Source organism: Ipomoea triloba, chromosome 5 (genome assembly GCF_003576645.1).
Source record: "Ipomoea triloba cultivar NCNSP0323 chromosome 5, ASM357664v1".
In the NCBI taxonomy this organism is placed as follows: Eukaryota; Viridiplantae; Streptophyta; class Magnoliopsida; order Solanales; family Convolvulaceae; genus Ipomoea; species Ipomoea triloba.
Genome location: NC_044920.1, coordinates 20,319,250 through 20,386,841, shown reverse-complemented (window position 1 = coordinate 20,386,841; position 67,592 = coordinate 20,319,250). Strand labels below are relative to the sequence as shown.

Genomic DNA, 67,592 nt, shown 5'->3' with positions numbered 1-67,592 from the left:
AAGGTGTAGAAGACGGCGCCGAGAAAAATATCAGATATCAAGAAGGTGTAGAAGACGGCGCCATTGGAATGTCCAGTGATTTGAATAGAAAGTGCGGAGCTAATTCTCGTACTTGTTCGATTGTAATGAATTTGGCAGGGCCCCATTTATAGACTTGTTCGATTGTAATGAATTTGGCAGGGCCCCATTTATAGAATATCACTTTTGAAAAAAAATTAATTATAGAATATTGCTTTGGAAAAATATTAACTATTAAGAATACTAGTATATTCGCCATGCGTTGCAGGGTGAATAAAGTTTAAAACATGATACTTGGAAAGATGAGGGCGGAGTTAATTGATGGTTGTCTCCGTTATCTTCATTATTAGACACCAAATGTCCCATGGAAACAAGTGATGATGGTCGAACAAGTATTTTTTTCATTTAACAGAAAGAAATATATTCTATACGAATCGAAAATTTCATAGCGCGCACTTTGAGAAATCATACAATTTCTCTTTATATATGTATAAAAACAAAAGGTACAACTTGACAAAGTACAAAATTAAGCACTATAGATCTCCAAAAATATTTATAAAATTTTGGGAAAATCTCTTTTGTTCAAATAACTAAATCTATGAAAAGCATGTAAAGAGAAAAATATCAGATATCAAGAAGGTGTAGAAGACGGCGCCATTGGAATGTCCAGTGATTTGAATAGAAAGTGCGGAGCTAATTCTCGTACTTGTTTGATTGTAATGAAGTTGGCAGGGCCCCATTTATAGAATATCGCTTTTGAAAAAAAATTAATTATAGAATATTGCTTTGGAAAAATATTAATTATTAAGAATACTAGTATATTCGCCCATGCGTTGCACGGTGAATAAAGTTTAAAACATGATACTTGGAAAGATGAGGGCGGAGTTAATTGATGGTTGTCTCCGTTATCTTCATTATTAGACACCAAATGTCCCATGGAAACAAGTGATGATGGTCGAACAAGTATTTTTTTCATTTAACAGAAAGAAATATATTCTATACGAATCGAAAATTTCATAGAGCGCACTTTGAGAAATCATACAATTTCTCTTTATATTTGTATAAAAACAAAAGGTACAACTTGACAAAGTTCAAAATTAAGCACTATAGATCTCCAAAAATATTTATAAAATTTTGGAAAAATCTCTTTTGTTCAAATAACTAAATCTATGAAAAGCATGTAAAGAGAAAAATATCAGATATCAAGAAGGTGTAGAAGACGGCGCCATTGGAATGTCCAGTGATTTGAATAGAAAGTGCGGAGCTAATTCTCGTACTTGTTTGATTGTAATGAATTTGGCAGGGCCCCATTTATAGAATATCACTTTTGAAAAAAAATTAATTATAGAATATTGCTTTGGAAAAATATTAATTATTAAGAATACTAGTATATTCGCCCATGCGTTGCACGGTGAATAATGTTTAAAACATGATACTTGGAAAGATGAGGGCGGAGTTAATTGTTTAAAACATGATACTTGGAAAGATGAGGGCGGAGTTAATTGATGGTTGTCTCCGTTATCTTCATTATTAGACACCAAATGTCCCAGGTTGTCTCCGTTATCTTCATTATTAGACACCAAATGTCCCATGGAAACAAGTGATGATTCATTATTAGACACCAAATGTCCCATGGAAACAAGTGATGATGGTTTATTAGACACCAAATGTCCCATGGAAACAAGTGATGATGGTCGAACAAGTACCAAATGTCCCATGGAAACAAGTGATGATGGTCGAACAAGTATTTTTTTCATTTAACAGAAAGAAATATATTCTATACGAATCGAAAATTTCATAGCGCACACTTTGAGAAATCATTCAATTTCTCTTTATATTTGTATGAAAACAAAAGGTACAACTTGACAAAGTACAAAACTAAGCACTATAGATCTCCAAAAAAATTTATAAAATTTTGGGAAAATCTCTTTTGTTCAAATAACTAAATCTATGAAAACCAGGTAAAGAAAAAAATATCAGATATCAAGAGGGTGTAGAAGACGGCGCCATTGGAATGTCCAGTGATTTGAATAGAAAGTGCGGAGCTAATTCTCGTACTTGTTTGATTGTAATGAAGTTGGCAGGGCCCAATTTATAGAATATCGCTTTTGAAATAAAATTAATTATAGAATATTGCTTTGGAAAAATATTAATTATTAAGAATACAAGTATATTCGCCCGTGCGTTGCACGGTGGATAAAGTTTAAAACATGATACTCGGAAAGATGTGGGCGGAGTTAATTTATGGTTGTCTCCGCTAACATCATTATTAGACACCAAATGTCCCATGGAAACAAGTGATGATGGTCGAACAAGTATTTTTTACATTTAACCGAAAGAAATATATTCTATACGAATCGAAAATTTCATAGAGCGCACTTTGAGAAATCATACAATTTCTCTTTATATATGTATAAAAACAAAAGGTACAACTTGACAAAGTACAAAATTAAGCACTATAGATCTCCAAAAAAATTTATAAAATTTTGAGAAAATCTCTTTTGTTCAAATAACTAAATTTATGAAAACCAGGTAAAGAGAAAAATATCAGATATCAAGAAGGTGTAGAAGACGGAGCCATTGGAATGTCAAGTGATTTGAATAGAAAGTGCGTAGCTAATTCTCGTAGTTGTTTGATTGTAATGAAGTTGGCAGGGCCCCATTTATAGAATATCGCTTTTGAAAAAAAATTAATTATAGAATATTGCTTTGGAAAAATATTAATTATTAAGAATACCAGTATATTCGCCCGTGCGTTGCAAGGTGAATAATGTTTAAAACATGATACTTGAAAAGATGAGGGCGGAGTTAATTGATGGTTATCTCCGCTAACTTCATTATTAGACACCAAATGTTCCATGGAAACAAGTGATGATGGTCGAACAAGTATTTTTTTCATTTAACAGAAAGAAATATTTTCTATACGAATCGAAAATTTCATAGCGCGCACTTTGAGGAATCATACAATTTCTCTTTATATGTATACTAACAAAAGGTACAACTTGACAAAGTACAAAATTAAGCACTATAACAAAAGGTACAACTTGACAAAGTACAAAATTAAGCACTATAGATCTCCAAAAAACTTGACAAAGTACAAAATTAAGCACTATAGATCTCCAAAAAAATTGACAAAGTACAAAATTAAGCACTATAGATCTCCAAAAAAATTTATAAAATTTTGGGAAAATCTCTTTTGTTCAAATAACTAAATCTATGAAAACCAAATATCAGATATCAAGAAGGTGTAGAAGAAGCCGCAATTGGAATGTCCAGTGATTTGAATAGAAAGTGCGGAGCTAATTCTCGTACTTGTTTGATTGTAATGAAGTTGGCAGGGCCCCATTTATAGGATATCGCTTTTGAAAAAAAATTAATTATAGAATATTGCTTTGGAAAAATATTAATTATTAAGAATACCAATATATTCGCCCGTGCGTTGCACGGTGAATAATGTTTAAAACATATATTCGCCCGTGCGTTGCACGGTGAATAATGTTTAAAACATGATACTTGAAAAGATGAGGGCGGTGAATAATGTTTAAAACATGATACTTGAAAAGATGAGGGCGGAGTTAATTGATTAAAACATGATACTTGAAAAGATGAGGGCGGAGTTAATTGATGGTTATCTCCGCTAACTTCATTATTAGACACCAAATGTTCCATGGAAACAAGTGAAGATGGTCGAACAAGTATTTTTTTCATTTAACAGAAAGAAATATATTCTATACGAATCGAAAATTTCATAGCGCGCACTTTGAGAAATCATACAATTTCTCTTTATATGTATAAAAACAAAAGGTACAACTTGACAAAGTACAAAATTAAGCACTATAGATCTCCAAAAAAATTTATAAAATTTTGGGAAAATCTCTTTTGTTCAAATAACTAAATCTATGAAAACCAGGTAAAGAAAAAAATATCAGATATCAAGAAGGTGTAGAAGACGGCGCCATTGGAATGTCCAGTGATTTGAATAGAAAGTGCGGAGCTAATTCTAGTACTTGTTTGATTGTAATGAAGTTGGCAGGGCCCAATTTATAGAATATCGCTTTTGAAATAAAATTAATTATAGAATATTGCTTTGGAAAAATATTAATTATTAAGAATACAAGTATATTCGCCCGTGCGTTGCACGGTGGATAAAGTTTAAAACATGATACTCGAAAAGATGTGGGCGGAGTTAATTTATGGTTGTCTCCGCTAACATCATTATTAGACACCAAATGTCCCATGGAAACAAGTGATGATGGTCGAACAAGTATTTTTTACATTTAACCGAAAGAAATATATTCTATACGAATCGAAAATTTCTTAGCGCGCACGTTGAGAAATCGTACAATTTCTCTTTATATTTGTATAAAAACAAATGGTACAACTTGACAAAGTACAAAACTAAGTACTATAGATCTCCAAAAAAATTTATAAAATTTTGGGAAAATCTCTTTTGTTCAGATAACTAAATCTATGAAAACCAAGTAAAGAGAAAAATATCAGATATCAAGAAGGTGTAGAAGACGACGCCATTGGAATGTCCAGTGATTTGAATAGAAAGTGCGGAGCTAATTCTCGTACTTGTTTGATTGTAATGAAGTTGGCAGGGCCCCATTTATAGAATATCACTTTTGAAAAAAAATTAATTATAGAATATTGCTTTGGAAAAATATTAATTATTAAGAATACTAGTATATTCGCCCGTGCGCTGCACGGTGGATAAAGTTTAAAACATGATACTTGGAAAGATGAGGGCGAAGTTAATTGATGGTTGTCTCCGTTATCTTCATTATTAGACACCAAATATCCCATGGAAACAAGTGATGATGGTCGAACAAGTATTTTCTTAGTTTAACAAAGAAATATATTGTTTACGAATTGAAAATTTCATAACGCGCACTTTGAGAAATCATACAATTTCTCTTTATATTTGTATAAAAACAAAAGGTACAACTTGACAAAGTTCAAAATTAAGCACTATAGATCTCCAAAAATATTTATAAAATTTTGGGAAAATCTCTTTTGTTCAAATAACTAAATCTATGAAAAGCATGTAAAGAGAAAAATATCACATATCAAGAAGATGTAGAAGACGGCGCCATTGGAATGTCCAGTGATTTGAATAGAAAGTGCGGAGCTAATTCTCATACTTGTTTGATTGTAATCAATTTGGCAGGGCCCCATTTATAGAATATCGCTTTGGAAATAAAATTAATTATAGAATATTGCTTTGGAAAAATATTAATTATTAAGAATACTAATATATTCGTCAGTGAGTTGCACGGTGAATAAAGTTTGAAACATGATACTTGGAAAGATGAGGGCGGAGTTAATTGAAGGTTGTCTCTGCTATCTTCATTATTAGACACCAAATGTCCCATGGAAACAAGTGATGATGGTCGAACAAGTATTTTTTCATTTAACAGAAAGAAATATATTCTATACGAATTGAAAATTTCATAGCGCGCACTTTGAGAAATCATACAATTTCTCTTTATATTGGTATAAAAACAAAATGTACAACTTGACAAAGTACAAACTTAAGCACTACAGATCTCCAAAAAAAATTTATAAAATTTTTGGAAAATCTCTTTTGTTCAAATAACTAAATCTATGAAAACCAGGTAAAGAGAAAAATATCAAATATCAAGAAGGTGTAGAAGACGGCGCCATTGGAATATCCAGTGATTTGAATAGAAAGTGCGGAGCTAATTCTCGTACTTGTTTGATTGTAATGAAGTTGGCAGGGCCCCATTTATAGAATATCAATTTTGAAAAAAAAATTAATTATAGAATATTGCTTTGGAAAAATATTAATTATTAAGAATACTAGTATATTCGCCCGTGCGTTGCACGGTGAATAAAGTTTAAAACATGAAACTTGGAAAGATGAGGGCGGAGTTAATTGATGGTTGTCTCCGCTATCTTCATTAATAGACACCAAATGTCCCATTGAAACAAGTGATGATGGTCGAACAAGTATTTTTTTCATTTAACAGAAAGAAATATATTCTATACGAATCGAAAATTTCATAGCGCGTACTTTGAGAAATCATACAATTTCTCTTTATATTTGTATAAAAACAAAAGGTACAACTTGACAAATTACAAAATTAAGCGGACTTTGAGAAATCATACAATTTCTCTTTATATTTGTATAAAAACAAAAGGTACAACTTGACAAAGTACAAAATTAAGCACTATAGATCTCCAAAAAAATTTATAAAATTTTGGGAAAATCACTTTTGTTCAAATAACTAAATCTATGAAAACCAGGTAAAGAGAAAAATATCAGATATTAAGAAGGTGTAGAAGACGACGCCATTGGAATGTCCAGTGATTTGAATAGAAAGTGCGGAGCTAATTCTCGTACTTGTTTGATTGTAATGAATTTGGCAGGGCCCCATTTATAGAATATCACTTTCGAAAAAAAATTAATTATAGAATATTGCTTTGGAAAAATATTAATTATTAAGAATACTAGTATATTCGCCCATGCGTTGCACGGTGAATAAAGTTTAAAACATGATACTTGAAAAGATGAGGGCGGAGTTAATTGATGGTTGTGTCCGCTATCTTCATTATTAGACACAAAATGTCCCATGGAAACAAGTGATGATGGTCGAACAAGTATTTTTTTCATTTAACAGAAAGAAATATATTCTATACAAATCGAAAATTTCATAGAGCGCACTTTGAGAAATCATACAATTTCTCTTTATATTTGTATAAAAACAAAATGTACAACTTGACAAAGTACAAACTTAAGCACTATAGATCTCCAAAAAAATTTACTAAAATTTTGGGAAAATCTCTTTTGTTCAAATAACTAAATCTATGAAAACCAGGTAAAGAGAAAAATATCAGATATCTAAATCTATGAAAACCAGGTAAAGAGAAAAATATCAGATATCAAGAAGGTGTAGAAGGCGGCGCCATTGGAATGTCCAGTGATTTGAATAGAAAGTGCGGAGCTAATTCTCGTACTTGTTTGATTGTAATGAAGTTGGCAGGGCCCCATTTATAGAATATCACTTTTGAAAAAAAATTAATTATAGAATATTGCTTTGTAAAAATATTAATTATTAAGAATACTAGTATATTCGCCTGTGCGTTGCACGGTGAATAAAGTTTAAAACATGATACTTGGAAAGATGAGGGCGGAGTTAATTGATGGTTGTCTCCGCTATCTTCATTAATAGACACCAAATGTCCCATGGAAACAAGTGATGATGGTCAAACAAGTATTTTTTTCATTTAACAGAAAGAAATATATTCTATGCGAATCGAAAATTTCATAGCGCGTACATTGAGAAATCATACAATTTCTCTTTATATTTGTATAAAAACAAAAGGTACAACTTGACAAAGTACAAAATTAAGCACTATAGATCTCCAAAAGAATTTATAAAATTTTGGGAAAATCTCTTTTGTCAAATAACTAAATCTATGAAAACCAGGTAAAGAGAAAAATATCAGATATTAAGAAGGTGTAGAAGACGGCGCCATTGGAATGTCCAGTGATTTGAATAGAAAGTGCGGAGCTAATTCTCATACTAGTTTGATTGTAATGAAGTTGGCAGGGCCCATTTATAGAATATCGCTTTTGAAAAAAAATTAATTATAGAATATTGCTTTGGAAAAATATTAATTATTAAGAATAATAGTATTTTCGCCCGTGCGTTGCACTGAATGAATTTGTTATAATATTTAATGAATATTTGGATAAATATACAATTATATATATTATAACATCGATTGTTAGATAGCGCAATTGATGAAATTGATTGGATCGATTATGTTTTCTAATGTTTTCCTGGCTTGAATTAGAACAAATAATTGTCCTATTACCCGTGCGTGGATACATTTTTTTAATTATATATTGAGATAATAAAAATAAAGATAAAATGATAAAAAATTCTAATATTAAACGTGTACATTTATTTGATTATAAGATTAGTACAAAAGTATTACTCAATTAATTGAATAATATATGACTTGTTTGTCTAAAATTATTTTAAAAAGATCTATAAGGAATATGACTTATATAATTATATTATTACTAAAGTAAATATGAGAAAATGAGAAATAAATTAATTATAATTATTATAAAAATAAAATCAACGACCAATGCTTAGCTTAATTACCATAATAATTATTAGGCAATTATTATTAGTCAATTACACTAATATATGTGTAATTATAATTTTATACTTTAAGTATATTCATTTTCATGGTATTGCATTTAGTTTTATCTTCCTCCTCCATATTTGAATGAATTAATTTTGATCATTATAAAAATCTAACAACCCATGTTCAATTAATTTTTTTTTAAAAGTTTAAATAACTTACAGTTTTGAAAGGGAAAGTATAATTAATTATTAAAGTTTTTAAATAATTTTCAGTCGTTTGTTTTCAAAAAAAAAATAATTTTCAGTCAATTAGTAAATCCTTTTCTTTTTCCGATAAATGCTTTTACTTTTATTAATAGTGTTTTGAGACATGAGTATACATATTATCAATTAATAGATATTAGTTAATTTCTATTTTACATTTTCTTAACAAATAAGCTTTATTAATTATTTGACCAATAAAATTTAATTAATTGACTACAAAAGTTTGGGCGCGGAATGAAATAGAAGGATTTTACTTTTATATATAGTATAGAATACAGATTACGATCTTTTTATATATTAAATCAATTAGTAATATCATTTTTTCTTGGAATAATGGTCAAATAAGCCACTGAACTACACACAAAACTGCAATTAGGCCATCGAACTCAAAAAGAATGCAATTGGATCTCTGAACTACATAAACTCATCCAATTAAGTACAAATTGACATGTTTTAAAAAAAATCCAAATTAACCTGTTTATCTACAATTGTGATGACATTGTGGTTACTAATTTTAAAATAAAATTTTTAAATAATTTTAATTAAAATAATGAAATAATAATAATAATAATAATAATAAAATTTAAAATAAAACAGACATCTCCGACAGTTCTTCTATATTTTTTAATTATTAGTGCCCGATTATTATGTGTAAATTAATATTAGGCAACCTTATCTAGGAAAAATGAAAAGAATTATGTAGTAATATTTACCTAATTTTCGTTTCATTTTTAATTGATGATGTAGAATATAATTTTTTGCATTTTTAGTCCCACGACTACTGTGGTACTTGCAGAATTGGTCCACGACTTTCAAACTTTGCAATTTTGGTCCACGACTATTGTTTTTGTTGCAAAAATTGTCCTTTTCTTGTCAACATCTTGCCGGAAAGTAAATTCAGCGGATTTTCCGGCAAGTTTTCACTGGAAAAGAATCCAGTATATTTTTCATCAATTTTTTTGCCAGAAAAAAAATTTCTCTTTCAAGTAGTATTAAAATTGACATTTACATTGTTGAAAAAAATAATCTTTCAAGCAGGGAAACATTGATTATGCCGGAAAAACATATATTCTTATTTTGGTAAACTAATTAAAGTTAAAACTATTTCATTTCTAATTAAGTTAAAATAATTATAAGAATTTTGAAGTCAAAATCAATTGAAGAAATAGAAATGCAGAATGGCAGTGAACACTATTGGCAGTGAGCTATTTCAAATTTGGAGCATTATGGCAGTGAGCTATTTGGACTTTAGAGCAAATTAAGCTATTTGAAATGTATATGTGACTGACTATTTTAACTAAAAAAAATTAAAACTAATTACAAAATTTAAAGTTAAAACTTTAATTATTTTTACTTTTTAGCCAATTAAGTACAAATTCAAAATTATTAGTACAAATTCATGATCAACAAAAAGAATATTATTAAGATTAATTTAAACTAAAAAGTACCAAAAATTTTGAATTTGTACATAATTTTACTAAAGTAAAAAAATGAATTAGTATTAACTTTAATTTTGTTTTAAATCGAGTTTTAACTTTAATTAATTTACCAAAATAAGAATATATATTTTTCCGGCATAATCGATGTTTTCCCACTAGAAAGATGGATTTTTTTTAACAAAGTAAATGTCCATTTTAATACTACTTGAAAGGAGAAATTTTTTCAGCAAAAAATATATCAATTTTTTTTTCTGGCGAAAACTTGTTGAAAAATCCATCGAATTTATTTTCCGGCGAGATGTTGACTGGAAAAGGACCTTTTTTGTAACAAAAACAATAGTCGTGGACCAAAATTGCAAAGTTTGAAAGTCGTGGACCAATTCTGCAAGTACCACAATAGTCGTGGGACTAAAAATGCAAAAAATTCATGTAGAATATTATTATTGAAATATTTCTGTTTCATTTTTAATTTTTGTTCCTATTTTAATTTACCTTTAATATTGTTCAGAATATGTCTTTATTATTGATGATTTTGAATGTTTTTCTTTTTTAATTAAAATGCAATGATCTGACCATTTCCTTTTTCATTTTAGTCAATTATGGATATTTTTTTTTTCAGTCAATTATTAATATTCATTTCGTTTTATGTATTCAGTCAATTAGTAATATCATATTCATTTTTAGTCGATTATTCTTTTTTTATTTTCAGTTAATTAGTCAATTAGAATAATAGATCCACTGGTATTTTTACCTAATTTCTGTTCTATTTTTAATTAATGATGTAGAATATTGTTATTAAAATATTTTCATTCCATTTTTAATTTACCTTTACTATTGTTTAAAATTTAAAATATGCCTTTACTATTGATGATGTATACTGTTATTATTGAAATATTTCCTTTCCATTTTTAATTTAGTTTTACTATTGATGATGTAGAATATTATTATTGAAATATTTCCGTTTCATTTTTAATTTTCGTTCGATTATTTAAATTTGTTAAAGATTTACGATTTAATTATGATTTGATTTATTCTACTGTGTAATATTATTGTGAAAAATTAAATTAAAATGCAATGATTTGACCATTTCCTTTTCTGTTTTAATTAATTATGGATATTTTTTTAATTTTCAGTCAATTATTAATATTCATTTCCTTTTCCAATTGACATAATTTATGTTATCTTTTCTATTTTTAATTTTCATTCAATTATTAATATTCATTTCCTTTTCCAATTTACCTAATTTCCGTTCCATTTTTAATTGATGATGTAAAATATTATTGTGAAATATTTCTATCATAATATAATTACCATAATTACTAATAATGAATTATAATGAATTATAATTAATATTATTTTATCATAATAATTACCATATTACTAAAATGCTCCTATATTTGGGCAGGAATTTTAGAGGAGGATATTGCTTTTATATATAGTATAGATAGTATAGATTATTATTATTATTATTATTATTATTATTATTATTATTACTATTACTACTACTACTACTATTATTATTATTAATACTAGTAAATTACCCGTGCGATGCAGGGATAAAATATTTTTATTATATATTTAGATAATAAAATTAAAGATTAAATTATAAACAATTTTAATATTTGAAAGTGTACATTTATTCTATTATATATTTAGATAATAAAATTAAAAATTAAATTATAAACAATTTTAATATTTGAAAGTGTGCTTTATTCTATTAAAATATGAGTGTAAACGTATCACTATATTAATTGAAAAATATTAGATAATTATACTAATATTATGCAATTATACTTTTATAGCTTGAGCATAAATAAATAAATAAATAAATAAATACATACATTTATACATACATACATACATATATATATATATATACATACATATAATTATCATAGTAATTACACAGAAGAATATGAATAACAATTTATTTTGTTCTCACAGCATTATACCTTAATTAATTATAATTAAAAAAATTAATGACACATGTTTAATTTTAATTACACTATTATAAAAATTACATTATCGACATTTTCAAAAGCAACGTCCTCATTATTCATGGTTATAAAATTTTAATAACCCTCAAACCAATCATTGATGCATAGATCAGTATCAAAATTAAAAAGTCACCACAGAAAGAGAAGCAAGTTGAATTATATTTCATTAAATAGGTGTTTATTACATATTGTAACTGTTTTCTTGGTAAATGTTTTAGTTTTCAAGACTATATGCATACATTTCGTGCATAATTGGCTATTATGCCTTTATTGTCATTAATTCATTATTATTATATTGGTATAACATTATGCATGCGTTTCATTATTATATAATGTTAATTGAGATTAACATTTTCTTTAATATTAAAGTTAATTATTAGTAATTGTGGTTAATTAGGAAAGTCCAATTATTTACTTAAGGTCTTTAAATATTAATGTGAAATGACAATAATTTTGTCTAATGCTGTTAACATGAATAAATTGTCATTGAGTTTGGGCGGAAAAAATTAGCCAGATACTTCTGTTATTATACATGCAATACATAAATACAATTTTTTATTATATATTTAAATAATATAATTAATGATGAAATTATAAAAATTCTAATATTTGAGAGTGTACATTTATTTGAAATTATAAGATTTGTGTATTAGTGTTTAATATATTTACTTGAAAATTATATGTTTAATTTTTTATATGGGCATGAAAATTTATAATTTTTTGGGTACAATATCAATTATATTAAGAAAGATAAGAGCATAAAAAGTTCGAAGGATCCTAAGACCTGAAAATTTATAATTAATTCCAATATAAATAAGGTCGTTTTATTATGATTTATATATGGTAATTAAGGAGTATATATTATTTTTAAGTAATATTATAATAATTATGACATCCATGCATGTAATCTGAATAATTATATGTTAATTAAGGATTATATATTATTTTCAATAAAATAATATGTATATGTTTAATTATGAACATAATATGTGTATGTTTAATTCCCTTTAATTATGTCCGTAACATGTGTATATTTAATTTTCTTTAATTATGTTCGTAATATGTGTACCATTAATTTGTTTAATTGATTAGATAAAATCTATATTACGGTAAGTAAAGTATAATGTGTGAATTAATTTCTTAATTAACATAATTATTAAGATTTTATTCAAAAATAAACATTAGCATAATTTTATATGTGTAATAACCTGTGACTTTGAATAATTTGCATAATTTTAGGGACGTAATAATCTGTAAATTGAAATAATTATCATAATTTTTAAAATCTTCTTTAATTATGGACTTAATATGTGTATTATCAATTTCGTGATTATAAAGTTTATATTACAAAAAGTATTAATTTCTTATGTGTAATATGTGCTCTAACGTAGGATAAAAAGATTGCATTCCATTCATTCATTGGGGGATCAAGCCGAACACGAGATACCAACATGTTTATGAATTCACACTTTCATATATAATGCTCCTGCTGAAAGAACACTTTCTTGCATTGAAGCAGTAATGTGGGATAGGAAGAAACTAAAGGTGATAATGCAAGAAATATCTAGATAAAGATTGAATCTTTGATAGATCAGAGAAGTCATCGCTTTAAACGGGTAGGAATAAGCACGACTCAAAGCTAGATAATTGACATGAGGGGTCTTTCATCAATGATAATGAAACTTTAAAATCAGATTCAGTATATGAAATTGTACTTGGAGTAACCGTAGAAATATTTGAAATAAATCGTAATGCAGTCATATCAACAACTTTTGGCCGAAAAAAAAAATTAAGTTTGGACAACATAGTCATGCAATAACGGATCTAATCCAATCAAACTACATGGATGCTAAACCTACCATTAATTTCGAAACGCGGCTAAACTATGATCAAGGCTCAAGACCTAGATGTGAGTATATAGTGCTATATAACGGTTGTTGGTCTCGAGCAATCTAAAAAGTCTAGAAAGTGGGTTGAAAAGCTGGAACAAAGTTAAGGGAATAAATTTCATTGTAATACTATTTAGGGTAAAATAATTGTTATTAATGATAAATATTACAATATTAATAACTGAAATTGTGATACTTGCAAAGTATAATTCTAATGTAAATATATATTGTAATACTTATATGTGAAATGTTACTTATGAAATAAATTGTAATACTTATTAAAAAAATTAATACCAATTTAAATTAAAAATAAATCGTTACTTATGATACATATTGTAATACTTAGTGAAATTGTGATACTATTTAGGTTAAAATTGATTGCTACAAATCTATATACATATAAAAGCCACAGAATTTTAGCCAATTGAATTGCTCCATTTTCGTGCCTATGCTAAACGGCAAATTATACTGTGCACCACTGTGCACATAGCAATGTGCACCACGTACCTAAACGACGTCGTTTTGAGCATTGTAAACTAATCGTCCGTTTTTTTTGGAAATTACGTTTCCCGTTTCGGCCGGTCTCTGTATTTATGTTAATATTTTGTGTATTCCAGGCAATCATTCTGTGTATTCTAGGCAACCGGTCTGTGTATTATAGGCAACCGTTATGTGTATTCATGTTAGTAACACATGTTGTGATTTCATGTTAGTAACACATGTTGTGATGTGTTTGTGCATTCGAATGTTTAAGAGGATGAGTTCTGTGTATTTTGTGTAAATATTATGTGTATTCATGTTATTAACACAAGTTGTGATGTGTTTGTGCATTCGAATGTTAGGAGGATGAGTTCTGTGTATTATGGGCATCAATATTCTGTGTATTATGGGCAAACATTCTGTGTATTCTAGGCAAACCTTCTGTGTATTCTATATAATGATTATGTGTATTATAAATAATGAATTCCCTTGAGTCATTCGCGTCCATTAACATCTGTGTATTTTGTGTCAATATTCTGTGTATTCTGGGCAAACATTCTGTGTATTCTAGGCAAATGTTCTGTGTATTATAGATAATGATTATGTGTATTATAGATAATGAATTCTCTGAGTCACTCACGTTCACGTCTACTAACACCGAAACGACGTCGTTTTACGTACGTGGTGCACATTGCTATGTGCATCGTGGTGCAGGGTATAACGATTGATGCTAAACATTGTCGTTTTATTTTATTTTATTTTTGCTCTTTAGTGGTAGGCCAATCGAATTGATCTACTTTTCGGCCCATCTAAAATTGATCAGAAATCCAAACAGAAGGAGATGGTTTGTAGCGTTAGCATTGTACAAACCCTATTCCTGTTCTCCACACACCACCGCCATCCACCACCAACCAAACTTAGCCTTCACCCACCCCTTTACTTCCTCCTGCAAACTGAGAGGCATAAAAAAATCAAAGCATACTATTCAAGAAAAATACAAGGCCGGAAATCAAACGGCTAGGAGCATTTGCAGAAAATAACCTCCAAAACCACAACCTTTTGCCTTAGCTACCGCCGTTGCCAGGATACGCCGAGTGCGATGAGTGACGGCCAATGACAGAGATCTGCCACGGTTTGCCGAAGACGGATAAGAAGCAGAGAGAGAGAGGAGGGGTGCGTCTTCCATCAGGTGGCATCCTAAACTACAACTTCTTGGTCTCTTAGGTTTAGGATCTAGTACTGGTTTTGAACGCTTGCACTACGTGTTTGAGCGTGTATGGGATCCAAAAGTCAATAGTTTATATAGAAATTAAGGGAGAGAGAGATGTGAAAAAGGTAAGAAATTAAGAGGGGTGGGGATGGGGAGTGATTTAGGAAATTTGACGGTGATATATTAATTATATTAATTATACTAGTATGATACTCGTGCGATGCACGGACTAACAATTTAAAATATTTATATTATTTTCATATATGAAAAGAAGATATTAAATTTATTCATTTATATAGTTTTGTTATGAGTTAATTCGAACAATGGTCCTCCGACTATCGTGATTTTCTAAAATTAGTCCCCGACTTTTAATTTGGACAATTTAAGTCTATTGACTTTCAAATTCTCTTCCGTGTTGATCCTTTCGTCAAATTTTGGTTGAATTGAGGTCAAATGAAGGAGTAAAATTGTCCGTTCATCTATATAGTGTATTTTTAATTGTATTTCTCTTGTCCTATACGCTATATATATGAATATAATCTCAGTCGAAGAGGCCTCGACTGAGATTATATGGCTTCGATTGAGACTTCGACTGAGATTATATTGATATATATACATCGTATAGGACAGGAGAAATACGAGTAATAATACACTAAACAGGTGAACGGACAATTTTAACCCTTCATTCGACCTCAACTTAACCAAAATTTTACGAATGGACCAACATTGGAAAGAATTTGAAAGTCAAGGGACCTAAATCGTCCAAATTAAAAGTTGGGGACTAATTTTAGAAAATTAACATAGTCGGAGGACCATTATTGGAATTAACTCTTTTGTTATTTAATAGTTATGTTGATTTGATATGAAAAAGTTATGAATATAGATATTTGCAATTAAAATATGAATTGATATTTAAGATGGGTAATTAGTTAAAAGAAAATTTTCTAATTAAAATTTCAATACTAATTATTTAAAATTACAAATTATTAAAGACTTCTTGGTAAATTATATTATTAGTTGAAGTACAATTTCTTCTAGAGTTACCGCAAATACAAATTTTGAGACCTTTGGAATGGTTAACTCTAGATGCAACAATATACAATTGAGTATCGACAAAAACTAGTTTCCTCAATAACAATTTAACATGAGATCATATTTGCTACTTTGCCCTTGACTTTTATTAATAGACATTGCATATGAAAGCGTTAACTGAAATTGTCTTCCTTGTGATTTGAATGGCAATCTTATATATTTAAATAATAAAATTAGTGATGAAATTATAATCAATTCTAATATTTGAAAGTATAGATTTATTTGAAATTATAAGATTTATATATTCGAGTATGTTGAAATTGATTACTTAAAAATTATATTAGGAAAAGTCTGAATTACCATAGTAAGGTTGCTATTATTTTAAGTAAAAAAAATGTACAATAATCAAATGAAATGAATCTATATGTTTAATTACCAGTAAGATTAAAGTGTTAAATACATGTTTGTGTGTTTTTTTTAAAAAAAAAAATTTAAATACAGGTTTGTAATTATGAATAATATGTGTGTGTTTAATTTCGTTTAATTATAGACCTAATATGTGTATATTTAATTTTCCTTAATTATGTCCAAATATGTGTATATTTAATTTCATTTAATTATAGACGGAATATGTGTATATTTCATTTTCTATAATTATGTCCAAATATTTTTTTGTTTAATTTTGTTTAATTATTCTGTAATATGTGTACGATTAATTCCTTAATTAATTAGATAAAATCTATATAACGGGAAGTATAAAAAACAGTTTAATAAAAGTATAATGTGTGAATTAATTTCTTAATTACTATAATTATAAGATTTTATTCAAAAGTAACCATTAGCATAATTTTATATGTGTAATAATATGTGAATTGAAATAACTTGCATAATTGTATGGACATAATAATCTGTGAATTATTTGTAGGATATTACCAAATCAATCTATCACTAAATCAATCAAAAACATTTTAAAAATCTAATTTATTCTTAGTTGTTGATTATTATAGTATTTGTATTTATTCAATTTTTATTTAAATTTACCAAATACCTCCTCTTATGCATACCATAAAAACAATTAACACAATTAGCTATCATCTATCTATCACTAAATCAATCAATTATTAACTACTTAAGCCTATTTAAAGCATACATAAGAAATGACAATTGTAAACTCTTTAAAGCAGCATACTGAAGAAATGACAATTGTAAACTCTTGAACAAAATTCTTGGAAGACCTTGGGATCTTGTGATCCAAAGAATTGTAACCTAGTATGAAGCTGAGTTTGATCAGCAAGCATTATCTAATCTTTGGCTTTTGTGGGTTTGAAAAATCATTACTGCAATTCCACATGTTCCCCAAATGACGTAGTAAGGCTACACTTGATTAATTAATACTATGAGTGCATGATAATCATATACTATACAGAGCGAGTTAATTAACTATCTTTCCGGAGTCCCATCTATTCAAGTGTCATATCTTCCCACTCCCATCCATGACAAAGGCAAAAAATTGATTGATGATGTTTTGAAGGTCTTATCAATGGTGCCCAAACCACAATACCTTTTATTCACTTCACTTTATGAGCTTGAAGCTCGCACCATTGACGCTATAAAGCAAAGCTTAAATTCTCTTCCCATCCATACAATCAGCCCTGCAATTCCCTACTTCAGCGCCATAGACAAAACCCCTTCTCAATCCATGCATGCGAAGGTGCAGAGAGGGGATGGAGGTTTGGTGGGGAAGGGAGAAATCGGTGGCTTGTTGAAGAGATTCATGGATTTGGAGAATGCAGAGATAAAGGAGATGAGGAGGAGAGAAAAAGTGCTACAACAAATATGTCACACATCGATCTATGGAGAATGGTGGTTCTTCCTATGTAAATATTGATGCTTTCATAAACAAAAAACAACAGAACTAAAAGAGATGAAAATTAGTGGTGGTGGATGACTGAGTTTCTTCTTGTATTTATAGCCACAAAGAGAGTGAGGCAGAGCTATGGATGGAAGAAGATAACAAATGATAGTCATTCACATGCATGGATTAGGGAGGCTATTTCGGCCCTACACAATTTTGCCCCTAATTAGCCAAATTAATTAAGGGAAGATTAGGTAATTGTGTCACTAAATTTAAGGAAATAAATTTTATAGGAGGAGAATAAATTTTGAGATAGGAATTTTGGAATATTTTTTACAAAATTACCATTTATGTCAAAATGTTTGATATTACAAAATATCTCTGAGTTTGGGCGGAAAAACTGAATCAGACACTTCTATTATTATTATTATTATTATTATTATTATTATTATTATTATATTTATTTATTTATTTATTTATTTATATAGATAGATAGATATATAGATATAGATATAGATTTATCTCAATAAAATTATTGTTTACTTAATTAATAAATATTTAAAATTTGTAAATTACAACAAAAAACATTAATCTCATTTGATGAATACATAAAAATGTACGTGTTCATCATTTTATTTGGAGGTTAATTTCATTTTCAATCAATTAGGTTTCCTATTTTCAAAAAAAAAAAAAATCAATTAGGTTTCCTTTTTCATTTTTTGTCAATTAGGTGCAATTAAGGCACAAATATGCATGGAATTGAAGTTATATCAATATTATTATTATTATTATTATTAATTAATTAATTAATTAATTAATTAATTATCATATTACTAAAATGCCCTACGTTTGGGCGGGAAAATTTTGGAGGAGGATATTGTTATTATATATAGTATAGATATAGATTATTAACAAAAAAAAAAATTAACAAAATAAGAATTATTTTAATTTAATTATATTAATTGTATTATTACTAAAATGTCCTTCAGTTTGGGCGGGAAAACTCTTTCAGACACTTCTGTTATGTTATATATATATATATATATATATATATATATATATATATATATATATATATATATATATATATATTATTAATTCTAAATAATATTTTTGTCTAAATGGTTGACATTACAAAAATTTAGAAAGTAAAGTAATTAAGGTAATAACATTATTATTATTATTATTATTATTATTATTATTATTATTATTATTATTATTATTATTATTATTGATAATTGGAGACCAAAATCATTATTTGATCATAATTTTGCAAATAAAGTTTGCAATTTTCTTGTTTATAAATAACATTATAAACAAATTAGTTGGGGGGGGGGGTGAGACTTGGTACAAATTAGTGGATTTAGTTCATAAGGAGAAAGAGTTTGGCTCTATTTTCCAAAGTGAAACCCGATAAGGCCTTGGAATCATTGAAGTTTCATCCCACTGCACCTAAAGATAGCAATACATATCACTTTAGGCATCTTAAATAAAAATGTATCACTAAACCCCTCACTTTGAAACACAAGGGTATTACCTTTAGACATCTCCATTTTGATTCCAGCCACTTGTGGTGATCACGATCTTCAATGCCAACAATAGTTCCAATAAACCTAAAAAACAACCACCACATAATGCTCATAATATTAGTTACTGATCTAGAATTGATACGAAGAAAAGACACATCACCCTCAACAATGCTAACACATGTGACATACCTCTGCTCAAGAGCTTCTTCCCCATAAAACCTCATTTTAAATCTCATTACTATGAAGTAATTGTTTTTTAGAGACTCCAGGTCATATGGAATGATAAATTCAGCTGGGCTTGTCCTGTAATATATGGTGATATATATAGCACAAAAATTGTGAAAGAAGGGGTCCTCTTAAAGGAAAGTGTAATTAATTTTAATTGTAATAATAATTGATTGCTTATTTTATGAAATTATATATGGTTGATTAATAAAATCAATGATTTTACTAAAATTATTTTACTAAAATATATTTGGATAATTAATTAATAAATTAATAAATGAATAAAATAAATGATTTTACTAAAATGCCACTAAGTTTAGGCGGGAAAATTTGGGAGGAGTATATTGTTTTTATATATAGTATAGATATAGATTAGAATTTTATTATTTTAATGGACAAAATTTTCACATTTTACATTTATGTCGTTATGTCAGAAAAGGAAATATTAGACAATTTTGAATGAAATTATATATATATATATATATATATATATATATATAGATTTCTATTCAAATGTGGCCGCGCATTCCCGTGCGGTTTACACCACTCAATGTTAAGAAATGCACCACTCAATGTTACAGAATGCACCACAATGAAAATGCATTTCTTAATATGAAATGCACCACTCAATGTTATTTGTGTGGTGCATTTATTAATATTGAGTAGTGCGTTTCTTAACATTGAGTGGTGTAAACCGCACGGCCGCACGGGAAGGTGCGGCCACACCTGAACATGACCCTATATATATATATATATATATATATATATATATATATATTGCATTTAGGAAATAATATGTCGATAAATCAATTTATATATATATAAAATATAAATAATAACGGGATTCAATCTTTTAGAAAATTGAAGGTCAACTATACCAAACAAGGGAAGTTCAAGTCGTGTGTAATACACACTCTCTTTAAACCGATACGTTTCAATATTTTAAAAAATTGAAGGTCAACTATACAAAACAAGGGAAGTTCAAGTTGTGTGTAATACACACTCTCTTTAAAATCGATACGTTACATTCTGATGGTGTTAGGAGCATTGTAGTGCCAGTCTCCCAAGATAAAATGGAACACAACACTATTTTTGAGCACTAAAATGTAATGCTTTCAACGAACAAGAACAATAGGTAAATACTTCGTAAATTTATGTCAAAGTGTTAGACAAAAAATTTTCAAGGATGAGAGAATGATTTTCTTGAGAGAGAGAGGAAAATCAATGTTTTGATATTCTAAAAGAGTTTAATACCCAAAATTGTCCTCGACTATAGTGGTTTTTTTCAATTTCGTCCTAAACCACTTTGGTGTCGTAAAGTAGTCCCAGACTTTTCTGTGTCTATGTACTTCAGCAAACAATTAAATAAATCCATGAAATCCTTATTGTTCCTTAGTGTCTTGATGTGCTTCTTCGAGTTCTCATCGATATGCCATATACAAAGACGATGGCGTGATGTTATAAACACTTGAGAAATGGCAGCAGCCATGGCTGCACATTGATCAGTCATAATGGCTTGTAGACATTTGCCACCCATGGATCTAATAAATGCTCTAAACAACCACACAAATGACTCTATCCTTTCATTGATTAAAAAATCACACCAAACATAACATTCATGCAATGGTGGTTCATCCCTACAAATGGACCACAAATCATATCATATTTGTTAGTGCGATATATTGTATCATGCACTAACAAATCTCCAAATAACTCATAGTCCCGTCTCATTTGTCCGTCTTTCAAAAAAAAACTTGTCAATCTTGCATCACCACCAACTTCAAAATCAAAAGAAGAAGTCAAACGCGTTACACTGCCTCCTCCTAAATATTTCAATTAAGGAATTCGAAACAGTTACGTTCCATCCAAGCTCTTCAATGAATCAGATACCAATGAATTGTAAGCATCTCGATTGGTGAACCCAACGAGTGGAGACCCCCCCGACTGATGTTTCAAAAACCTAATCTCATCCGCTAATGCAACCCCACTCTTCTTCAAATCTCTTAAGTAAGAAAGTTGATTATTTCCTACTCTTCTATGCCAACAGAGTAATTGACTCTTGTCTAAAGTGCATAGCTCGTGGTTGTGAGCTTTCTCGTGTTTTGTAACTGTCCACACCCCGTTACCATCTACATCAAACTGAACAAATGCATCACACCCCGTCCTTAAATCAATCTTTGAATACGCCTTTACACCACTATTTTCCTTAGACTTACAACCAGCCTTAGAGCACAAAAATGTCTTCATCTTAATATTGTTAGTAGACCCTTGGTAGCGTTGTTTACCATTCCTCACACTAAAACCAACTCTATATGCATAATCGTTATACAACTCATACGCTTCATCACCATTACTTACTACAATACCCACCAAATCTTGATCAACTACACATATGAAATGTAACCTCAAGTATGAAAAAGCATAACAACGAAAAAAATTAAGAGCAAGCTAATGGAAATATATTCTCTAAGTAGAGGGGGGACGGGAAATGTCGAATAAATCCAGCCATGCTCTACAAAGGAATGATATTTCCATCAAATTCAGAATTCCAAAATAGAACTCTGTTAAACATTCAAAATTATAGAACTCCACATTCACAGTTTGGATACTCTATGTTCATAATTTCAAGACTCCAAGTTCACATATTCCAGAACTACAAAATGACTAAAATTATATTAACTCTATTACACATTCACAACTTCATAACTCCATGTTCACGATTCCTAACCTCTACGTTCACTATCTCAACATTCAAACACACAACCACACATAAATCATAAATCAATATGAATCACTAATTTTACTCTAAAAAACAATAAAAAAAAAACCTGAAATTGAAGTAGACTCCTCAACATTTAAATCTCCTTGATCAATACTTTCTGAGACAACCACGAAATCTGCATTCACTACAAATATAAAATACAACAAAGTATCAGTCAACAATGTGAATGTGGAGTTCTAAAAGTGTGAATGTAGAACTATGTAACTGTGAACGTGAAGCTGTATAATTGTAAATATACATCTCTGTGCTTCTAACTGAAAACCTACGTACGTGTTAATATAGAGCTTTTTTATATATGAATGTAGAGCTATGTAAATGTGAATGTATAGCTACGTGATTGTGAACATATATTTTTGACAATGATCCCCAATAAAAACTCAAATACATGGTAAATAATCAATCTAAACCAAAAATCCTAAAATCAAAAACACAAACATGAATCTATACAGTTCATCAAACTTAAAATTCGACGCACTAACAAAACAAATAAAATCAAATTCATACTGAGTTTAAAAATCAGAAAGAAAACCTGCAATCGAAGATGATCCATCAACGTGTAAACCTTGCTGATCTACTGCCTCCGCCATCAATGAAGATGAATTGCAATGACGAATTATGATGATGAATCGAATAAGAATTGCAGTGATGAATCAGACAACAATTGCAATGATGAATCGGAGGAAAATTGCGATGATGAATCAGAGAAGAACTGCGAGAAGATGACTTGCGAGGGAGAATGGGTTGTTCTGTTGCGAGGAAGATGACTTACTAATGAGTAACAGTTGTTAACGCCGTTTATTTATTTATTTAATTTTTTTAACAAAATCTCATAAAACAACGTCGTATTGGACCCAAGTCTACCTTGCAAGGTCGACCCGGGTCTACAGCATAATTTGCGCTGAACTAATAAGCCGAACAGATGTTATATTTAAGGCATCTAAACCATCTTATCTTAAGAGTTAAGACTAGACTAAACTCATCTTAAGCTTTTCCTTGGGCAAGCCCAACGTTTGGGTCTTTACAACAATCGTTATATCGTGGACCAGAGTTTATAGTGCACTGTGGATCCTGATCCAATACACAAAATTTGATTTCATAGTATACATAATTCAAGTTCATAATGCACATACACATAAATACTGTTTTAGTTTCATTTTCCACAGTCCACGCACACTAGTTTAATTATAGTAACGTTGAAGTATAATTTTAATTACATTTCATGTTCATTTGATAATATATGTTATTGTACGAGTTATATTTTTTAATTCATTATATTTTTTCACATACACTAATTTTATTATAACAACAGTAAAATATCATTTTAATTCTACTACAGTTTCATTTGATATTATATGTTACTAGCAGTTGACCCCGTGCGATGCACGACATGAAAATATATCAAGTGAGGCACGGGAAAATATTATAGAAAGAGAGACTAAATTATAAATTAGAAATTAACTCTTTGTAAATTACATTAGTAGTAGAAGTATAATTAATTTTTGATTCATCGCAAAGTAATATTTTAAGGCCTCTAGGTGACTTATTCTTGATGCAACGACATATAATTAACCATGAACAAAGACTGATTTTTTTAATTAGTATTGAGAGACTTATTGGCCATATGCTTAAGAGATGCAGATCTCCGATGTTTTAAATTAATTGATTTAATATTAGTTTGGGTCTAATTACATTTTTTAGGAATAAGAGTCAAATAGACCCTCCAACTATACACCAAAATGCAATTAGACCCTCAAACTACAAAAATATTCAATTAGACCCTTAAACTTATTTAAATTGTGCAATTCACATATTTAATAGGTTACCAAAAGGTAATCGGTCAATGACATCTGACTTGGCAACTCATTAAAAAAAAAAACTTAAGTGGAGAAGCCAGATTTGAATGGGGCACAACCGCTGTGGCTTCTTCTCCGTCCAAATTTGGACGGAAAAGCCATGGCAGCCAACGTGCCATGGCGAATTTTTATTTTTATTTTTGGTAAAAATATACATATAACTATTTTGATTTAACAATCTGTGGCTTCTTTAGTTCTTCTCCGTCCAATTCTGGACGGAGAAGCCATGACAGTTGGCTGCCATAGACAAAGAAGCCATGGCAGCCAACTTGCCATGGCAGAATGTTAATTTTTTATTTTTTATTTTTGTAAAAATATAAATATAACTATTATGATTTAACATCCGTCGTGCAGTGGCTTCTTCTCCGTCCATTCTGGACGGAGAAGCCGTGGCAGTTGGCTGCCATGGTCAAAGAGGCCATGGCAACCAACCTGCCATGGCGGAATGTTAGTTTTCTTTTCTTTTTTCTTTTTTTTTTTTGTAAAAATATAAATATAAGTTGTGGCTTCTTCTCTGTCCAACCTGCCATGGCAAAGAAGCCGTGGCTTCTTCTCCGTCCAAATCTGGACGTAAGAGCCATGACAGCCAACCTGCCATGGCGGAATGGTTTTTTTTTTTTTTTTTGAAAATATAAATATAACAATTTTGATTTTTTTAAAATATAATTTTTAAAAAATATTAATCTACATGAAATTTTATGTGGCAAGTGACTTGGGGGTGACATACTATTATAGGTCAAATGAGTTAATTGCACAATTTTAACAAGTTTAAGGGTCTAATTGAATGTTTTTGTAGTTCAAGGGTCTAATTGCACTTTAGTACATAGTTGGAGGGTCTATTTGACCCTTATCCCCATTTTTTATTTGTTTTGCCTACTTAATTATAATTTTTAATCAAACTTAAAGAGTATACTTTATAATTTTTAATCTAAATTATATAAAATAGAGAACATTAAAGTTTGATTTACTTATCACTGATATATGTTTGCCTAGAAGAATACATAATAAGAATATATTCAATAAGCTTGGTAAATTTAAATTTATTATAAAAATGCAAACTTAGTACAGAACTATTATATCACTGTTTTACTGTATACTACAATTCAAATATTTCAATATGGAAATATTTCTTTTATATGATTTTCTGTACTATACCAAAAAAGACACTTCATCCTTTGAACTGAAGTGAACTGGTCATATATATCCATCGTCACAACAAAATAAACATAAATAGATTTAAAGATTTGGACTTAATTAAAAGTTAAAACAGGATGTAAACCGCAAATTATATTGTGGACCATAATCATAGCGGATACTGGTGTTGAACGGATAGTGCAGTTGTGTTGAAAGGAAACTGTAGTTGCGCGAAACAGAGACCATTCATCCGTTCAACACAATTGCAGTATCCTTTCAACACAACTGCAGTATCCGTTCAACACAACTACAGTTCCAGACGGATGACACAACTTCTGTTCCGCGCAACTGCAGTTCCCTTTCAATAGAACTGTAGTATCCGTTCAGCACAACTGCAGTATCAGTTCAACACAATTGCAGTATCAGTCATGATCTATGGTTCACAATGACCATGGTCCACGGTATAAACGACTGGATGTAAACACTGGACATTTCTAAAATGAAGACAATAACTAAAAAAAAAAAAAAAAAAAAAAGAACAATTAAATGAATGCTAAATTTGTATTATTATTGTTAATCCTTTTTTTTTTCTTATTATTGTGATTAATAATATTATAAGTTTTATTTTATTGTTACATAATAATAATAATAATAATAATAATAATAATAATAATAATATTATTAATAACATGAATGTTCTTATTATTATTATAATTATAATTATAATTATAATAATTATTATTATTATCATTATTATTAAGGAAAATTGCATCTTTGGTCCCTGAGCTTTAAGCAAGTTCCGACTCAGTCCCTGAGTTATGGCCGTATCCGAGTTTAGTCCCTCAGTTATGAACGAAGTGGCGCATTTGGTCCCTGACCGTTAAAACTAACGGAAAAATTAAAAAATAGTTAAAATTTGAAGGGTAAAATAGGAAATTCACATTTTATTATCCTTCTTATATCAAAATCACTTTTATAACATTATTTTTCACTTCTTAGCCACTTATTTTCAATATTTTTCAATTCTAAAAGCATTTCAATAACTTTAGTATGACTTGTTAGGAGTCTGGCTATCGTATAACAAACTTAAGACCTAGTACAAACAAAGAAACACTTGATCATTGTTTTTAAGCATCTGAAAACAGTATCCTAATAATTTTTGGTTTCCTTTACTAAAGGATAAAATAGTCAATATACCCATTGTTTCCAACCAGATACAAAAAGTTACATTCAAAGCCAATAAGCATTTACCATGTTTCCAACCAGCTGATACAAAAAGCTACATTCAAAGCCAATAAGCATTTACCAAACACTTCAAAATAGCTTATTGGTTGGTCAAAAAGCTAAACTTGATCAAATAAGCTAAAATTAAGTGTGCTGACAGTTGAGACGGGAGGATTAGTCCTATGGTTGTGCTGACAGTTGAGACGGGAGGATTAGTCCTATGGTTGTCGGCCAGATGGATACCTTTGGGAAATACCGAAAAGAACAGGAGAAAGACTGTTTATTTTCAGACTGTACTTTTCCTGTTTTCTTATTCATTATTTTGTCCAACAAGAAGAAGAAGATATATTCTGAATAAATATTTATTTGATTTGTTTGTATTCAATAGAAATTTTGATGTAATTTCTGAATATATAAATTGTATATTAATAAGGAGTACTAAAGTAAACATTATGAAAAATTAAATTGTGAATAGTTTGAGTCTCGTTAACGAATCAATAGATAAAATGGGATGGATGAAATATTATCTAATGAAGTATAAAGAGTCAACACTTGCATCTACTGAGGCTCGAACCCACTCCCATCATCCATGTGGGAGTGTAAACCGGGACACCAGGTGCCACTAAACCACAAGGTCTTTGGCCACGAAGAGTGACTTAACAAGAAGTGTGACCAAAATCACAATATTTTATTATTTTTGTTCTACATTACTTGAAAAGAAATTAAACATAACACCATGGTTGCAATAGATGCTAGGTGCTAGTCTACGACTAGCGCCTAGGCAGCGACCTATAAAAAAAAATAAAAATAGTGCACATGTGTGGATGTATGTCACACACACACACACACACACATATATATATATATATATATATATTAATATAATAAAAAAAATTAGTAAGGCCGACTCGACCAAGTTAACTCGGTCGAATTCGGCTAAGTTCACCGCCAACTCGGCCGAGTTAGGCGGCCGGCCACCTAAGTGGCCGCCTAGGGAGCGATTCACCTCAGCTTAGGGGTGCCTAGCGCCTAGGCGGCCACCTAGGCCGAATTTTGCAACAGTACAAAACACTAAGCCACCCAATTCCAATCAAAACTAGAAACCAATTATTCCCCTATATATGTTTATGTTCAGGTGATAATTTACCTTATTGTGTGAAGTTGAGAACATGTGCACACCCTTAATGTTGCATCATCCAACAGCCAGAACATGGTGCACAGAGAAAGTCAACTCAGGACGCGGTGCACAACATGCGTGCATTGTGTTTGCAGTGCACTACGTGTGTGCATTGTGTTATACATGACATGCATCGTCCACTAATATAGATAAATGCCGCAGATTGGTTCTTAGGTTCACATGTTATATATATATATATATACATATATATATGTATGTATATATATGTATATATGTATGTATATATATGTATATATGTATGTATGTATGTATATATGTATATATGTATATATATGGCATATATGGCAACAGTACTGACATTGATGTCGGTTTTGCTTCTTATTTCTTGATAGAATATATGGCAACTGTACTGACATTGATGCCGATTTTGCTAACACTAGAAAACGAAATTGTCCAAAAGACACCGGAAATGGAAATTTGGCACCCCTTGATTTGGTGACACCGAATTTCTTTGATAACAACTACTATAAGAACATATTGCAAAAGAAAGGGTTGCTTCAATCGGATCAAGTTCTATTCAGCGGTGGAGCAACAGACACCATAATTTTAGAGTATGCAAGGAGTCCTCAAGCATGCATTTCAAGCAGATTTCGCGTCAGCAATGATTAAAATGTCTGAAATTCAGCCTCTCACGGGTCAAAATGGAATCATTAAGAAGGTTTGCGGTGCTTTGAACTAGCTTCAATTCATTTTTTCAATTTAGTTTTTCTTCTCCATCAATTTAATTAATTCTATTTCTCTTCTTCATAAGTGTAATTGACTCGTATTTCATAAAAATGCATGCAATAATTTGTTATGCGTACTTTTCATTATATACCTACAAAGCAACTTGTTTCTTTTACTGTAACATTATTCCAACTAATTGAAGGTTACGTTATCGTCAACAAAGTTAAAAGCATGCACTGATCCACTCAAATTACATATAATATTAGGTCTAATATTAGAATTTGGCATTATTCTATTCGCGTGTGGAAAACTAGTTATTAACATAAAAGATTAAATTAAAAAGTATTACCGTAGTTGATCTGAGAACTAAATAAGGAATTAAGTCCAACTTATTTTATAGCTTGACATGCTCCCATATTGGAATGTATGGATTAAACTTTGATTGCAAAATACATAGTTGATGAGAATCAGGTTACAACACTGATGGGGTATTCCTCATCTTCCACAACAAGAAAATACTTGCCTCTTTCAATCACCATTGAACCATTTTCACTAGCCTTGCTGAAATGCTCACAAGGATTCACTACAAATTCAATTTCACTACTTTCCCCTGCATTCAACTTCACACTTTGAAACCCAACCAGTTGTTTGATTGGATCGCGTTGTCCCCGTCTGTCTTGCCTTAGGAATAGCAGCACCGGGTGCTTGCTCGCAATTTTCCCATTATTCTGCACTCTCACTTTGGCTGAAAACGCAGCAACCCTGCAGATCTCGGGTTGAATCTCTGAAACTGAAACCGATCTTTTGGGTGTGGAAGAAAAATTATGAGTCAAATGTAGACTGTTCTGAGTGACAGAGGTGAACTTGTAAAGGTGGTTAGTGTAGCTCAGACCATAGCCAAATTCAAAAACTTTTGGCCCGGTATAGAATCTATAAGTGCGCCCGGGATATCCTGTGGAATTTTCGGGCCTCATTCTCATATCTGTCATTGGGATTTTGATGAAATCCTGGGGATACCATGTGGATGGTAATTTCCCTCCTATAAATTCATCCAAAGAATTTATTGTTAAACTTTAGAAAGTATTGTGCAAAGGTAAACCGGGTAGCGTTAAAGTTTTACCTGGATTGTTGTCACCGAATATGGTCTCTGCTAGTGCAATTCCTCCCATTTCACCAGGGTAACCAATCCACAAAATGCTTCCAATTTTCGGGTTTTCTTTTGCAAATGATACATCAATAGGACCTCCAGACAGAAGCACCAAAACGACTGGTTTCTTAGCAACTTTCGCTATGTCTGAGATAAGAGATTCCTGTTTTCCGGGGAGTATTAAGTCTGTCCTGTCAAGCTTCTCCCTCTCCTGAGTTTGATCCAGTCCCATGATTAACACAACGTTATCCGCCACTTCAGCAATCTTAATAGCTTCGTCGGTTGCAGCAGAGGTGCAGTTCACAAAATCACAGCCTTGATGATACATTGTGTTACTCACATAGCTCTGAAGTGCCTGTAGAAACGTAACGTTCTTACAAGGGAAACCTTCATAGTTACCCAAGAGCGGTTCTGAAGCATTAGCACTCGGTCCTATCACAGCGAAGGATGCAGTTTGTGTCTTCGAAAGTGGGAGGAGTCCTGCCGAGTTCTTTAGAAGGACAATCCCATTTCTTACTGCTTCGAGGGCTAGGCCCCGGTGCTCCTGACTGCAGATTTCCTTCGGAGAAATGTCACCATATTCCAGTTCTTTCGGGTCGCCATCAAACAAACCTAGCCTCATTCTGACAGAGAAAAGGTTGTTAAGAGCTCTGTCTATATCAGATTCTTGCACTTTCTTCTTTTCAAGAGCTAACATCGTGTACTTTCTCAAGTAGGAACCACAGTTCAAATCCATGCCTGCAAAAGATTCATGATTTAATTATAATTAATATTTGTTATTTTGAAAAGAATAGGTAGCTACTATATGCTTATAGTAAACATTCATGCCAGGATCTTTCTCCATGGGATGGAATAACTAGGGCTAAAATGTACCAGACTTCAATTTCAGAACTTTTCAGCATAATTCTGTTAGGATCAAACGCTTACCACTACGCTAAAAGTTATAGCTCATAGCGAAGACACAACTTTATTTCCTTATATACAGTCACATTTTGGAGAAGCAGGTACTAGACTGGGCCCTTCAGTGGCCTTCGCCTAACAATCCCCTAGCCACCAATTACTGGACTTGGCCCTTCACCGGCCTCCGCCCAACAAACTCAAACCGACAATTTGTTGTTTACCAAATACTAACTTCAAAAGTTTGACAAATCCATCAAAAATTGAAAGATCTTGCTATTTACCAAGCACCTCGAACGACTTGTAAAATAGAGGAACTCTAAAACTAAACATACCAGCTTTGAGCACAAGGGCTGCTGCATCTTCTCGCAATTTAGCATATCCTTGTTGGCTATGAATGATCTTAACTCCACCGCAATCTGACACAATGTACCTGAACAACAATAATTTAAATCCTTTTAATATCCTAGTTTAAGGATTTTGCCCTGCAATATTTGTTTCGGGCTTCAATGTTCTTCAACATACCCTTGAAAGCCCCATTGTTGGCGAGCCGTCTTGGTCAAGAGATCATAATTAGCACAATTAGGAACCCCATTTACAAGATTGTAAGCACACATTATACTGCTGGCTTTCCCTTCTTCTACACATCTCTTAAACGGTGGCATGAATGAATCAGCCATATCCTGCTCACCAACCTGCATTAAGGGAGACGAAAAATAAAGAAGTAAACTTTGTATCCATCTATTTGGGGCTTAGCCCTTCCCTTTGTACCAAAAACAAAGAAGTAAACTGCATAAAGAGAACTAAAACCGATAGAACACAACTCCATCAAGAATAGGCATAACTAAGGCGAGAGACACACAAGAATAGCTAGCAAATTAAGCCGGGTGAACCTCAAGAAGTTACTTTAGCATCAAAGACGTAGCGCGTGACATTATGCCAGTTATCTAAATCTTGGGCGACGAAGTGCTTGCAACAAGCTGCGGCTTGGAGATGATGATCCTTAAGGGCACCACCTTCAAAACTATCCCCCTGAATGCCTCTTACATAAGCCACTCCATATTTTCCAACCATTGGTGGGTCTTCCCCTGCTGTCTCCTGGCTTCTTCCCCACCTTGGATCCCTTAGTATGTTTATATTTGGTGCAAAATATGTCATCCCCATTGCCTGTCCTGCATTATACATTGCTCTTGCCTCTCTCCCAATTGCCTATGATTAGATACAACGAATAAGTACACTCAGTTTGAAGCATGGGTAAACCAATTAAACTCATCATCAATCTATGAAAATATGAAACTAAGAGATTTTTAAAAAATTCTCATAATAATTATTGTAATTCAGCTGAAAATGAGCATATCAAAGGAATATAATAAATTGTTTTCTCCATATTTCTCTTATTATATAGATAATTCAAGTAAAATTTCATGAACCAGTCTCGTCGGACCAAGCACTCCATCTCAATTAAAAGCCATGATAAAATGTTTGGTAAAAACTTGTGTGAGGTAGTTTGCAATAGTTATTGCATGGACCGTGCCACGATCCAAAAATGACGTCATTTTGTGTAATTTTTTTTTTCACACGACCCACTGCAACATACATTTTTATAACTGCATTATTCTAAAGCATAATATACATTATTATAACTTATAAAATACATTATCTTACTTTAGAAGTTTCATTATTCTAACGAATAATGTACATTATTCTAACATACATATTCAACAATGTTATTTTGGACCATGGTCCAGTGCCATGATCCACACAATAAGGTAGGTAAGACAATCTCAGTGTCTCACAGAGTCACAGGAGAGTCTCTCGGTAAGTTTATATACCGGAGTAATATATATTCAACATAGATAAGTTAATTAAATTTTCCTTTTATGGTAATTAAGATAAATTATTAGGTTTCCTAACCTGCCCAATTCGATACCAGAGGCGTTCGTCGAAGGAGGCGGCGGAGAGGATGGTTTGGGGGAACATGGTGGCGGCATGGACGGTGCCATTGAAGCGGATTCCCCTTCCGTGGCGGGAAACGCCGTGCAACGCCTCGGACCACCACTCGTAAGCGGAGATGTTGAGGCGGGGGATTGCAGCTGCCGAGTTAACGAGCTGCGAGATTTTCTCTTGCAGAGTGAGCCTGGAGACTAGATACCCCACTCTCTCGGGAATGGACAGCGAGGAGTTGCAGAAGGGATAAGAAGTCGTTAACGGGTTCGATGAGTCACATGAGAACGGAGGCCGAGTTGGCTCAGCTTGGAGGGAATAGAGGAGAAAGATGGTGCAGCAGGCGGTGGTGGTGTATCTCATTTTCTGAATTTGCTGGACAAAATTGGTGACATTTTGAGCTTATTTATAATCTATACTTACCTAGAAATCAAAAAAGGAAAAATATACTACCTCCCATTTGATGTGTCGGTTTGATTAACACCTTTCACGTGAAGCGTAATCGAATGTCACCAAACCACAAAGTCATTGACAACTTTTAATCAATGAGTTAATACCCAATTTAGTTCTCGACTATAGTTGTTTACTCAATTTAGTCCTAAGTGACTTTTTGTACTCAATTAAGTCCCGGACTTTGATGATTCTACCCAATTAAGTCCTCCGTTAACAATTCCGTTAGTTGATGGTTAAAAGTAGGGTTAATATGGTAATTTATCCTCCCCTCCCTTTTGGTCAAATTGCCATCTTTTTCCTCGGATCATTTCTCCTGCGTCTTCTTTCAGACCGTAAAAAAAAACAAAAAAATTAAAAACAAAAAACAAAAAACAAAAACAAAAAAAAACAAAAAAAAAAACAAAAAGTAGAGAAGAAAATTGTGAAAAAGATCAAAGAAAGATAGATGCATAGAGAAAGAGGGGGGGGGGGGTGGGTTAGGTTTTGTGGTGGAATTTTATTTTTTGGGTTTTGGCTTGTGGTTACAATGATGGAAGTTGTAGGAAAGTTGATGGCAGGGAGATTGGGGAGGAGATACAAAGTTCAATTGTGGTAGAAGAAAAAAGTGGTCAAGGGAAAGAGGACATAGCCTATCATTGATGAGCTCGCTGAACTTCTAGCCTCAAAACTCACTGCACGACTACACAGAAAAAATGAAGCTTCATCCGCCTCATGCAAATTCACTCTCTGTTTATCACATGTGGTCTCTGCCACCAGAATTCATGGCTCAGGAAACTACTCGACCACTGCATATCCCTGCATGCGTTCCCCGGCCTCTTCCTATGCGTTTTCTCTCTTCACTCTGATCGAAGAACCTAATGCCCATTTGTGGAACACCATGATCAAAGGCTATTCCATGACTTCAAACGCCCTTGACTCCATTCTTTTTCACAATTTTTCTTGCTAGTTTAATATTTTTTTTTTAAAATTACAGTCAGAAAGAAGATGGAGGAGAAATGAGGAAGAAGATATCAATTCGACCAAAAGGGAGGATGGATGATAAATTACCATATTAACCCTACTTTTAACCATCAACTAACGGAATTGTTAACGGAGGACTTAATTGGGTAAAATCATCAAAGTCCGGACTTAATTGAGTACAAAAAGTCACTTAGGACTAAATTGAGTAAAACCAGTATAGTCGAGGACTAAATTGGGTATTAACTCTTTAATCAATTATTAAAAAAATACATATAAGAGCATTTTTGGAAATATTTTTAATATATATATAAATATTAATGATTTATGATTAAAAATGTTATAGTACAGACTAATAAATTAAGGGGCAATATTTACACCATGGGAGGGCAGTATATGTACCAGTTTTGAAAATTAAGGGACAATATTTACACCACTAATAATTCAGGAATGACATTGATAATTGACATATTATATTATAGAGGGGCATAAATTACAATTTTCCCTTTTAATTATGCTGTCCTAATCTCATAAAATTCTAATATCATTGATGGCTATGTCTTTCAAGATATTGAAATTACAACAAATTTGTGAATTTAAAATATAATTTGTGACTATTGACAATATAAGATTAAAACAATTAGTTATATATAATTAATGATCAAAATCATTTGATGTTTTTGCCCATATTTTCATGATATTTTTATGGCTAAAGTTATTATACCACATTAATTAGCATAGATGATAATAGTGACCTTTTTTTGTACTTTTGCAAGTGTGCGGTGTGCCACCTCAAGGTAGATGACCAACCGCATTTCTAAGTTCTATAAATCACGCTTTTTGTATTGTTATTCTTTTTTTCAAAAAGTGGAATACACTAGACATGCATTGTTTTCAAAAAAAAAAAAGAAAAACACTAGACATGGAATAAATTCAAACTATAAATCACGCTTTCTGTTACAAATCACGCCTTTTGTATTGTTATTCTTTTTTTTCAAAAAGTTTATCCCTGCATTCTTTTACTTCTTAAGGTACATAACCAATATTCTTTATAAGATTTTCTCTACAAAGTCATATTTATATTAATCTAACTTAAGTGCGTAGATTAGAAGTTTATGGTGCAATAAGTTCAGAATTTTTTTAAATAGCATCAATCACAGGAATTTTTTAACCGTACTTGAACCCTTCCCTATATATTTTTAACCGTACTTGAACCCTTCCCTATATATATATATATATATGAGCCCGTTCAGGTGAGAACGTCTCGCCCAGGAGAGAAATCAGAATCACTCACATCTGTCCACGTGTTCATATAGTGCACCTAAGTGCAAGTAAAATGTATACTGAGCATCAATATTAAGTGCACCTAACGTTATCATTAGTCGCACCATACGTTAACATTAAGTGAACCTATGCGAAATACCTTATCATTGGATGCACAAGTGTTACCAAGGTAAATTACTTGCACTGGTAAGTGAAAATAGTTGCACTTGCAAGTATTTTACTTGCGCTTTTTACTTGCAAACTTATAACAGTTACTTGCACTTGTAAAACATTTTACTTGCACCAAAATTTGAGTTATTTACGAAAATGCCACCATATTGTTTTTTTTTTTTTAATTACATCTGGTTCGTTGAATCTGGACACATGGACGGCTATTTGTGGTTCTGATTTCTCTCCTGGACAACTATTCTCACTTGAGCGTGCCCAATGTATAAGTAGTGAATCTGCACACATAGTATAAGTAGTAGGCCTATTGTAGGATGAGGGGGGACGCAAAACTATTGTACTAAAAACTGTTACACTTATTTATCAAATATACTCAAGTAACATTCTTACCGTCAATGTGTTTGGGCGTGTCATTGACATTATATTTTTCTAAATTTGAGATTTTCCTACATTGGAATTTCTAGTTTTCTACACGATGAAGGCTGGAATTTCCTAGTGAAAACTACCATAAATATTTACTAGAAATAATCATAAAATGTGTGTCAATTGATTCATAAGTTTGCTTTTTTGGTCCTTAGTGGGTTTCGCCTAGCAAATCAAATGTGAAGGGTTCGATCCTTGGTATTGGGTATGGAGTATTCTTAAATCATTAAATCAACTGCAACATCTAAAGAGGTGCCTACAATTTTGCGACATGATTAGTCACTATTCGACGGTGAAAATTCTGCATACACCAAAAAAAAGATAAATATATTTGTTCATTTTGTAATCTTTGGGTGGTCGCCGACAAACAAACATTAGTGATCGAAAAATTAGTAAAACATAAATAAGTTGAAGGAAAAATAAATTGACACAGGTATCTATTACGTGGAAACAATAATATAATGTGGGTCTTTTTCAGTGTTGCCAAGCTAAATTCCACTATCTTGTACAGTATGTCATTGCTATATCTCATCTGTGAAATCGGGTCGAGTTTCGTTTTTCAGTGTTGCCAAGCTAAATTCCACTGATTTTATTTAATTTTTAGGTCTTGGAGTAAAAATTTACTCCATTGCCCTATAAAATGGTAAGAGCCTCACAAAACCTACTTCCAATACGCCTTCAGCTTCTTATTCGATCTAACGCACATGGAAGCTTCAACTCCATTCTCAAACATACCTAATGAAATCATTCCACATATACTTTTGCAGTTGCCGATGAAGGCTGTGATCCGGTTCCAGTGCGTATGTAAACAGTGGCGTTTGTGGATAGACGGCTCAGATTTCAAGTTCTCGTATCGTGGACATCGAAGAGTGATCATCCTCTCACGCGAATCCTGGAATGATTCCAGAGACTTCGTTGGATCTACAAGTCATGATCTTCGTCTTCAAAGGCATAAATGGCCGTCCGGGGAGGCTTTTCCATGGACTTGTGGACGGGTAATGGACCGTGTTACAGTTTTGTGTTCTTGCAACGGGGTTGTGCTTCTGGTGGTTAATGGAGATATTTTGTTGTGGAACCCGTCCACTAGGTGTTCTACGAAAGTGTTTGAGTGGCCAAAGTGGCCATATTGGGGGATAGGAAACATCCATACCCTTGCAGGGCTATGTTACTATTCCTGCACTAGAGATTACAAGGCCGTCCTATTATTTCGTTACATGGGTTATTATTTTGGCGATCCATTCGTCAGCTCTGCCAACCTCAACCACAAAGAGTGGCAACAAGTGCAATTCCCATTCGTTTATAATTCTGCTATAGGCAGCGTTGAGTTTCGCAATACATTTCACTGGTAGGTAAGTGACATCAAATATTGGGATTTGGATTGGAATAGGGATATGAATTACTTATCGGGAGGCGATAGGAATATGATACTATATTTTGATCCTGTGCGTGATGAATTTAGAATTTTGCCGATCCCCAAGCTAAGAGAAAATGACTCCTCAATAGTCGGGTTGGGGGTTATAGATGATTGTTTATCCATGGCATGCATTGTTCACAAAGAGGAAAGATCAGAAATCAAGACGATGCAAGTATTGATTATGAAGGAATATGGAAGACAAGAATCCTGGAATACTGCATTTGTTATCCAGATGCCTGGACTTGGATATATTTATGGGAGTCATAGCTTAACATTCTATTCTCAAAAAAAAATGCACAAGAAGTATTATTCTTGTCGCGTAGTGTGGATTGGTATGGGCGGAGAATATATGTTTATGATCAGAAAACAAATAAATTGAAGAGAGATCTGATGTACTTCCCAACCTATCGTAGATACTTTAATTTGCTAGTATGTGTTTCTATGTTGAGAGTTTTGCTTGCCCTGATCGGCCACAATGAGCGTTGAGTCACATCCTTAATTAGGTGAGCAGAATTTGAAATGTTAGGATTTCACTTTTTTTTTTTTTTAATGTTTGAAAATAAGTTATATTTTACTTATTGGACACTAATTTCTATCAAGTTTGTATTATTTGTGTATGAATAGATCAATTTATATTATTAGTTGTAGCATTGCATCGGAATTAGATAGGTAGGTCGAACACGAGTTCAAGCAATTTTGCCTTGAGCTCGAGCTATATGAAAACTGGTGAGCTGAATTCAAGCTTAAGTTTTAAAGTTTGATCGAGTTTCAGCTTGAGCCTACATATATTTTGTCGAGCTCAAGCTCGAACCAACCCGAATTCGAGCTTGGTTCTATAATATTGCCTCCTTAAATAGGGAGGCAATAGTATAGTTTATTTTGATACTGTGCATGATGAATTTAGAATATTTTTTATACGTTTTTTTAGATGTACACTTTTTAATACGGAGTAATTAAATACTCATGGGTAACCCAAGTTAGCATACTTGAAAATGATCTCACAAGATCACATCTTACTACACATAACGAGCTATTGTGTAAGATATTATCAGGGAAAACGATTCAAAAATCATAGTTTTATCCAGCAATTAAAATGAAAATGGCATTGTCAATACTTTAATTAAAGGAAAAGAATTAGCAACGGATCTCTCTGATCTCTTCAGCATTTCTTTAATTTGCTTTTTAAAAAATATACATTCAGAGAAATTAAAGAATTTTAACTTAGGAACGATGAAAATTGCTATATATCGTGGATTCTCTTATGGGAAGAAGAAGTTCAACCTAAATTCAAACACTAAATGTTAGAAATTGAACCATCACGTACTGAAAGAAGTTTTAAGTGAAAATTCTCATATACTATACCAAAGAGTTGGAGGCATTATACGTATTTTACCTTAGCAATCTATCCTTAACACTGCTTTTATACTTTTTCTAATACACAATTTTCCTTCCTTTTATTTATATTTTAGGTTGGAGTGGTAGTGAAAATTTTAGTAATTTAGTCCATGGCCCGGCCTATAAAAGGAGTCTCACAATTCACAAATATAATTAAATCCTAGCTACTTCCAATACGCCTTCAGCTTCTTATTCGACCGCACGATCGACATGGAAGCTTCAACTCCATTCTCAAACATACCTAATGAAATCATTCCGCATATACTTTTGCAGTTGCCGATGAAGGCTGTGATCCGGTTCCAGTGCGTATGTAAACAGTGGCGTTCGTGGATAGACGACTCAAATTTCAAGCTCTCGTATCATGGAAAACGACGAATGATAATCCTCGAGCTCGATTCCAAAAGCCAGGATTATAACTGGAATTCCAGATTCTTAGTTAGATCCACAAGCCATGGTTCTCGTTTTCAAAGGCATAAATTGCCGTTCGGAGAGGCTGCTTATCCATTGATTCGTGCAATCGACAAATTCCCTGTTAGATCTTTGTGTTCCTGCAACGGGTTTGTGCTTCTCCTTCTGATAGCTGAGAGAGATATTTTGTTGTGGAACCCGTCCACCAGGTGTTTGACGAAAGTGCTCCAGTTGTCATATCCGAAGGAGTCGAATATGGTTATCCTTAGAGGGCTATGCTATGTCTCCAGCACTAGAGATTACAAGGCCGTCATATTAATTCGCCCCTTAATAGGGCCGGGTCATGAATTTGGCTATCCATTTGCCATCTCTGCAAGCCTCAGCTATAAGCATATAAATCACGTAATAACATAATAACATAAACACGTGATATACGGATCTATTAAAATCCTAACCTCCCGCCATAGCTTCCAATTGAAGAAGGTTGTGTAATCACGGGACTGCTGCAACAGAGTAATTTCTCTCACTTTCTCAACCCTCTCTTGATGGTGTATAAGGAATGAATCGTTCCCTCTCTTGATGGTGTATGAGGAATGAATCGTTAAGCAGTGAGAGGACCAAAAGGATTTATTTATACTATCCATATGCCATCAATATGGTAATGTATCCTTTCCCTAATTACTCTTACACTCACCATTAGTTATTTACCTTAATTAACTAATGATTATATGGAAATAATGCACCAAAATAATATATTACCTTTATTATTATAATAATGTAATAGTGGTAAGTGTTACATCAGCCACATAGAGTGGCGACCAGTGCAGTTCCCTTATAACTTGAATTCTGCTAATGGCAGTGTGGAGTTTCGCAATACATTTTACTGGTGGGCAAGTGACATCAAAGATTGGGATTGTGAAAGGGATTTCATCTCGGGAGGCGATAGGAATAAGATCCTATATTTTGATCCTGTGTGTGATTAATTTAGAATCTTGCCCACCCCCGAATTGAGACAAAATGTCTCCATAGTCGGGTTGGGGGTTATAGATGACTGTTCATCAATGGCATGCATGTTTTACACACAGGAAAAATTAAAAATGATTCAAGTATTAATCATGAAGGAATATGGCATAGAAGAATCATGGATGACTGCATTTGCTATCCAAATGCCTCAATATCCACAAATGACTCAATGTCCACGTAGTTGTGAGGGTTATGGCATAACATTTTATTCTCAAAGAAACAATGCAGAAGAAGTATTATTCATGCCTACCTTGTGTTGCTTCTGGGGGCAAGTATATGTTTATGATCGAAAAAAAGATGAGCTGGGGGAAGTGCTATTGGATTTCCAAAAGGATGACTCAGGTCGTATACGCTGTCTTTGTTTGTGTTTCTATGTTGAGAGTCTTGCTTCCTTGCCCTGCAGCCACATATGATTAATTTTAATTAATTTGTGCCCTAATGAATATTTAGGGTCCGTTTGAAAAGCAGGAAAATGACTTCTGGAAAATGTTTTCTGGAAAATGACTCATTTTCCAGAAAATATTTTCTTTTCCGGTGTTTGGCTGTGTTCTGGAAAACTGTCTTGGTGTGTTTGGTTAATTTTCTAGAAAATGAGTAAAATTATATAATTAAACATTTTAATTTTTTGTATTTAGAATATAACAAAACAATATCTACAATAATAATAATAATAATAATAAAAATAATAATAATAACAATTTTAAATATAATTAAGCAAAAACAGTTTTATTTCAATAAGCAAAAATATAGTATTTGATTAATTATATAAATAATATTAACAGTGTAATGTGAATAAAATAAAATAAGCAAAGTTATTTACTTATTAGGAAAAAAAAAAAGATAAAACCTTAGCTTATCTGCGGAAACCAGATTTCCGCCGGAAACAAGCTCAGAAACCAGAGCACTAACCAGTGCTCTGGTTTCCGCCGAAAACCAGTGAGCACTGGTAAGCCAGAAACCAGAGATCTGGTTTCTCTGGTTTCCGATGGGTTTTCAGAAGTTTCTATATCTTTTTTAGCTTTTGATTTTTATCTTTATGGCGTTTGATTTTGAAGAAGGTGAAGCAACAAGAAGATGAAGAAGGTGAGTTTTCTTGACTTCAGAGAGGATGTGCTCTTGGCTTAAGAAGAAGAAGGCAACGTTCGGAAAATGACTTCCCCTCAAAAAAAGGGGAAGTTGTTTTCCGGAAAAACAACTTGATTTTCCATTGACTGAAGCTTCATTTTTCATTGACTTTCAATTTTACTCCTTTCCAAACACTAGAAACCCGGAAAATGATTTCCAGAAATCATTTTCCGGGTTTCCAAACACACCCTTAGTTGAAACTATTTGGAGTTAATTGCTAGAATCTAGCTAATTAGTGTGTTGATTTGTTGTCAACAGTCACAGTTCATCATTATATTGATATAACTCGAAATGTCTATTTTTTTTCTTATATAAATTTACTTTATTGTTTACATTTTAAGTTGATTCTTATTAGCAATACAAGTTTTACCATATTACGTGAATAGGTTAATGCCTAAATGTTTATTTTTAAATAAGTATTTCAAAGTATATTAATACAAGATGTGTTTCGCATGTCGTTGACATTGGGATTTTTCTAAATCTGAGATTTTTCTACTTTGGAATTTCTAGTTTTCTATATCATGAAGGCTGGAATTTCGTAGTGAAAACTCCCTTAAAAATTTAGTAAAATTAATCATAAAATGTGTGTCAATTGATTCATATGTTTACTTTTTTGGTCCTTACCGGGGTTCACCTAGCAAATGAATTGTCAAGGGTTCGATCCTTGGCATTCGATATGGAGCAGCCTTAAATCAAAGAAGTTCCTACAATTGAACGAGAGAATTAGTCATGTTCGACGATTTTGTAATCTTTGGGCGGTCGCCAACAAACAAACATTACCGATCAAAAAATTAGTAAAATATAAATAAGTTGAAGGAAAAATAAATTGACACAAATATCTAGTAGTGGAAACAATAATATAATGTGGGTATTTCCCAGTGTTGCCAAGCTAAATTCCAATATGCCGTCATTGATACATCTCTTCCGTGAAATCGGGTCGAGTTTCGTTTTTCACAAGTATGTCATTTCATCAAAGTATTACAATTTCTACTTTCTTTCATAAGTAACCATGCATCAATCAATTTTAATTTTTGAGTTATAAGAGAATTGTAATTTCCGGATACAAATTATACATGCATGAATTAAAACTATATAATTAATTTGACTGCCTCGCAATCTGGCATAAAATACAATGATTAATTTCAAAAAAAAAAAAAAAAAGAAAACTAAACCACAGATTTTAGATCTTGTGATAAAAATTTTACTCCATTGCCCTATAAAAAGGTAACAGCCTCACAAGCCCTAATTCCAATACGCCTCGTGTTCTTCAGCTTCTTATTCGCACGACATGGAAGCTTCAGCTTCATTGTCAAACATACCTAATGAAATCATTCTGCATATACTTTTGCAGTTGCCGATGAAGGCTGTGATCCGGTGCCAATGCGTATGTAAACAGTGGCGTCTTCAAAGGCTTGATTTGCCGTTCGGAGAGGCTGCTTATCCATTGATTCGTGCAAGCGACGAATGCCCTGTTAGATCTTTGTGTTCTTACAATGGATTTGTGCTTCTGGTGACTAAGACAGACATTTTGTTGTGGAACCCGTCCACCAGGTGTTTGATGAAAGTGCTCCACATATTCAGAGGACTCGGTTATCCTGGGAGGGCTATGCTACGACTCGTGCACTAGAGATTACAAGGCTGTCCTATCAATTCACCCCGAGGCACTACAGATTACAAGGTCGTCTTATCAATTCACCCCCGAGGCACTACAGATTACAAGGTAGTCGTCCTATCAATTCACCCCCTAATAGGGCCGCTTGGCGATCCATTTGTCATCTCTGCAAGCCTCAACCACAAAGAGTGGCGGCCAATGCAGTTCCCTTATAACTTGAATTCTGCCAGAGGGGGCGTGGAGTTTTGCAATACATTTTACTGGTGGGCAAGTGACATCAAAGACTTGAATTCCCCCAGAGGGGGCGTGGAGTTTTACTGGTGGGCAAGTGACATCAAAGACTTGAATTCTGCCAGAGGGGGCGTGGAGTTTTGCAATACATTTTACTGGCTTGGTGGGCAAGTGACATCAAAGATTACTTGTCAAGAAGAGATAGAAATAAGATCTTATATTTTGATCATGTGCCTGATGAATTCAGAATCTTACCCACCCCCGAACTGAGACAAAATTTCTCCATAGTCGGGTTGGGAGTTATAGATGACTGTTTATCTACGGCATGCATTGTTCATAAAGAGGAAACATTCAAAACCAAAACGATGCAAGTATTGATTATGAAGGAATATGGCATACAAGAATCATGGATGGCTGCATTTGCTATCCAAATGCCTTTTACTGGTGTGAGATATGGCTTAAGTTTAACATTCTTTTCTCAAAAAAAATAATGCACGAGAAGTATTATTCCTGCGGATTATGGGTTGGTTCTGGGGCAAGTATATGTTTATGATCGGAAAAAAGATGAACTGAGGGAAGTGCAAAAGAATGACTCAGGTCGTATACGCCTTGTTAGTATGTGTTTCTATGCTGAGAGTCTTGCTTGCTTGCCCCTACAGCCACATATGTAGGGCTGTTAGCGAACAGAGCTTTCGACAAACTACTCGTGTTCGAGCTCGGTAAGTGTTCGTTTATGTTCGTTTATTAAGGTAAACGAACATTAACAAACAAAATTTAGAGCTCGGTTAATAAACGAATAGAGTTTGAACAATGGTAAGCTCGTTTGCTAAGTGTTCGCGAACAAGCTCGTTTGTGTTCGTTTAGTAGTGCTCGTGAACAAGCTCGTTTGCGTTCGTTTAGTAGTGTTCACGAACAACCTCGTTAAGTGTTCGTTTAATAATGTTCGCGAACATGTTTATTAACAAATTGTATTAGTTTTGTAGTTGTGTTGTTTGTTTGATTATTTTTCGTGAACGTAGATTATTTCTTGTTCACGAACAAATTGTGTTAATGAACATGTGCGGGTGTTTGATTATTAAGTGTTCACGAACGTGTTCATGAACGTAAATGAATATGTTCACGAACGTGTTCGTTAACGTTCGCGAGCACGTTCGTGAACATGTTCGTTAACGTTAACAAACACGTTCGTGAACGTTTTCGCGAACGTTAACGAACACTAACGAACGCTTAACAAACGAACACGAACAGGATTTTTAAAAACCTTAACAAACGAACACGAACACAAACACTTCAAAATCTTTAACAAACGAACACGAACAGCCTCCGTTCGTTTATGTTCGGTTCGTTAACAGCCCTACACATATGATTAATTAATCAATACGTGCCCTAATGAATATTTAGCTAATTAGTGTCTTGATAAACTGTCACAGTTCATCATTATATTGCTTACTCGAAATGTTTATTATTTTTTTTCTTATATAAATTTACTTTGGTGTTTATATTTTAAGTTGATTCTTATTAGCAATACTATTTTTTATGTTAGATGAGATATTACAACACACTATAGATAAAGCTTGACTTGAGTAGTTGAGTTCTCTCAACTTATGAGAATCACCCTCCCTATGAGAATTGTGGATATAGATTGTCCACAGGCCATGATCTTCGTCTTCAAATCTTAACACCAAGCTATATACATTTATGCCTACAAATAGTTCTATCCAAACTCAAACACTAATAGGCATCACACCCTATCTATGCAGAAGTGCAGAACGTCTGAAATTCACATTAATAATTCGGTCCATACGAATAAGAACTAAATACATAAAATAAGTGACTAATTATATAATACAATTACAAATTTATATTATTAAAAATAAATATAGTACTTGCATTCTAATTCAAGAACAAAAACTGTAAATTGATAAAAATGCCATGATGAATTTTAAAAAATTAAGCCACATATTTTAGGTTGGACTGGTGGTGAAAATTTTAGTCCAGGGCCCGGCCTGCCTATAAACAATCGTTATACCCTGCACCACGGTGCACATAGCAATGTGCACCAAGTACGTAAAACGACGTCGTTTCGGTGTTAGTGGACGCGGACGCGAATGACTCCAGGAAATTAATTATCTATAATACACATAATCATTATCTAGAATACACAGAACGTTTGCCTAGAATACACAGAATTTATCTAAAATACACAGAACGTTTGCCTAGAATACACAGAATGTTTGCCCAGAATACACAGAATATTGACACAAAATACACAGATGTTAGTGGACGCAGACGCGGACGGGAATGACTCAAGGGAATTCATTATCTATAATACACATAATCATTATATAGAATACACAGAACGTTTGCCTAAAATACACAGAACGTTTGCTCAGAATACACAGAATATTGACACAAAATACACAGAACTCCTTCTCCTAACATTCGAATACACAAACACATCACAACCTGTGTTAATAACATGAATACACAGAATATTGACACAAAATACACAGAACTCATCCTCCTAAACATTCGAATGCACAAACACATCACAACATGTGTTACTAACATGAATACACAGAACGGTTGCCTAGAATACATAGAACGATTGCCTAGAATACACAGAATGATTGTTTGGAATACACAGAATATTAACATAAATACAGAAACCGGACGAAACCGGAAACGTGATTTCCAAAAAAACGGACGATTAGTTTACAATACTTAAAACGACGTCGTTTAAGTACGTGGTGCACATTGCTATGTGCACCGTGGTGCATAGTATAATTTGCCGCCTATAAAAGGAGTCTCACAATTTACAAATATATTTAAACCCTAGCTACTTCCAATACGCCTTCAGCTTCTTATTCGATCTATCATATCCCACGACATGGAAGCTTCAACTCCATTCTCAAACATTCCTAATGAAATCATTCCGCATATACTTTTGCAGTTGCCGGTGAAGGCTGTAATCCGGTGCCAGTGTGTATGTAAACAATGGCGTTCGTTGATAGACGACTCAGATTTCAAGCTCTCGTATTCTGGACAACGACGAGTGATAATCCTCTCCCTCGATTCCAAAAGTCAGGATTATAATTGGAATTCCAGATTCTTAGGGTGCGTTTGGTTCGCACATGGGAATCGGAATCGGAATGGGTATCAAATACTTGGTAAGGGTAATGGGTTTTGGTGAAAGTATTTAGCATGTTTGGTAGTTGGGTGGAATCGGAATGATTATTAATAGTTGGGGAAAAAATGATGAAGGGAGATAAAACCCTTATTTAATAAGGGTATGGGTTTTGCCATTAATGGGGTATTCCAAACCCATAGTAGTATTCACAAAACTTATCAACCAAACACTAACAATCACTTTGATACCCATACCTTATGCCTAAACCCCCAACCAAACACACCCTTAGTTAGATCCACAAGCCATGATTCTCGTCTTCAAAGGCATGAATTGCCGTTCGGAGAAGCTGCTTATCCATTGATTAATCGTGCAAGCGACAAATACCCTGTTAGTTCTTTGTGTTCTTGCAACGGGTTTGTGCTTCTGATGGCTGAGAGAGATATTTTGTTGTGGAACCCGTCCACTAGGTGTTTGACGAAAGTGCTCGAGTCACCATATCCGGAGGAGTCAAATTTGGTTCTCCTTGGAGGGCTTTGCTACGATTCCTGCACAAGAGATTACAAGGCCGTCCTATCAATTCGCTCCCTAATAGGGCCGCTGGATCGTGAATTTGGCAATCCATTTGTCATCTCTACAAGCCTCAACCACGAAGAGTGGCCACCAGTGCAGTTCCCTTATAACTTCAATTCTGCTAATGGCAATCTGGAGTTTCGCAATACATTTTACAGGTGGGCAAATGACATAGAGAATTGGCATTAGAATATGGATTACTTCTCGGGAGGCAATAGGAATAGGATCCTATATTTTGATCCTGTGCATGATGAATTCAGAACCTTGCCTACCTGCGAACTGAGACAAAATTTCTCCATAGTCGGGTTGGGGGTTATAGATGATTGTTTATCCATGGCATGCATGGCTAACAAACAGGAAAAAATCAACACCACATCGTTGCAAGTATTGATCATGAAGGAATATAGCATAAAAGAATCATGGATGAATGCATTTGCTATCCAAATGCCTCAACATCCATATACTTGTGCGGGTTATGACTTAAGATTCTATTCTCAGCAAAACAATGCACAAGAAGTATTATTCATGCGTACTAGGTGTTGGATCTGGGGGCAAGTATATGTTTATGATCGAAAAAAAGATGAACTGAGGGAAGTCCTAATGGATTTCCTAAAGGACAACTCAGGTCGTATACGTTGTGTTAGTATGTGTTTCTATGTTGAGAGTCTTGCTTAATTGCCCCTGCAGCCACATATGATTAATTAATATTCCGTGCCCTAATGAATATTTAGTTGAAAGTATTTGGAATTAATTGCTAGAATCTTGCTAACTATTGTGTTGATTTGTTGTCAACAGTCACAGTTCATCATTACATGCATATTATGTGAATGGGTTAATGCCTAAATGTTTATCTTTAAATAAGTATTTTAAAGTATATTAGTACAAGTTGTGCTTGGTGTCGTTGACATTGGGATTTTTCTACACTGGAATTTCTAGTTTTCTACATCATGAAGGCTGGAATTTCCTAGTGAAAACTACCTTAAAAATTTAGTAGAAATAATCATAAAATGTGTGTCAATTGATTCATATGTTTACTTTTTTGGTCCTTGGCGGGCCTAGTGAACCAAATGTCAAAGGTTCGATCCTTGGCACTTAATATGGAGTGGTGCGCCTTCAAACCAATTGGCACATCTAAAGAAGCACCTACAATTCAANTTAACTCGGAAACCTTTAGCCCATTGCCACGTTAATCGGGCTAGCATCTAGAGATATAACATTCTTGTATCTGATTTGTACATATTAAAATACAGTTAATCGTATTTTGACTATACGTCCTTGTGTATTTACGTTATCACTTACAATTAGTGAACGAGAGAGAAAGGGAGAAGGGAGTGGGAAGAAAAAGAAGAAAAAAAAAACCATGACAAAACAATATATATATATATATATATATATATATATATATATATATATATATATATATATATATATATAGGGTCATGTTCAGGTGTGGCCGTGCTCTCCCGTGCGGTTCACACCACTAAATGTTACGAAATACACCACTCAATGTTAAGAAACACACCACACAAATATGCATTGTGGTGTGTTTCTTAACATTGTGGTGTGTTTTTTAACATTGAGTGGTGTATTTCGTAACATTGAGTGGTGTGTGACTGCACGGCCGCACGGGAGAGCACGGCCGCATTTGAACCAAAATCTATATATATATTTGTTGATTTTGTAAAAGCGGTCGTCAACAAACAAACATTACCGATCAAAAAATTAGTAAAATATAAATAAGTTGAAGGAAAAATAAATTTACACAAATATCTAGTACGTGGAAACAATAATATAATGTGAGTCTTTCTCAGTCGTCATTGATACATCTCTTCCGTGAAATCGGGTCGAGTTTTGTATTTCATAAGTATGCCATTTCATCAAAGTATTACAATTTCTACTTTCTTTCATAAGTAACCATGCATCAATCAATTTTAATTTTTGAATTATAAGAGAATTGTAATTTAGGGATACAAATTATACATGCATGAATTAAAACTATAATTAATTTGACTGCCTGGCAATCTGGCACAAAATACAATGATTAATTTAAAAAAAAACTAAGCCACAGATTTTAGATCTTGTGGTAAAAATTTTACTCCATTGCCCTATAAAAAGGTATGTACGTAAGAGCCTCACAAACCCTACTTCCAATACGACTCAGATTTCAAGCTCCGGTATTGTGGAGAACGAAGAGTGATTTTCCTCTCGCTCGGATCCAAAAGCCAGGATTATAACTGGAATTCCAAATTCTTAGTTAGATCCACAAGCCATGATTCTCGTCTTCAAAGGCATGAATTGCCGTTCGGAGAGGTTGCTTATCGATTGATTCGTGCAAGCGACGAATACCCTGTTAGATCTTTGTGTTCTTGCAACGGGTTTGTGCTTCTGATGGCTGTGAGAGATATTTTGTTGTGGAACCTGTCCACCAGATGTTTGAGGAAAGTGCTTGAGTTTCCATATCCGGAGGTGTCGGTTTTCCTTGGAGGGTTATGCTACGACTCGTGCACTAGAGATTACAAGGTCGTCTTATCAATAGGGTTGGGTCTTGTATTTGGCGATAGATTTGTTATCTATGCAAGCCTCAACCACAAAGAGTGGCGATTCCCTTATAGCTTAAAATCCTTGAATTATGGGTGAATTATGTTAGAGGTGGTGTGGAGTTTCGCAATACATTTCATTGATCCCCATTTTTTGGGGAGCGATAGGAATAAGATCCTATATTTTGATCCTATGTGTGATGAATTCAAAATCTTGTCCACCCCCGAACTAGGACAAAATTTCTCCATAGTCGGGTTGGGGGTTATAGATGACTGTTTATCCATGGCATGCATGGTTCACAATACGCTTCAAGTATTGATTATGAAGGAATATAGCATACAAGAATCATGGATGACTGCATTTGCTATCCAAATGCCACAACTTCCATATACTTTTATGAGTTGCTTTAGTTTAACGTTCTATTCTCCGAAAAACAATGCACAAGAAGTAGTATTCCTAAATACAATGGGTTATTTACGGGGAAAAGTATATGTTTATGATCGGAAAGAAGATGAACTGAGAGCAGGATTGCTGATGGATTTCCCAAAGGAAGCTGTGTTAGTATGTGTTTCTATGTTGAGAGTCTTGCTTGCTTGCCCTTGCAGCAACATAACCTCAACCACAAAGAGTGGCGACCAGATTGGGCTTCGTAATACATTTCACTGGCGGGTAAGTGACATAACAGATTGACATTTGAATTGTAATTGGAATTTCTGGTCAAGCAATAGGATTGTATATTTTGATTTGTGCATAATGAATTCAGAATCTTGCCTACTCCCGAACTAAGGCACAAAAAAGGAAACTTGATAGTTGGGTTGGGAGTTATTCCTAAATTTATTCCCGTAAGTTTATTCCTAAAGAAGCTAAATAGTATGTTGCTTTTCCAATATTTCCTAATTTTCTAGCACAAATGGCCTTTCTTTGGAGGAAAGTTGAATGTTGAGCAATCAGATATTATTATAGATTAATACAAAAGTTTGTGTATTTACTATTTAGGCATAAGTGTATTTACTTCCAATACGCCTTCAGCTTCTTATTCGATCTATCATATCGCACGACATGAAAGCTAAGCTTCAACTCCATTCTCAAACATACCGGTTGTTATGTAATTAGTTCTTATTCTTATTGATAAAATTATTTTGGATCAAAAAATTCATATATACAAGTTTCTAGCATTAGTTATAATTGATGACAAATTAATAAACTTTGAATACTATAAGTATTTATTTCAATTATTAACAATGCGAATTCTCACACCACGGAGACTATAAACTCTAACTATTCTCTCCTCCTTCCAAAATAGACTGAATCATCCATGAATATCATTTTTAATGTGCAGTAGGAAAGTATAACGTAACCAAAATACCGTACCCATCCGGAAGAATAAAAACTAAATACACACAGCACAAATTGATGATGAATAATTTTTTTGGGTTGTTCCCAAGGTATCCCTCCAGCCGACAGCTAGAAGACTAACCCCCGTTTCAACGGTCAGCACACTAAGTGGTTTGATCCATTGATGACGAATATGTAATGTCCCAACGGTCAGCACACTAAGTGTTTGCTCCATTGATGACGAATAATTAATTATATGATACTATTACAATTTATACTATTTACGGATACGAATTACACCTGTATTGGTCTAGTGGCACTCGGTTGCACTCTCATATAGAAGAGAGTGGGTTTGAGCTTCAGTGGAGGCGAGAAAGTAGTTATGAACAGATACTACATAAAATAATAGACCGAGTCGTCTCTGGCGACTCGCCGGAGAAGGCAACCTTTTGGTCGCTTATTTGACAATTTTAAAAGTTTAGAGGTCTAATTGACTTTTGGTGTAATGTTTAGGGGTCTATTTGACCCTTTTCCCTAAAATATAATGCGACAATTTTAAAAGTTTAGATGTCTAATTGACTTTTGGTGTAATGTTTAGGGGTCTATTTAACCCTTTTCCCTAAAATATAATGCTATGATTAATTTTAAAAAAGTTGGGATTGGTATAAGAATTACTCGTCGGATAGGAATAAGATCGTATATTTTGATCCTGCACATGATGAATTCAGAATTTTGCCCTTGCCGACCCCAGAACTAAGCAAAAACTTCTCGATATTCAGGTTGGGGGTTACGGATGACTGTTTATGCATGGCAGCATGCATGGTTCAGGAAGAGGAAGAAGAACCCAAAACCAAAACAATATAGATTATGGAGGAATATGGCATACAAGAATCATGGATGATTGCATTTACTATGCAAATGCCTGAACTTGGAGATATTTATGGGAGTTATGGCTTGACATTCTATTCTCAAAAGAAGAATGCAGAAGAAGTATTTATTCCTGCATACAGAGGGTTGGTGTGGGCCTGCCGTATATGTTTATGATCGGAAAAAACACGAATTGAAGGAAGATCCAGTTTGTAGAGACTTTGTTAGTATGAATGTGTTTCTATGTTTAGAGTCTTGCGTGCCCCGGCACCAACACTAATACAACACTACCACTGCTGAGTCCAAGTCAAAATGATGAGGAAGATGCCATGCATGCAGAACGTGAAGCTGTTAATACTAGGCCGAGGAGGATGCGGAAGATGCCGAGTCGCTTTGGGGCTTTACCAAGTCACTTCAGAGCCAAAAGGGCAGCCCACCTTTTTGTTGACATTGTTATCAAACATCACGGGTTTCCAACATCAATTATATCCGATCGCGATCCTATCTTTACTAGCACATTTTGGCGTTCCTTGTTCGAGTTTAGTAGTACGGCACTTCGACATAGTACCTCGTATCATCCGCAAACTGATGGTCAAACGGAGGTCGTCAATCGCGGAATTGAGCAGTATCTTCGAGCATTTGTAAGTGATAGATTGACATCGTGGGTCTCATTGCTAAGTTGGGCGGAGTTTAGTTATAATAGCAGTTACAACCAAAGTATAAAAATGTGTCCATTCCAAGCCTTATATGGTAGACTCCCCTCGGTTATTCCCCATTATGCTCCAAACTCCACCAATATCAGTGCCTTGGACGATCTGTTACAGGACCGTGATTTACTACTAGCACAACTCAAGAGGAACCTCGCTGCTGCTCAGAATAGAATGGTGCAAATGGCGAATCGAAAGCGTCGCGAGGTCGAATACCAAGTGGGCGATATGGTATGGGTGAAACTCCAATCCAACCTTTTCACCAAGTTTCAGTTGCAAAACGTCCATTTCCTAAACTGAGTGCTCGTTACTTTGGACCGTTTGCAATTGTGGAGCGGATTGGGCCTGTCGGCTACCGTTTGCAGCTGCCGAAATCTTCAAAAATTCCTCCAGTCTTTCATGTTTCCCTCCTAAAACCTTGTCGGGGTACTGCCATGGAATTGGCGAAACCAACTATTCCAGCTGATTTTCTTCAGATTATGTCCTCAGCGCCAATTCGAATTCTGGACACTCGCTCTATTCTTCGTGGGGGAGGACTCGAACATCAGGCTCTAATTCACTGGGTTGATTTGCCTTCTGATGAGGCTATATGGGTTCCTGCTGATGTACTTTCTAATCTTTTCCCTAGCATTCACCTTGAGGACAAGGTGACTTCTGGAGATGGGGGTATTGATACAACACTACCACTGCTAGTCCAAGTCAAAATGATGAGGAAGATGCCATGCATGCAGAACGTGAGGCTGTTAATACTAGGCCGAGGAGAATGCGGAAGATGCGGAGTCGCTTTGCGGATTATGTGTTGAATAAGCCAAAAGCCTAGTTAGTTATGATCCGTTTATTTAGCCTACATTATTGTTTCTCTATTCTATTTAAAGCCTTGTAATAAGTAACATTGCAGACATGAAATACACTTGATCTTGAGTTCTTATTTATTTTCTTGGGAGTTTGGTTCTTGCTCGAAAAGGACTACCGATACAATTGCGGGGCAATCGTATCAAACACCTTGTCCAGAATATCAATTGGATGGATGAAAGTCTATAAATAAAGAGTTGGTAGGTTTTTCTTAGGCTCTTAGCACCTGATTCCATGCATATATATAATGCTTTTACTCTATGCAGTTTAATTTCAAGACTTTGAATATCAATTTTGCTTTCTTTATTGGGTTTGAGGCTTTGAACATTTATGAAGATCAGAGGAGAATACTCTTTGGGTGAAGAATTTGATGAGCATTAAGTCACATCCTTAGGTGAGCAGAATTTGAAATGTTAGGATTTCACTTTTTTTTTTTTTAAATGTTTGAAAATAAGTTTTATATTTTACTTTGGACTCTAAATTCTATCAAGTTTGTATTATTTATGTATGAATATATCAATTTATATTATTAATTGTAGCATTGCATCGGAGTTAGGTAGGTCGAACATGAGTTCAAGGAGTTTTGACTTAAGCTTGAGCTCGAGCTATATGAAATCTGGTAATTCCAGCTTAAGATATAATATGAAATCTGGAAAAAAACGAAAAATATTTATTATTATGAATTTAAATAAAAAATTTAAAAAATGAAAATATATTAAAATGTACAATATAATAATATAGTTGAAATTTTATATATTTGGTCAAGTATCTATTATCATAGCATACAAAATTAAAATTTTGTAGGATTAATATAATCGCTAGACTCTAATCATGTACATATTTAAATAAATTTATAGAGAAAAATTTACATAAATAAATTGAATTATTCCTAATCGTATTTCATATATATTGTAATTCTAAGAATATGAATAATAAATAAGAAAAGTATATTTACAAATTAAAAAAAATTGTAAATAATTGATATTAAACTCTAATCAGACGCATTTTCTTATATGATTAAAAATTGTAAATAATTGATATTAAACTCTAATCAGACGCATTTTCTTATATGATTGTGTAATATAGTCGCAGGTGCCTACGTACATGAGTGGGGCTCAGTTTGGGATTTGATTTGCACCCCCCTTTGCGCGAGAGAGAGCCTCTATACTATACAAGTTACTTAGTCATAAAAATACTCTTGTATATATAGTGGGGCAAATGTTCATTCCCAACCAATGTGGGACAAAAGCTACATAAGCTTCTTTTCCCACCCAAATTCCATCTCAAATGGGTCTAAGAATCAATTTCTCATTCATCCATTATCCATTTTGAGCGTATAATACATCAATCTCTTCGTCTAACTATGAAGAACCCAAATCCACTTTGACCCGACCCAAATTTGGACGTGGACCCACATATATTTATACCACAAAATGGCCACTTAAAATGCCATTTTTAGTGCAATTTTCCAATAGTTTAAACCCACAACCTCCCACATAAAGGGTAGGAATATCCACTTATGCATGAGAGTGAGCTGGAAACAAAGTAGTGTGGAACATGTGTGTGGTCAAGAATGAAGGTTGCCAGATGCCATCCATTTATCAACGATCCGTGTGTCCTACAACAATATAAATATGTCCTTCACCTTAAAGTGCATTCCTTTGCTCATTAAATGCCTCTTAGTCCATTGGTTTGAGTCTTCTCTTTCCTGCTGGCACGTGTTGAGTTCGAGTCTTGATGGTAACATAAATAGTTTTGTTTTATTTGTTAGTCCTTAGCTTGTGTTATTTATTATCGGACCGCCATTTTGGGCCCTATTCAATTCCTTAGGACTATAGTTTATGTATTTTTTGAGCCGCCATTTTGGGCCAATATCTCGTGCTTAGAAAGTTAAGTTGACATCCTTAGAATTTACTATTTATGCTACACTATTGTGGTATAAACTACCAAGACTAGTACTCCGTTCTAGGTAATAGAAGGAGTGGGGATAGACCAATAGAAGCCTGGAGGGAGAGGAAAATAGTAATGAGGAAGAACTGGTGCCCTCTTTGTACCACTGAGAATTACATTAGCAACTCAGTTAGTTTAGAGGAAGATCCTTAAATGAGAATATATATCCCGTTTTTATTAAGGGACTGAATTGGGATATCCAAGATGAGATTGAGATGTATAAATTTGTGAATTTATAAAGAACTAGCTTAGTGCATAAAAAAAAAAAAAAAAGAATATGCACAATCGCACACTTCTAATTAGTGGGTGAGTAAAGAGCTGAAGAAAAGAAAAATGATTATAAACCTAAAGGTGAGACTAACAAAGCAAGGAGATTGAGGACGATTAAAGGCAAGCCAAGCAATTCCAAGATCCATTATTATAAGTGTAAGAGGGTTCAATTATCCAACTTCGCGCTTTTGAGGCTATAATGTTTAATTTAATTGAATTGCAACTAGGGTGCTAATAGAGTGAAATTGGTTCAACTAATTTGTAGTTGTACAATCTGTTTTTAGACTGAGGCTAACTTTAAAGCTCAATTTAAATCATTTGGAGCAAAATCACATCAAGTTAACTCCCACGCGGCTAGTTAAAATTTGAAAGTTGATGACCCTGTGTGGTTAACTTGAAAGTTTAGTATTAAACGTGTCAAAATTACTATACTCGGAGAACATGCCATTAACTCTTAATTAGTATTAATTCTCATATTTAGGGAGTTGCCCAAAATAAGGCACATGCACGACTAGAGTTTTGAATTTAAAATTTCAATAAAGTTTAATTCCCTATTAGTGTGAGTTAGCACGTACACTAGTAGTTATCATCAAATATTGTATATAACAAACTTGAAATGCAGAAATTGTTCTTGAAGTTCAAACCAAAGACAAAAGAAACATACTGTACATAATCATAGATTCTTTAGTAAAGTATAAAAACATCATGTTTAACTAGTCGATTCAAGCCATTCAAATTAAAGGACACTCCATCTATCTGCAATGATTAATTTTCCGGTGTACATGTGAGGGAATGCACATGATCTTCATTCCACATAAAATAAACTCATCAGGCAAAAGCCCCAAGAATCAATCTCAAACACAGCTCATTCAAACACAAATCAAGGAAGCATTTTATTTTTTAAATTTTCATTCATTTTGGGCAGTTGATTTATATTAGATCAACATACGGTTCAGATCTCACCTTATTTTTTACCTAGGAACTCCTTCCATCTCTTCCTTATATATGAGGAGGATTCAGGTGATAACAATTGTCCTTGTGAAAAGTATAGACACATTCACACCATCCATCATGAGGAATTAAATGTTAAAATAATACGGAGTATAATTTTACCATTACTAAACTTTTAAATTTGTAATAATTATAAAATGAATCTACTCTTAAAATTTTTTAATAATTATAAAATTAACCTCGTTTTTTTAATTCTTTTTTTTACAAAAATCCTCAACTATTGATGAGCCCTGATGGATGACTGAGATCACTTTTTATAGGAGGATTCTGTTCTCATTTAATCGGTCATATATATATATATGTGTGTGTGTGTGTGTGTGTGTGTGTGTGTGTGACTTAGGATCTCATGAGAACATACCCTTGGGAGAAAATTAAGAACAAATCAAAGTATTACATATGTAAAAATAAGATAGATCATAAGGAAATAAAAACAAACATTATGGTATTATTGTAATTATCGCTCCTTCAATTACCGTGCAAATTTTAACACTATATTTGCATTATTGTGCACTTTTTAACAACATTTCTAGACAACTTTTAAAAATATCAATAAAAAATTAAATTTTAAACCTAAATCGTAAATATTAAATCTTAAGCATTAAAAAGTAAACCCCTAAACCAAATAAAACCAAAAAGCTTTATCATAAACTCTAAAATTCAAACCCTAAGTATATTATACATTCGCATTTTGTATAGTACAATTTTAATACAACGTGTACACTTTTTAAGACTTTATCGTACTCTTTTTAACAACATAATATGAATTTCTGGAATAATTTTTTTTATATATTCTATTCAAATAGAAAAATATTCAAAATAAATATGTCAAATTTATTATTGTAATTAGATAGAATTGAAATCTTCTATTTAATTTAATATTATAGATATTTTAATTTTATTTTATTATTTGTTTGCAATTTCAAATCAAAAAAACTAAAATTGAAATAATTTCATTTTGATTCAAATTTGGAAATATTTTTTTAATTCTATATTTAAATTATAGTAATTGAAATAGTTCTTTTTCCATCTTTTCATGCACATAAAAGGAAATTTTATTGCAAAATACAATTTCGTTGGTATTTGCTATAATATTTTCCATAAATATATTACTATATATATAGATTTTTATCCTTTTTAGGACGATTATATAATAACATGGAAATTTAACGGTAATCTATATATATATATATATATATATATATATATATATATATATATATATATATATATATATAAACAGAAATGCTAGCTTTCCCGCTCATTTTAGTCCAAAAAATTTGAAATCGGTCAGCATAATATTATATAATAATTCCTTATCAGAAATTCTAGACTTCCTTATCATTTCTTATTTATGGTTAAAATTGACAAACTATTCAAAATATGATTCCATTCCTTATTATATATGGAAATTAATGAAATATTTTATTCAATTACATTCATGTACGGAAAGTAATAATTATTAAACAAAATTATAGTTATTATACCATGCAATTCAATTATGGTTCAAAATATTTTAATCTTGCGTATTTTTAATATATATATATATATATATATATATATATATATATTACTATATATATATTACTATATGATGTATATTATAGTATTCCAAAAAAATATTACTATATTATGTTAATGTACGTAATTAAATTCCTCTCATGATAATATTCAAAAAAAAATTCCAACAATCAAATTACTATATGATGTATATTATAGTATTCCAAAAAATTTTACTATATTGTGTTAATGTACGTAATTAAATTCCTCTCATGATAATATTCAAAAAATAAAAATTCCAACAATCAAATTACTAAATGATGTATATTATAGTATTCAAAAAAATTTACTATATTATGTTAATGTACGTAATTAAATTCCTCTCATGATAATATTCAAAAAAAAATTCTAACAATCAAATTACTATATGATGTATATTATAGTATTCAAAAAAATATTACTATATGATTTATACATTTAAAAAAAAAAAACTAATCTATACATACCTGCTTTAGAAATGTCTTATAATCCATGAAGTACTAAAGTTTTGGATATTTTACTTCAGTAATTATGAAATAAAGCACTAAAAAGCTATAATTCTAGATAATTTTCTTGAAATAAAGCACTAAAAAGCTATAATTCTAGATAATTTTCTTCATTAGTGATGTAAATTAAAATAAGTATAAAAATTTACAATAACAATATATAATATACTATCAATGTCGTCTATAAAAAGATTTTCAATAATGTGTAATTCAAAAAAATTACATTGATATACTATTATGTTTTCTTTTTATACAAAGATGATAAAATTGTTATATATTTACATAGAAAATATANATTACTATATGATGTATATTATAGTATTCCAAAAAAATATTACTATATTATGTTAATGTACGTAATTAAATTCCTCTCATGATAATATTCAAAAAAAAATTCCAACAATCAAATTACTATATGATGTATATTATAGTATTCCAAAAAATTTTACTATATTGTGTTAATGTACGTAATTAAATTCCTCTCATGATAATATTCAAAAAATAAAAATTCCAACAATCAAATTACTAAATGATGTATATTATAGTATTCAAAAAAATTTACTATATTATGTTAATGTACGTAATTAAATTCCTCTCATGATAATATTCAAAAAAAAATTCTAACAATCAAATTACTATATGATGTATATTATAGTATTCAAAAAAATATTACTATATGATTTATACATTTAAAAAAAAAAAACTAATCTATACATACCTGCTTTAGAAATGTCTTATAATCCATGAAGTACTAAAGTTTTGGATATTTTACTTCAGTAATTATGAAATAAAGCACTAAAAAGCTATAATTCTAGATAATTTTCTTCATTAGTGATGTAAATTAAAATAAGTATAAAAATTTACAATAACAATATATAATATACTATCAATGTCGTCTATAAAAAGATTTTCAATAATGTGTAATTCAAAAAAATTACATTGATATACTATTATGTTTTCTTTTTATACAAAGATGATAAAATTGTTATATATTTACATAGAAAATATATCATCCGTATAAATAATTTCTATAGCTGAATTGCTAGACAACGAGATAATTAGCCTAATTAATACAACTCATAAACATTGATATATAAAATGTCTAAAGTTTCAGCACCGGATGCATATATATACACATTGGCTATTAATTTGGCAATTATTTGCTCAAATTCAAGCAATGATAACATCAGAAAACATAATCGATCAATTGCACTATATAATATTCGATATTATAATTTACATTTTTATATATCGATCTAAATATTCTTAACATATTATAGAAAATTCATTCCGTGAAACGCACGGGCAAAAATACTAGTAGAATTTATACTAAATGAAAAAAATCTATATTCTATTAAAAGGTGAAATAAAAATTCTTATCTAAAATAAATATGTCAAATTTTATTTATTCTAATTAGATAGAATTGAAATCTTCTATTTAATTTAATATTTTGCATTATAGATATTTTCAAATTTATTTTTTATTTTTTAAATTTCAATTCAAAAATTTTAAAATTGAATAATTTCTATATAATTCTATTAGTTATTATTTATATTGTTGCAAGGTGGACCTGGGTCCATGGTATAACTATTGGTTGAGCGTAAATTATATCATGGATCAAGGTCCCCACTGCATGGTGAACCTAGTTCCAAATGACGTCGTTTTATATTAAATGTCAACTAGTGCATTATATTTAATAACATTATCCTATATTAAGTTGTTTTATATGTTCATAAATCTAAACCTTAATTTACATAAATACTAAATTAAATGTACATCATATCATATGTATTTCTATTCACTCTATAATATAAATTCACAATGTTCATTCTATATGTTTATAGAAATAAAACTTAATGTATATAAACATTATACTACATAGCATCATGCATGTTTAATAACATTCATTCTATACTATGTTCATATTTGCTCTATATGTCCATGAACATAAACCTTAATGTACATAAATACCAAACTAAATGTACATAAAATGTATTTTCATTAATTTTATGATAGTTAGGTTCATAATGTTGTTCATTCTATATGTTCATAAAAACAAAACTTAATGTAGATAAACATTATACTACAAATGCATCAATATCTAGTAAGTAATAACATTGATCATATACTATGTTTATAATATTTATTCTATACATCCATAAGCCTAATCCTTAATGTACATAGATACTAAACTAAATGTACATCTTATGCATTTTCATTCACTATTTCATTCTATAGTTGATTTATAATAATATAATATTCTTATATGTTCATAAAAATAAAACTTTATGTACTTAAACATTATACTAAAGTAATGATTTTATGTACCTATAGATTTATTTTCAAAAAAATTATTAAAATGAGTGTCATTTAATACATCTTTCTTTTTTAGTACTACTGACTATGTTACAATGTAGTCTCTGGGGCACAACGAGTCAACAGTTGTTCCATAGGAGAGTGTTAATCGGGACACCGGGTGCCACTTGACCACAAGATCTTTGGCATCATTTAATACATCTAAATTATAGTTTTTTAATGATATATTTTATGCATTAATTTTGTATGTAAAAAAAAAAGAAAAATAAATGTAGGTTGAAACAGAAAAAAGCAAATTGGAATGTATTTGGTGCATGTAGCAACATGCACCTGGTTCGTCCTTATTCATGCCATAACAGAAATATTTAACAAAGTTTTAGTAAAAACAAACGAAATACTGCAAATAATCCAAACTAAATATGTTTCCTGACAAAGTAAATCCAAATATAAATTTGATTCAAAAGGAAATTTTATTCTGCAATGCTTCAATTCCTCATTAATGATGATCAGTAATTATTCCTGATTCTGATTGGCTTGGCCTGCACCTTCATAAACAAATTACATATAAGTAAACACTTTTAAGTAAAAATAGAAATTTTTTTTTTTTTGAAGATAGTAAAAATAGAAATTAAATATTAGCAATGTATATGAAAAATGTGAGAGTTTTTACTTTTTATTATGACATTTCGATCTGAGTTATACTCGATCTCTAAAATAGAAACGATTATACTTATACAGTTATACATTATTGTATCTTATGCTTTGTTAGAGCAAACAGGGAAAACATATAACAAAGTTGTCTTCAAAGTTAAGTCAATTTGACCCTAGTTAAAAAGTAAAATAAGTCAAATAAAATAGAATGCAGAGAGTATATATAACCACTTTTATAATGATTTGATATCAAGATATAAATAAAATCAAGTCAATTATATGTAAAAATATGTGAAAATTAAAATATACAAATAAAATTATTACCACTTAAGAAACTTGGATTTAACACCAAGGCTCTGAGGTGAGGATCAATTGGCAAGCTAAAATCCATGTATCTGGGATCATACGGACCATTCATAACGGGCCTACACAAGGTAATTTTACAATTGTGAAATATATATATATATACACACGCACTTTAAAAGAGGTAAAACACATTAAAGACACCACTGGATAAATGTAATAAAATAATAATAATACTAATAACAAAATCATTCTTAAAAATCTCACATTACTTTTCAGCACGCATCTTGCACATTTACAAACCAAAAAAGACTAATATGAGATTTTGAACACATAACTTAAACCAAATGTTCCTTAATCTATTATCCCAATTAACTTAAAATAGGTCATGCCATATTAATTAACATGCATTATATTCATCTTGTGTTGAGACATATGTATCACAAAATATCTCTTTGACATGAACATAACATGTTAAACATGTTATAATCCATAAACTTATACAAAAAACAATTTATTAAACAATTCAATGTTGTGTTATAACATGCATATATCAATTTAACCTAAAAGGTTAAAAAATCTATCATAAATTAACTTAATAAAACTAGGCTTGAGCCTCAGTGTAAACAATATTAACTTTTTGTGTTTCAGTAGGTTAGTCAATAATTTCCCAAAAAATAAAGATAATACATAGAAATTAAATGAATTATAAATAGATGTTGAACGTACAATGATTGACCGGGAGTCCATGCTGGTGAAGCTATGTTTGGAGCGTTGGGAGATTGAAACTGCTGGGACTGCATATTTCCTACTGGCCTCTCCTCATTAGCATTAGTTTCAGCCTTTTTTAAAAAAAATATATAATAAAATATTATAAGCTACTCGATCGTATGGACAATGCTTAGTGCAAAAATAGTTTTAAATTAAAAAAAAAACTATTGATAAAAATGTTTCTTGATAACAAAATTTAATAATATTGGAAGGGTTAATTTAGAGGACATACCCCAGAGCGGGAGGATGAGCCAGCCAGTACTGTTTGAGAGGATCTTCTCCCGCGATTCCCGCGACGGCGGCCCTGCAATTTTTAGTTTCGTTTTCTCGAATCAATTCTTTCTAAGATTGTATCTTTTTGATCGTCCATTTAGAATGATAACAGATGTGCCTTCATAATATACTACATAATAGTTGACAATTATATACATAATTTATTTACAAACAATAGAGTAGAACACAAGAACTACACAAGCTATTCGATATATAGTAGTGATGCACATAGAACTTAATATATAAGAATATGAGTATGTATAAATAGATTGGTATTTATTAAACAAATTCTTACAAATGTAAAAGGAGAAAACATTTTAGTCATATTATCAATCTATAGGTATAGAAAAAAAAAATAAAGGAAAAAGCAACAAATGACTAAATTTTCTTTTTTTTTTTTCTTTTGTATTTTCTTTTGTATTTCTTTGGTTAAAAAATAGCAATGTAATAAAAAAAAACATTATAAAACACTAGATATTTACATATATCTGGATAACTAAAGTTACCCTTGTAGTGCGAATTGCACTTCTTCCTCGAGATGCACGCCCTAGTCCTCGAGATGCACGTCCTAGCCCTTGAGATGTACGCATATTATTAACTAGTCCAAAATTACGCTCCTTCATAAAACCATAAATAAACATGATTTAGACATTAGACCAAAATATATACATATATCATCCAAAATTTATGACTTCAGATGTTTCTATTGACAATAATTGAAAAATCTATTAGTTTCATATATATTACATAAATATTTATAGGAAGTGTCAAATGAGTGTTATTTAACAGAATATACAATAGGACACAAGCCTGGTGGTCTATCCGTTGGGGACATTGTCGAATTCTTAGAAGTTTAAAAATAAAAATAGAACTGTTAAGAATAATTTTATAAAACCTTAAGAACAAATAATAATAAAACAAGGAGGCAAAGATTTTGTGGTCAAGCGGTATAACTGTGGTTCTCCTAAATGGAAAGTCACAGGTTCGAACATTAACTCTTTTCTTTGTGTTTCAACAGATTTAGAAAAGTATATATAAACACAGATACTATATTGTAATAGAGTCTTATATCAAAATAATAAAGCAGGGAAAAATATACCATCAGTGGAGGTCTTGCGTTTGTAGTAATATACTGTGATGGATGTATTATGTTTGGATTAATAACATTGAACAAAGAAGCCCTAGAATTCAAAACAAAATCCAATATTCTCTGTTACCAACAATTTTATTAATAAAAATTTGTACAGAAAACAACAACAACAACAATAATAATAAGATAAGAGTACCTTTGACGGGGGACATATTCAGCCATTGTAGAGTAAGAGTCAAGGTGCTGGAACATAAATGGGTGCATTGGGGTTTGGTTAATTTGCTGCCCCTACATATATTTCAGATTTAGAGTTTAATTTATTTAAAAAAAAAAGAAGAAATAAATCAGTAAATAAAATATATATCATCCAAAATTGATGACTTCAGATGTTTTTGTTGACAATACTGATTTTCGCCGAAAACCAGACCTATGGTTTCTGCCAGAAACTAACGTTGTCATTGTTGGAAAGTCATTTTCCTCCAAAATAACCCTATTTTTCCAAGTCAACGAAAAGTGATTTCTGTTGACTTGATTTTCCAGACACATCTAAACACTGAAAATCCGAAAACTAATTTTCAGAAATCATTTTCTGAGTTTTCAAACACACCTAATTGGAAAATCTATTTAATATATGCTACATAAATATTGATTGTAAGTGTCAAATGAGTGTTATTTAACAGTCATATACGTACAGTAGGAAACAAGCCAGCAGGCAGACTATCCATTGGTGGCATTGTTGAAGGCTTAAAATTTCAAAAATAAAAATAAAAACTGTTAAAAATAATTTTATAAAACTAAGAACAAATAATAATATGAAGCAGGAAATAATATATATACCGTCAGTGGAGGCGTCATATTTAAATTAATGTTATTTGATTCTTCACTCAAAGAGCTCAACGAAGGCCTGAAATTCAAAACAAAATCCAATATTTTATGTTACCTACAATTTTACTAAAAATTTGTACATAATAATAATAATAATAATAATAATAATAATAATAATAATAATAAGATAGTGTACCTTGGAGGGGAAATATAGCTAGATCCAATCATTGTAGAGTAAGGATTCATATATGGCTGCATTGTGGTTGTGTTAATTAGCTGCCCCTACATAGAGTTTACAAAATTTAATTTAAAAGACCAGAAATTTTTAAAAAAGAAATAAATCAATAAATAAATTTATTTAAGAAAAGTAATCAACCTGGGAAGTTATAGGCAACTGCAAAGGATTAGGGATTCCAAATGCAGAGTTAGCCACAACCCTGACATACAACAAATGACAAATGTTTCAAAATATATAATTTCTTTTAAAATAGTGATATATACAATATTCATTTCTATACATACATACATACCTTTACTCGTTGATATTTTAGTAATCTTAAAACTCATATAACATTTTAGTTTTAAGAATTTTATTTATAGTGTATTAAGTTAATATAAAATTTTCAAACTATAGTATAATTTCTTGAGAGGGTCATCACCTTATTAATTTTACATACAATATTATGAATATATGAACTTTCTCAAATGCATATATGAATAGATGGAGATTTTCATCGACTATTTTACTGGTGGAATGGAAACATTTTTTTTTTGAATGGAAAATGTTTTGGGTTGGAAAAATGTAATGTTTATGCCTAGCTACTTGATGAGTGGATGGAAATTTGAAATTGAAGGCAGGAAATGGCAGACAAAAATTGAAAATTTTTTACCTTTTAAATCTATAAAAAGAGAAATAGAAGCTTGACATCTTATCCGGGGAGTCACTTCGAGCCACTAGACTACAAGGTCATTAACACTATCAATAGAAGTTTACTAACAAAATGTTTGAAAATTAGTATGTTCACTACCAAATTTTACTCACACACTTAAATTTTTGCTGTAGACATTCCTTTTGGGACTCACATAATAACAATAGCTTATCATTGCCTACCATATCAGGGAGTAAAAGTAAGGGAATTAGAGAATACATGTAATAAAAGTCAAATTGTTTTTGTCCATTTCTTGGGTAATAAAGGAAAAGTTTAATTTCTACAAGGCCCTTAAATTGTCCTTCTGTTTTTTGAGTCCATTTTTTGGATAGATAGAAATTATTGCCTCTAAGAAATTACTAATTTATTACTGTCAAAACCTATTACATCAGTAGATAGAAAAGTACGTGGATAGAAATGGTATTTCAATTCACAAACCCTCAATTTCTTTCTAATGATAACATGATTATGAAGGTTATCCATTTAGTTTTAAACCAAAATTCAAGTAATTATATCTAATTGGGTGAAATCTATCAATTGATAAATTTTGCAACCATATCATGCTAGATCAACTCATGTCCAATTTAGTCATTTTTTAGTGATAGCACATCCCATGTTGAATCATGATAGCATCAAGCACAAAAAGATATATGCAAGATTTTGTGATTAAACAACATGTGCATAAAATATCATATAAAAGTATGATCACAGATTAACCTTCTTAGATGTGTAAAAAAATATATCATATAAAAGAATGACCACATATTAACCTCAGCTCCTTAGATCAAAAAAAAATTGTTTAACATCAATCTTATCAATTATTGTAAACCCTAACCACCTAACAACCCAAGTTACACAAAAGAAAATTATAGAAATTAATTTTACTTAGATATAACATAAATATTCTTAGCATAAACATATATTACAATTGAAATCAAGCCTCATCATCAATAGATCAAGGATACAAAATATTTATGTAAAGAGAAAACAAAACATATATACCTTGATGATTCCGACTGAAATGTTGAATATAAGTTTACAGAATTCAACTGATCAGTCATTGGTAAAGCTTGTTGAAATTGATGAGACTCAAAGGAATGTGAATGCCAAACGCTCTACACAAATTTATCATTAATTTTTATTTAAAAGTATTAAATAAACATAAAGCATGATAAATTCAAACATAGAAAAAGTGAACAATTAATATAAAAGTGAATAAAGTTTAAAACATCATACTTGGAAAGATGAGGGCGGAGTTAATTGATGGTTGTCTCCGCAATCTTCATTATTATTAGACACCAAATGTCCCCTGGCAACAAGTAATGATGGTCGAACAAGTAATTTTTTTTCGTTTAACATAAAGAAATATATTCTATACGAATCGGACATTTCATAGCACACTTGGAGAAATCATACAATTTCTCTTTATATTTGTATAAAGGTACAACTAGACAAAGTACAAAATTAAGCACTATAAATCTCCAAAGAAAAATTATAAAATTTTGGGAAAATGACTTTTGTTCAAATAACTAAATCTATGAAAATCAGGTAAAGAGAAAAATATCAGATACCAAGAAGGTGTAGAAGACGCCGCCATTGGAATGCCCAGTGATTTGAAAAGAAAGCGCGGAGGTAATTCTCTCACTTGTTTGATTGAAATGAAGTAGGCAAGCCCCAATTTATAGAATATCGAATTGGGGAAAAAATTTAATTATAGAATATATCTTTGGTAAAAATTTAATTATTAAGAATAGAGTTA

General features: G+C 31.8%; 2 protein-coding genes across 2 annotated transcripts; one reads left to right on the top strand and one right to left on the bottom strand.

The window, feature by feature from the left end:
- Nucleotides 1-29,316: 29,316 nt before the first annotated feature.
- Nucleotides 29,317-33,275, bottom strand: LOC116020622 (probable beta-D-xylosidase 7). The gene is made up of 6 exons (XM_031261094.1): nucleotides 32,883-33,275; nucleotides 31,875-32,177; nucleotides 31,494-31,663; nucleotides 31,304-31,401; nucleotides 30,045-30,809; nucleotides 29,317-29,963 (listed from the first exon to the last, which is right to left on the bottom strand). The coding sequence occupies exons 1-6, from the start codon at nucleotides 33,273-33,275 to the stop codon at nucleotides 29,392-29,394; spliced, it is 2,301 nt and encodes a 766-aa protein (XP_031116954.1). The 3' UTR covers nucleotides 29,317-29,391.
- A 13,017-nt stretch (nucleotides 33,276-46,292) lies between these two features.
- Nucleotides 46,293-47,291, top strand: LOC116020370 (putative F-box protein At1g47790). Its single transcript, XM_031260848.1, has 2 exons — nucleotides 46,293-46,519; nucleotides 46,856-47,291. The coding sequence occupies exons 1-2, from the start codon at nucleotides 46,293-46,295 to the stop codon at nucleotides 47,289-47,291; spliced, it is 663 nt and encodes a 220-aa protein (XP_031116708.1).
- Nucleotides 47,292-67,592: the final 20,301 nt, after the last annotated feature.

Bases quoted from the DNA above. Each gene is read 5' to 3' on its own strand.
- LOC116020622 (XM_031261094.1), bottom strand. From the start codon at position 33,275: ATGAGATACACCACCACCGCCTGCTGCACCATCTTTCTCCTCTATTCC. The intron at 32,178-32,882 runs GTTAGGAAACCT...ATCTAATCATAG, and splicing joins TCTGGTATCGAATTGGGCAG to GCAATTGGGAGAGAGGCAAG. The intron at 29,964-30,044 runs GTAAAACTTTAA...ATGAATTTATAG, and splicing joins ATTCGGTGACAACAATCCAG to GAGGGAAATTACCATCCACA.
- LOC116020370 (XM_031260848.1), top strand. From the start codon at position 46,293: ATGGAAGCTTCAACTCCATTCTCAAACATTCCTAATGAAATCATTCCG. The intron at 46,520-46,855 runs GTGCGTTTGGTT...TCGTCTTCAAAG, and splicing joins TGGAATTCCAGATTCTTAGG to GCATGAATTGCCGTTCGGAG.